The 72,089-nt window shown below is 36.3% G+C and overlaps 1 protein-coding gene across 1 annotated transcript; it reads right to left on the bottom strand.

Moving 5' to 3' along the window:
* Positions 1-13,185: 13,185 nt before the first annotated feature.
* On the bottom strand, positions 13,186-60,126 carry TMEM26 (transmembrane protein 26). Its single transcript, XM_002820913.5, has 6 exons — positions 59,573-60,126; positions 42,986-43,064; positions 38,044-38,157; positions 35,721-35,941; positions 20,020-20,096; positions 13,186-17,303 (listed from the first exon to the last, which is right to left on the bottom strand). Exons 1-6 carry the CDS (start codon positions 59,761-59,763, stop codon positions 16,879-16,881), a joined length of 1,107 nt encoding a protein of 368 aa, XP_002820959.1. The 5' UTR covers positions 59,764-60,126; the 3' UTR covers positions 13,186-16,878.
* Positions 60,127-72,089: the final 11,963 nt, after the last annotated feature.

Raw genomic sequence — 72,089 nt, 5'->3', positions numbered from 1 at the left:
ATTTAAAGTAGTTTTTTTCTAATTTGTGAATAAAGTCAATGGTAGCTTGATGGGGAGAGCAAGGAATCTATAAATTACTTTGGGCAGTATGGCCATTTTCACAATATTGATTCTTCCTATTCATGAGTATGGAATGTTCTTCCATTTGTTTGTGTCGTCTTTTATTTCCTTGAGCAGTGGTCTGTAGTTCTTGAAGAGGTCCTTCACTTCCCTTGTAAGTTGTATTCCTAGGTATTTTTTTTTTTCTCTTTGTAGCAGTTGTGAATGGGAGTTCACTCATGATTTGACTTTCTGGTTGTCTATTATTGGTGTATAGGAATGCTTGTGATTTTTACACATTGATTTTTTATCTTGAGATGTTGCTGAAGTTGCTTATCAGCTTAAGGAGATTTTGTGCTGAGACGATGGAGTTTTCTAAATATACAATCAAGTCATCTGCAAACAGAGACAATTTGACTTTCTCTCTTCCTATTTAAATACCTTTATTTCTTTCTGTTGCCTGATTGCCCTGGCCAGAACTTCCAATAAATACTATGTTGAATAGGAGTGGTGAGAGAGGGCATCCCTGTCTTGTGCCAATTTTCAAAGGGAATGTTTCTAGCTTTTGCCTATTCAGTATGATATTGGCTGTGGGTTTATATGTATATAAATAGCTCTTTTTATTTTGAGATATGTTCCATCAATACCTAGTTTTTTGAGAGTTTTTAGCATGAAGGGGGTTGAATTTTATCGAAGGACCTTTCTGCATCTATTGACATAATCAAGTGGTTTTTGTCATTGGTTCTGTTTATGTGCTTTGCATATGTTGAACCAGACTTGCATCCCAGGGATGAAGCCAACTTGATCATGGTGGATAAGCTTTTTGATGTGCTGCTGGATTCAGCTTGCCAGTATTTTTATAGATCCTTATAATCAGAGTTTTCCCTTATCATTTCTGAGTCCACTTTATGTTCCTACACCATGCTTTATTATATTTTGTTAGCTTTACACATCTGTTTAGCTGCCTTATTTAAATACTTACTTGAAAGATTGTGGGGGCTGGGGAGAAGAAAGAGTAAGAAAGTTGAAATTTGTAAACTTAGACATAAGCATAGTGTTCTATGACAAATTATAAGATCTTGTTCTTCTATACTTACAAAAAGGTAATTAAATTCCTCTTAAGGGATCCATATCTCCAAGGCAAAATAGCATTGATAAGTGGGTACCAGTTTTAATTTGTATCATGTTCATGAATGTATCCATATTAATGCACATTGAATACAGACTCACAGTTTAACACTATGGGATATTCCTCAGGTTTCTTAATCTCTCTTTTAATTTATTCATCTATGAAATGGTGGTAATAGCATACACCTTAAAGACTTGTCATGAAAATTAAAGAGAATTTCTAGGAAGAGCAAGCATTAACCTTCTTGTAGCTCGATTTTCTCATCTATAAAATGGATATAAAATAATACCTATGTCATAAGTAAGTTGTGAAGATTAAAGAGGTAGGCATATGTATCATATTAAGAAAAATTCCCACATAGACTAAATGCAATTATTATTATTATTATATTTTTATTTTACAAAGGTTTTATAACTATCCTAAATTAATTCCCTCACCTTAAAGGTTGGAAATATAGATTTCCTCAAACCAAGTACCATAGTAGCATTCTTTAATGGCCTTAAAATGACCATTTTTAAAAATTGCATGATCTCTCATTGCCTTCATGGGATTCTCTATTTATTTTGGCCCCAAATACCACAAGATTAGCTACTGTAGAGCAACGGTTCTTATCCATGGGTGATTTTGTGCCTCCCTCTCCTTCTGCCTCAAAGATATTTGGCAGTGCCTGGAGTCATTGCTAAATGTCACAACTGAGAAGAGATGTAAAACTAGTATTTAGTTGAGTGGAGGTCAGAGAGGCTGTAAAACATTTTAGAGTGCACAGAGCAGCCCCCATAACAAAGAATGATCTGACCCAAAATGTTAATAGTGTCAAGGTTGAGAAGCCCTGGAAGGTTGGGAAATCTTGGTTTAGAGTTTCACTTCCAGAAGGGGACTAACAGAAGAAACTGCCATAAAGCTGGTGGAAATAGATGTTTGTTACTCAGGTACTGCTGTTTCTGGATTTTGTTTTTTCTGATTTTTGTTTCTAGTTTTGCCAGAGGCTTAACAAATAGTGTAAGAAAATAAGAAAATATGAATAGAATAGTTTAGAGTCCTGGAGATTACTATTACCCATCTGCCTCTAAATTCATAAATAATCCTATTTCTAAAACTGCTTGGACCCAAATTAAGAATCTTAAAGAGATTCATCCAAATCCACATCCAGCATACACCCTAAAGAAACCCTTGTGCATGTGAGTGTGCAGGGCTACACAGAGCAATAGCATTGGTAATGGTAAAAACTTAGATGCAATCTAAATATCTCTTAAGAAGAAATGAATAGAATAAGTGAATTTTAAATGAACTAGATACATATCAAGGTAGGTAAAGGTCAAACATAACATTGAGTGGAAAAAGTAAGTTGCAGAACAACTTGTTCAGGCAACCTCATTTTTGTACAAATCATTACAGCGAAATAATACAATACCAGTTAGGATTGTATTTGGCTACATTTAAAGAAATTTAACAACAGAGGCTTAACCAAACAGGCTGTTGTAATTTTCTCCTGTAAGATTTCAGCTAAAGGTGATCCAACTGAAGTTGGCTCCCAGCTGCCATCAATCGTGTCCCCACAAAGCAAGGGAGGGAATAAAATTTACCCAGTCTGGTGGTCCAAAAGATGAACAAAGGATGATAATGTGTAAGTGTGTTTAATTAGTCCACTTTTGCTAAAGGACTCAAAAATTCAATTTTGTATAGGCTCAAACCTGCCACCAGGGTCCCTTTTGTAAGGATCATGGCTTATTTTACCTTCTTCTATGCTTTCATCCTCAGGATCACAAGGTGATAATTCTTGTGACAGATATTGCATCCATGCTCAGATCCAAAGAGGGAGAGGAGACACAAGATGTAACTGAATCTAAATCTGCCCCATCTTACCAAGAAAATTATGGTTTTACTAGAAGTCCTACCTTTTAAATTACTTATAGCTCCTTGACCAAAACTTGGCCATGTCCTTCTCTACCCACCATTTGGCTTTTTAGCTAATGACAGAAGAGCCTGGGAGAGGGGATGACTAGAACTCACTAGGCCACAGACCAAAGTTCTGATAGGACAGAAGAGAAGAGGGGATTAGTGACAACTAGTGGTTCACTAGAATTTATTGTCTTAAATATTACATATTGTTTAAATATAATTAATAAAGATATCAAAATGTAGACTGGGAGAATACATACCAAATTTGTGAAATGTGTGTCTCCAGGCAGGGAGAAAGAGGAATATAACTGAATAGAAGTACAAAGAGGAATTTCAGTTGATCTCCATTATGTTTAAGTATTCATATTTTAAAACATCTGAAGCAAATGTGACAAAATATTAGAGTTTTTAAACCTGGATGTTAGATACATGAATCTTATACTCTGTAATTTACTGTAATTGTTCAAAATTAAGAAAAAAATCTTCGAAGGTATTTTGTTAACCTTCAAAATGCTGGGGCTGGTGGTAAGTGTTCTTTTACCTTGAGAGAGAAAGAGACATGAAAGTATCTGCCCAAATAATGAAAGAAAAGAGGACTAAGATAAAAAGTCCAGGGAGCTACATTCCCACTGGCCCCTAACCTAGACAATTCTTGGAAGATCTAACACCCAAATCCATATTACATACAGAGTCTCCCAGGTGCATACTCTGAAACAATTGAACTAGGATTTAAGCAGAACCATGGGGGAAAAAAATTAAGTATTCATGATTCATCTTGTTCTCGCTGAAAGTCAGCATAAAAGCTTACACGTACAATGTTTCCAAATAGCTGACTGTCCTAACATTTTCTTTCATAAGAGATAGGTCACGCAGGATACTCATACAAGAGGTGCTTTTATGTAAGACATTTCTATCCCCCGTCTTCACCACAAAAAATGTGTAATGAATTATTTTCTAAAGTTGATGGTTTTGGAGCATTCATTTTCATGAAAGTCAAAGTCACCCCCACGCAGTCATGATTTCTTTTTGGATGCAATTCAGACTTTCCAAGGTTACCATTTCAGGTTTTACAGAAAGAATTATACCACTCTGACAAGAGGTATCTAGGAGAAGTTGAGGAACAAAAGTTAAGGAAGCAAAAGACAGGATGAGGTGACATCACCAGCACTGGGCATTTAATGAGTACTTAAGAACTTATTTTCATGAAATATAGACAAAGCCAGTTTAGAATAGTTTCAATTTATTCAGATGAAGAAGTCAGAGAAAGAAAAGAAAGGAAGATGCCATTTTAGTTTCACTTTTACTTGCTACAGATTAATATCCCATGACCTAAAGTGCTTGCATGCAAAGAGGAAGAGCCACGGAGAGAAAGAAAGGGAGAAACCTGTATCATGGAAACCTGAAGGGTCTTCTGTCATAGAAAGCTAGAGATTGCCTGCCATGGTGGCTTTCTTGTATTCTTTTAATTGTTTTTGAAAAGTAGTAAGGGTTTCAGTGTAGGAAGGAGGATAAATTAGTTTTCTTTTTTCCAGCTCTACTAAATATGAAAGAGAAGACAATCAAAAGAAAACACTCTGACATAAATAATTCTAGTACCACAGAAACAAGGGCAATTGTTTTTCTTCGAACGAATATGCACAGTGTAAACTTCTGTTTGGGAAGAAGTAGTCAAATGACTTTTCTCATTTTTGATGAGTGTTAGAATATTTCTGGAAATGGACACTGTTGGCAACAAACTAGCTCAGGGCCCAAAGAAAGAGTGGTAATTCAATCCCATTCTGATTATGCTGAGAAATGGAGTTGTCATTTTATGGAAGTGGGTTTGTACCCACTTCCAGGGACAATGAGACTATTTTACTGGTCAAAGCTAAGTGTAGAAAATTTCAGACCAATGGGAAAAGAAAATCTACTTAGATTTTTAAGTTGATTTGTTGTCACTACTGCCCTGTGTTGGAATAAAGCCATTTCATAATGCATTCCTACCTTAGGAGCTGAATCTTTGGACTTGAGTCCCTTGGACCCAAAGACTTGACATTTTATAAGTCTGTTGACCCCTCTGAGTGCTCATTTGCTCATTCGTTTTTTTAAAACTTGCCTCTAGATTGGCTGTCAAGACTGAGATAAAGATGTGCAAATGTATAAACTTTAAAATGGTGGGCAAGTAAAATTGTTTCAAGGATATTATAGGTATTATGTGCTATTAGCAGAAAACTAAAGATGCTTAATTTTTTGTTTTGTTGTAGATTTTGTTTGTATTTTGCTTTTATGTACAGGTAATTCTGATCTTGAGCATGCCATCGCTAGAATACAACTAGGCTGACCCTTTCCTCAGCTTTCATTTCTTTGCTTTCAAGGAGATAAGGAGACCCCAAAGGCTCCAGGAGTATGTGACTCTAAGTACAAATAAAGAGCAGAGTCTATGAGTAAAATCCTTGTACAGGCAACCTCTGAAAGGAAGTCCACAGCATGACACTAAGTGAAACAGCATTTTTGAGGAACTTGAAGCTGAAAAAATAGAAGTTATGATAGTCAATGTTTGCTTTAGCTTATCCAAGAAGTTGGAGAAACAAGGTCTATTTTTTTTTTTGGAAGATTCTAATTGAAAATAGGATTTTTATTAAGTTTTAGAAAAGCCGTAAGATGAGGGTGAATTATCTAATAGCTGCTCAAGTATTTTCTGAGCGTTATCCCTTTCGAGGGACTGGAGCTTTGATGTGTCTGTCACCCCAGAGATGCCATGGTATAATAAATGGATCAGTGCCTGGATGTTTAGTCTTCTATGGAAGAACATAGAATGCAGAAATTCAAGGGTGAGCTTATTTTGGTCGGTGCTGATTTTACATCTGTGCAGGTAGGTGTGCAATTTTAAAACACAAATTTTCAAGATGCTATATAGATTACCAGCACTCAGGCTATGAAGCAGCATGTGTGTGCAGCAGAACCAGAGATGTCTGCAAGTTCAATGAAGTCTGATTCAACAGTCTCTAAAGTAGAAGCAACAGCAGATCCAGAAATATCAGCCATTGCCTCTCATGATGTTGACTCCCAAGCCAAAATAAACCAGACTGAATGAACTTTTTTGTCATATCTGATTCAGCAGCACACAGCTTAATGGGCTGCTTCCCAGAAGAGAGAAGTGGTGGTGGACATCTGTTCTTAAAAATGACTGACATGTTCCCCAAACTAGCATTTTCTCTATGGCTTTTATGCCATTTATCACTATCACTAAATACAATTTTAAATCTTTCAAAAAGGATTTGAAAGAGTTAAGAAAAGAGATTATAATCCTCAAGTATGGGCCAAGTATATCTTCTTTCTAACATTGTGTTGCTATAATTAAAATTGCTAGAGAGTAATGGCCCCAAGTATTCTTCCTGTTAGCCAGTGATTCTGTAAAAATAAACCTCAGTGCTTTTTGACATATGACAAATGAGCATCTTCTGCCCTGGATATCTACCAGGGATATACTTTAAATTATTCTGAAGGCCTGTAAAGTGCTTTTAAGTCTTCCGTGGGGCTTTCACATGAATGGTGCTTTACCACTTTGAGCATAGAAATGTGGCTGAGTTCAGACAGAAACCTCTCCAGAAGAGCTGCATCCTTTGAAAAGAAGACAGCAAATCATAGCCAAAACTGCTGTTAAGTCTAAGATGAGCTCTTGCCATGTTTGGGGGATCCTATGGTGCCCACCCCACAGTGATCAAGGGCCATCAAGCTGCAAAGGTGTGTTTTCAGAAAACAAACAATTCTGATTTCTTTTAAATCAGCCCTCCAAGATCTACTTTCTTTTTTGCATTTCCTCTTATATTTCAAAGTGCTTGTTGGAGCAAGGCTAGGGACTGCAGCTTCCACACAAAACTCATAGAGAACCCAAATGAGCCCTTCACAGGCATGAAGATAGGTGGCAGGGAGTGAAGATTATGGAGGCTATAGCAACATTTTTTAAAGGCCACTGTTATAAAAATTTTCTCTAAAGCAAGTAAAATGTCTTATTCATTTCTGTATCCCTCACATAGCTAGCAATAGTTTGCATATGATAGATATTAAAAGATATTTGTTGACATCATTGATCATTCATAGAGCAAAAATATTATTCCTCATGTACCCTGAGAGTCTCCATGGATTACAGAAAAAATAATAAAATGAGGTTTCAATTCCAGAGTTTACCACAGGGGCACCATTTGGTCTAGGCTTCAAATTCACAAAAGGCCTGAAAAATCTCTCATTTCTCCAAGTGAGGTTATATATGCCTTCATAGAGGTGATACTGACAAGATTGAGAGCTGAAGTTGTTCAAAATACATATTTATATTAAGCCAAAGTTTTGGGAACTTTTTCAAAACTTTTTTTCATTTTTAAAGAATGAACAAGTGTATTATTCCATTTATATCTATCTATCTATCTATCTATCTATCTGTCTATCTATCTATGTTAAAGGGTTCACAAAAGAATAACCTTTAAAGTGTTAATAATGAATTGTAATAAGGTGGGAGTTCATGTGATTTTTACCCTCTGTATGTTTTACCCTCTGTATGTATTTTATCCTTTTGTATGTTTGAAATTACTACATTGATCACATATGATTTGTATAATCAGAGAAAGCAATAAAACTGTATTCATTACATGAAACAGAGTATAGGATGCAGCAAATGACTTTGAGAGTCAGTCAAAGATAACTCTTTAGTCTGAGCCCAAGTGACTGGATGGGTGATGTTTCAATTAAGAGAAATTGAGCTATCAAGAAGAGAAATAGATGTGGGGGAAGAGAAGTTTTGAATCCAAATGTGAGCATATTAAGTTGGAAGTGCCAGAAGTGCTTCTGCATGGAAATGTTGAAGAGAAGCTTAGAACAAGGCTGGAAATGCAGATTTAATAGGGCATTCATGAGAGTGGAGTCAGAGAGACAGATGAGTCCAAATGAACAAGATAGGGCTTGTAAATTTAGAGAGTAAAGGAGTAAACAGACCTCTGCACATAGAAGGAGCCAATAATGAGGAACCAGGAGATGATGGTTCTCATATAACCATAGGAGTGGAGGCAACTACTATGTGTGTCAGCCCCTAGGAGGACCTTGCATTCCATCTGGAATCAAAATGAGAAGGAGCTTCTCTAGGGTGGGGTTGGGGTGGGATACGGGCATCTCAGGAAGCAGCACCCGCAAATACAAAGTCCCACAGAAGAAAGAAGGTTGGTGAATTCTGGGAATAGACAAAATTTCAATGCATCTGGAGTTCTGTGGTTATTATAGCAGAGTATAAAACATGACCTGCGCCCTCAGACAGCTCACAGTCTGATGGGAGAGACGGACATAGCAGCGAATATTTCCAATACATTATGGTAAGCACAGGGATAGAGATGAGACAAGTATGAGTGCTATAAATGCACAGTAATAGAGGGGAGACATTCAGTTCTGGAAGCAGAAGGGTGTAATATTTTTCATAAGCCTTCTGAACCTTTTATGAGGGATTTTGCCAAAAAGATGGTAAGTAGTGAGTGGGAGATATTGCTAGAAAGGAGAATCTCTGGAAGGGGAAGGGATAAGACAATATATTTATAATGTACTTATAAGCTGTTGGATTAGTAAACACAGATTAAATTGCATAGTTCAGCCAGATTCAATAATAGGATAAAACTTCTGGAGACCATTGGCCAGTTGCTTCTCTTGCTGACTTTAGTCAAGGTTCATGGTAAGTGATGAATCCCACAGCTCTATATCCACATTGCCTTACCTGGCATCCTTAGGATTGCTGCTTCAAAGGAAACCCACAAATTAGAGACCCAGGACTGAAGGATGTCTCTGCTCTCAGGACAAGGGATATCTACACTTACTCACCTGGAGTTCCCAGAGGGCGCAGAACAATTTTTCTTTCTGGGATTGTTCTTTCTTCCCTAGCTATCAACTCTGGATGGAGAAATTATGCCATCAGTAATGGAGAGGTAGCATCACTGAAAAAAGAATTATGCTTGTAAACACAGCAATGTAAAGGATAATGGCATGTTTAGGGGAACACAAGTAGTTTATTATGGTCTTATGGTGGCAGTTATGTGTGTTGGGGAGCAGACCGCAGTAATGGGAAACAAAGTTGAAGAATTGGGTTGGGGCAAATTGTGAAAGTTCTTGAATGATTTTTGAGGGACTTTAGGTTTAATCTTGTGGGCAGTGAGGCATCATGAAAGTGTTTTGAATAGAAGAGATGTGATCAAATGTGCGTTTTAGAACAGCCAGCACTGAATGCAGTTTGGAATGCACTATGGAGGATTAAACCAGGAGGTTGGAAGACCAGTTAGGAAATAATTGCAATCACTGAGGAAAAAAATGACGTGACACCAAATTAAGATAGCAGCAGTTGGAATAGAGAATGTAGGATAAAGACTGAGAGGAAGTATAAGCAGCATAACTGACAGAATTTAGGGATTACTTAGGAAGAAGGTATAAGAAAAAAGAAACAAGGACCTAGGAAACATCTGGTTTTGGCATGGGTGCCTAAGTGGCTGGAGATGCTACTAGTTATTGTTTGGAACACAGAAAAGGAGTAGATTGGGGGTTGAGGGTGGTAAGACATATATAATTTTATATATATATATATATATATACACACACACATATAATTATATATAATTATACATTATATAATTATATATATAATATATAAAAATATATATAATTATATGTGAATATAATTATATATTTCTTACCACACTCAACCCCCAATCTACTCCAATCTAATTACACATATAATTATATATGTGTGTGTGTATATGTGTGTGTATATATATACACATATATATGTATATATATATAAAATTGAGTCTGTAATACTTGCAGAATATCCAGAGGAGATGCAAATCCGGGCATAGAGTACAGGAAGTAAAAGAGTTTGGGGTTACAGATACCAATAAAAATCACTAGTTATAGGAATTAGTTGAAACCAAAAGATCCAATGAAATAATTATAGCATTTGACCCAGCTGTTCACTGCCACGTAGGTCATATGGGGACTCTTGCATAATAGAGAGAAATATTCTTTGCCAGAAGGTAGAAGCAACCCCCAAGATCCCAGAGCCACAACCATCTGAATTCTTCAGCTATGCATTTGGCAGAAGCTGAACACCAGCATCCATACAGAAAACATATTTTGTCTTGTAGATCCAATTTTCCTTGCCCAAAATTCTTAGTTTGGATACAAAGACTATATGATATTTGACATATGGCTGGTTTAGAAATGTTTGCTTTCCTCAATAAGTCGATCAGATTTGCATATGATCCATTTGATCACTTACCACAATCAGTTATAAATTTAGTAAATACTTGGCAAAATCATAAAAGCTTACATACACAAATTAGATGGGCTGTGAATACAGACAGGGAAACAGATGCATAGATTCTTTCTGAAGTTTTCTCTGTCGGGGTTCCTTCAGTTCTCAATCTCTTCTGGGGAAATCAGCATGACTGTGTCATTCAAAGTGAAATTTCTTGATGGTTTGTTTTGGTGACTCCATAAATGTCAGGAGTGTGGAAGTGTTAGACTGGCAGCTTCAAAGTAGTCTCCATGGTACTCATCAAGAAAGACCCAGTGAATCTTTTTGGTCAGTTGGATTTTTCAGTGCTCTTCTGTATCTATGCATTATTTCATTTCCCTAGTATTAGACACTTCATAAGGCAAGCAGAATTTGACATGGTTTAAGGCCTTGATTTATTTAAAACTTCTCAAGATCATCCTTAGTTATAATGAGAAGGTCTTTATTTTCTTGGGTGGAAATAAATGATGTGCTTTTATTTTATTTGCAAAGTGATATCAAAGCATCTGTACATAGCAGTAGGCCGAAGTAAAACTCACAAATTGGTGAGGTTTCCTTTGTCATAATTACTTTTAACATTACAAAAATGATACGTAATTTTAAAAATTCAAGCTATCAAATAGATAAAAGTAGTTTTACACAGGAGGGAATATCCATGATCATTAGAAACTTGAGCACCATTTCATGTTTATTAGCCACTTGTGAAGGTACGGATAACATTTACAAAAAGAGTAACATACTAACTTGTTTTGTATTCCTATTTTTACTTAACAGAATATTTAAGCTATTGTTTCCTATCAACAGTATGGCTCTATTTCATTCTTTTAAAAAATGACATGGTATTATGTAGTATAGAGGTTACATTATTTAACCATGACTCTATTGATGGACGTTATGCTGCAACTATGGAAAATACTGAACAGTCTTATATGCACATTTTTGCACACACATATCTGCAGGATACATTCTTAGAAGTGGAGTTGCTAGATCAGACGATAAATGTGTTTTGTTCTGACTGATGTTGCCAAATTGTCTTACAAAGGAGTTGTACCAATTTACACCCTCACTAACTATGAATAAGAATGCCTACTTCCCTTGTTTCCCTCTAATACAGCATTCTAAAGAACTTTCGGGTCTTTGCCAACCAAGTAAGTGAAAAATGGTTACCCTGTAGTTGAGTCTGCATTTGAAAAATGGTATTTCATTGTGGTTTGATTTGCATTTCTTCAACTATTCCTTTTGCAGTGAATCATATACTTACGTCTTTTGCTCATTTTTTCAGTGATTTTTTTTCTTGTTTGTAAGAACTGTTTGTTCATTAAGAAAACTAATGTTTTGTTATATTTGTTGCAAACAAATTAACTCGGTTCATTGTTCAACTTTTGAATTTGCTTATGGTATTTTTACAATGCTAAACTTTTTAATTTTATGAGCTGAAATTTATGAATCTTCTATGGTGTCTCATATCTTGCTCAAAAAGCATTCTCACCATCACAATTATAAAAACAAAGTTTTCTGTGTTTATTTTATTTTAAATGTTTAATTATTTGCTCTACTGGAAATGTTTTGGACATAAGGATTTAGGTAAGGATCCAATTTAATATTTTCCAAAACCTAAACCATTTATAATATTTTACCCCACCCGATGATTTATCACATATCAGAATCCCTTGTGTAACTCCGTCTATTTATTAAATTTATTCTTTTCAGCTTTTTGGCCTGCTTATTCATATTCCAGAACCAAATTCTCTTGGTTATTATAGTTGTATAATATATTTAAATATATTTAAATATCTCTCTCATTTTTCAACTTCTTTTGGTATTTTCTAACTATTCTTTCATGCTTATTTTATCATGAAATCTTTAGAATCAACTTGTAAAGTCACAAAAAAATTAATATATTTTTGATAGCATGATGAAGATTGTGCTACTTGATCTATTTATAGATCAGTTTAGGGAAAATTGCAACTTTAAAAAAAAATCAAGTCTTCTTACCAATCCCCATAAAATAATGTTTTTCTGTTTGTTAAATTATTCATGTATGGCCCTCACAATCATTTTTAAGTTCTCTTCACATAGATCTTATATATTTCCCAAGTTTATTCCTATGTATTTTATAGATTTAGTTTATATTGTAAAGGAAATCTCTTCTTCAAGTATATATTCTATGTGATTTTGTATGTAGAAAAGCTATTGATTTTTGTGTGTGATTTCAGATTCTTTTTAAAAGTTTCTCAGGTTTAATATGTTTTCCTTGGATGTTCAAGACTCAATCTTCTATGAATAAATGATAAATTTGGCTCCTTCTTTCCAATTTCTATACCTATCATTTCTCTTGTCTGATTTCTCTGACTCCTTTCTCCAGAAAAGACAATAAGAGTGATGTATTTATGATAGCTTTTGCCATTGAGAAACGTTAAGCTTTTATGTAGGAAAAATCTGTCAATTCTTCTGTAGCTTCTGGGTTCCATGTCTTGTTTCAGAAGATCTTTCCCATCCCCCACAGGCTAAAGACAGACTGCATATTTTCTTCTAATATTTATAGTTTTCATTTTACATTTACATCTTTAATCCATCTGGAATTTATTTCTATATATTGCAGGAGATAAAAATCTAACTTTATTTTTTCCAGATGGATTGCAAAATTTCCCAACATCATCTGTAAAATTGGTCAGCTTTTCCTCACTGGTTTGAAATGCCAGTTTAATCATATTCTAAATAGATGAGTTTTATTTTTTAAACCAGAGCTTAAAAACCATAAAGGAAATGAATTGCAGTAGAGAACAAAGACATGAAAAGCCAGCAAAAATCCACATTAAGATAAAGTTGTGCACACACTATTTAATGCATGTAATAAAATACAAAGGCCACTCATAGCAAAATAGTATAAATATAAATACTGCAGAGAAAATATTCTTATATGGTATTCCAGTAACAAAGAGTCAGAGGATGAAATAGGTACACATAAAATACAAGACTGTAGCAGTTAATTATTCAAACATTGTTTAAAGTTACTCCCTGCATATGGAAACTTATTTGAAGCCTCAGAGCTGTAAACATCCTCCAGCTGCCTAGTTTAGCCCCAAATCAGATGTTTCTGAGAGCAAGTCAGAATGTCCACTAAGTAAAAAGCCAAGTCTGAAATTAGAAAAAAAAAAAATCCCCTTTTTTTTCTTGTAATGCAAGACTGTTTGGTATTTCATTTGCGTCTCTGTAGTATACGTCACCATCCCTCTTTCTTAGCATTGGAGGAGGGCTAAAGTGGACAGACGCCTGGCATTTGCAATTCTTTCTCTCTTTTAACAGGAAAAGTTGGTTAAGAATTATCAAGAATTAAATGCCAAACATAATTACATTCAACTCTGAAAGATGTATAGAAATCTTAAAGCATGTGCACCTACAAATGCATGCCTTTCCAGAGCTTTGAAAATGTTCAATTAAATAATGAGTTAACAATTAATATTATAATAGTGAGTCCTGCTATTCCTTGGCCATATCTATATGGTTCTATAAGGACTGAAGTGCTATTTGTTAGTGGAACTACAACAGAGCCAAGAGTAAATTTGTATCAGACTCTTCACTGGAAGTTTATAAAGCATGTTATTGGCCAATTCAAAATTTTATTTCATTATGCTATTGAAACAGCTCAAATAAAAATTAAAGGAATAATCAAAGACAAAGACAGTTTACTAATGTTACTATGTCGAGTCATGTCCTCTGAGAGTCATCCAGTAAGGGCAAAGGAAACCCACAAGATGATCATGAGGTGTATTTCCGCACAGTATCATTGAAACATGCACATTGTGTTTTCTTTCACAAGTGGAATGACATGTTTTTAGGAAGGACATTTGACTGAGCTTTAATCAAGCAATTAAATAACAACTACGGCAATAATACCAACAGCACCAACAACCTCAAATAAGCCACTTTCTTCAGGGGTTGGGGATTGACCTGCTGTGTGTTGCAGGGAGGGGTTATGATAGAGAGGATGGCTTGCATCACATTATACAGGTGTTGTGAGTCAGTTATCTTATTACAAATAAAATGTAAACAAGTCCCAGGATATCCACACATGGGAGGTAATTGATGTTCTAGCCACTTTATAACAAACACTTGGATGTTTTGAAACATTACAGTATTTAGCAGTCTACACTAAAAACAACTATGAACTGAACAAATTTGTAATATTTAATCAGGAGTCTTAGGAATGGCTAATATATAACCTAGGTTTAGAGCTTTTTTTCAAATAAACTAAGCAAATGCAGATTTTTTTTTTCCTATTATAAAAGCAGCCAGTCTAAGAGAGTGGGAGTACTGGCAGCTAGGTTAACAAATGCTGCCCCAAGAAGATTTTCCTGGAAAATCTTGCAGAAGCTGGGTCTATTTTTGCCGCTATTAATTGCCAAGATGGTCCTGGGTGCTCTTTGACTTCCTGACCCTCTAAATAAAGCTAGACTTTGGACAGGCTTTTTATTTCTCAAGCCCACGAGGAGTGCTAATTACAAAATACTTTAATTTAAACACTAGAAACTCATTCACGAAGCCAAGCCAAGTCTCAGATTTGAAAGCATTTAAAAATATCCTTGCAACAGCCGTACTACTTTATACTTTATCTATTTTTAGGACCTCAGTGTTTGTTTTGCTGGAAGAAAAAAATTAAAACATGAAAAGTATGCCATGAGCAAATCTGCAATAATAAGCAGCACATACATGTTGTGGAAGAAAATATTCAACATAAAGCAGTCAACATAAAAACAGATTCTGCTGAGGCATTTTTATAAATAGCAGTTATTATTTTGCTTTCAACTGCTGAGCACTTTAAATAACATGCCCTTAAAAGTTGTCAAGTGATTTACTTCATATAAATATAATTTCTTGATCTTAACTTTCATAAAATTATTATGGAAAATCATAAATGTATTCCATTAGTTCCATGTGTCATTTTATAGTCATTATATTGTTAAAATTAGAAGCACAAGGAAGAAAGAAATAAAAACATATAACAATGGTGCTGAAGAAGCCATTTATGAGAAAATATGCATGACTCTGTATAAAAACAGAATTTGTCTATAAAAGTTTGTATAAAATGTTTTGAATAGGTATCATGTCACCCGGAGAGTTACAGATAAATTTGTCCCAACTGGTTGTCAATAAGTCATACCAAATTAAGGGCATACCCCACTTTAAATGTCCCTTTGAATTCTCAAGTATACTAATCCGAGGGAATTAGGTTTTGAACCTAAAAGAACAGTTTTGGAACTGTTTGCCTTCTGTAATTACTGCTATACACCCTAGCAAATTTTCACACTGTATCTTTAAAGGCAAAAATCACTTTAAAAGGTTCTGAATCACCTCCATCTGGAAAGTATAGAGGTATGTAAAGGAAAAGTATGGCTATTTCAATACTGGGAAAATGAAGTCTTAATGCAAGAAAATAAAGCGAATTGCCTGATTCCCACAACGGGGTAGCACATTCCGACTCCTGTCACTCAACAAGGGCTGTTGGCCGTGGGTGGAGCTGATGCAACCCTCCATCACCATGTTCCCTGAGACCAAAAGCCACCTCCAGTAGTGGCGGTTCAGAGAAGCTGCAGCTTTGTTCACTACTGCTGGCAGACACCAGAAACCATGGAAACACTTACAGGGCCCGAAACACCTTTATTCACTGCTTCAGAGCTTCCCTGCATCAGCCCACATGATTCAACTTGGCAATATAGAAAATGGTAAAGTAGGGTTCATAAAAATACTGATGAACACTGCAAATCATGTTCAGAGTAGAAATTGTGACTTTGCCAGCACTTCACCAATATTTCCTGCCTTGCAACCAGTAGATATGTAACCAAAATGGCTTGCTGTGAATTTTGTAGCACCCAAGCCAAAAGCAATAAAATTTCTGTAAGAATATATGCGCCATGGAAGAATACAACATCAGCCCAGAAAAATGATTTTCCTGGGAAGGCCTGTGCAGCGTTGAATAGGGCTCTCTATGATACGGAAGCTGGGCAGAGATTTTCGCTGCTTCCAGCCCACAATGAGGTAATTTTAAAGGCACTTTTCCCTTCATTTGTTCTGCATTCACTGAATGTACATTTTTTGATGTCAGAGGGACATTGCAGAAAAGATCAGACGAAATAGTCTGACAATGGAGCCAAAGTTCAAAGCTTCTCTATTTCCAGGTAACAGCCGCGACAGTTGGTCTGCACCAAATCTTTCGAGGGCATGTCACTGTAACCCCTTCCACAGCTTTTCAAACAGTTCAAGACAAACAAATCACTTAGTCGTTGAACAACTATAACATCTGATACCATCACACAGAAGTTGTAGCAATAGTCGCTAATCAAAGTTCCTTCTATTCAGTTGAAAAAAGAAAATTCCTCAGCTTTGGCTTAAGATCACCTTTTTATGTTGTTCTTTTGAAAATTATTATATGCCAAGGTTGGGGGAGAAAAAGGATCCTCCCTATAAGAAGAACCAGGGAGTCAGGTTCTAGTCGCAGACCACTGTCAATCAATAACTAAGGGGTGTGGTGGGAGTCGACGGAGGTGACTGGGGAGCCCCGCAAAGGAATAGCCAGGCCCTCCTTAGACTCGTTCTGCCAGTCCCGCAGAGAGGGCCCACTCTCAGAGGTCTGTCCCCGGCAACCATGTTCTCCTTTCGGGCCTTCTGACTGACTTCTCAACGAAGCACGGACTGCCAATGCCAGCACCACCAAGCGGTAGAGTTGCAACACCACCACGAGGAAGTTCTTCGCGGCAAAGAACACCAGCATCTGATTGATCACTTTGAAATAGGTCATCAGTATGAGACGCACGACAAGGAAGGGGCCATCTTGTATGAAGACGCTGATTCCGATGTTCCACAGATCGGCACTGTACTGGCAAACGAACAGGCTGGGGAATCCCCTCTCTGCCACAGACACAGGGCACACAACGTTCTGTACTGAAAACACAAGACAGACTAGTTACTATCTCTCTTGGAAGTGTAGACATATAAGACAATGACATGGGGACAAGTCATTAACAATGGGGACTGTGTTAGTAATAATTCTGTGATTTAATTATAGAATGGAAATCAAATGGAATGATCCAGTAATTTAATTCTGGGTGGAACAAATGAAAGCACCCTGCCCTGTGACTCACATCCACATAGAAAATGTAAGATCATCTAGTTCTCACCCTGGGCAAAGCACAATTAAATAGATTCTAGGAGCCAGTCATGGTCACAAGTGCTTATAGCCCAAGCTCCTTGTGAGGCTGAGGCTGCACCATGGGGGGAATAAAAAATAAAGGAAGCCACCATTGTGATCCTGGGGTCCACAAGGAAGCCTCACAGTTGCGTGCTCAAGGCCTCAAGTCAGGAAGCATGACTGCCACATTTTCCAGCAGTGAGTTGCTGGCGGGGTCACTAAGACTTCCTGGGCCACAGTTTCTTCCTTTGAAAACTGGGATAACAATCATATCAGTGAGGAGAGGGGTCCCTATTCATTGGCTCATTTTGTTTCCATTAGAATAACAGCCTTGCCTTCTGTCCACTTTTTCCCTCAGTCTTCCCCTTAGGATCACGAATGATTTGCTTGATTGATAAGCTTGAGAAACGGAGCAAAGTGTACGTGGCTCTGATCATTCTATATACTCTTTTTAGGACCTGCCTGTTTGTTGGTTTACACACTCAAGCATGTGTGCAAATTGTGCTGTGAAAATTCAAGTGCTTATATTCAAATTCAAACTTAATTCATATTGAACACATTTTTCAAATGATGGAGGGAAAAAGCCTGAATAAATGCCATTGTTATTTTATTTTGTCCTAATTTCTTGTGTTTGTTTCACAGTTTACAATAATGAATGGATATAATTACTGATTTTCTAGTTAAACAAAAGGAGGTCCAATCAACAGAAGAACTTTTGTCTTAATTTCTCAAATGTAAATTTAATTCAGGGTCAAGGGCGGAAAATAATCCTTTTATAATAATGAAGCTTTCCATTTGGAGTTTTCAAACAAAGAATGCCTTCGTCTACTGGAGCCTGCAAATATTATGAAGCTGCTTTGATATGGATAAACATAATGTACTATTTGTTGGAAAATACAATAATGATTTAGTCAGAAGTAACATTTGGTCTTTGTTTTTCAAACAGCTGCATAACATTATCGCCCCTGAAAGTTTACAAAATGTCTTTCTTAAATACAAATTTTCTTAGCAAGGCAATAAACCATAAGATATGGGAGGGTGAGGATCGGCAGAGTGAAAGACAAAAGAGAAACCAAGGTATATCAATGGTAGCCTTTCCTAAGAAATGAGGGCCAGGAAATGGCTCCCAAAGGACCTTCTAAAGGTATTAACTCAATACCTAATGTGATGGCACCTAATATTCTGTAAGTGGACACCAGCTTGACCAATGAGTATAGCATACCTTCCAGGGCACATTATGACAAAATCTGTGTGTGTGTGTGTGTGTGTGTGTGCATGTTAGCATACATTTGTTTGTAATTATTAATCAGTGATTCCATTTTTGGTATTTCTTAAAAGCCACAGCAAGTTTTTCCATCTATTCCAAATTGTTAATAATTCCAAAAAGTGGATGCTATGTTTAAAATGGCCTCAGACCTCTGAGCCTACAAAAGTGAACCAAAAAAGATGGAGAAAAAGTTAAATATCTCTGTCCTAAGGATTAATTATAATCCTGAGGCCAGCAATTAAGGTGTAATAAATAAACACGTCAGGCTAAGGAAAACATAATTATTAATTTCTAGAATTTCTTTGGAGTAAAGTGACATCCAGGAGAATTCTCAAATCAAAATTCTAGGGTTCCAAGAAGTTTTCAGATGACTCCAGATGAACACTGCTCAATTGAACTTTCTGTGATGGTAAAAGTGTTCCATATTACTGCTGTCCAATATGGTAGCCATTTGTGGCAACTGAGCACTTGAAAGGTGGCTAGTATGACTGAGGAATTGGACTTTCAATGTTTTAAATTTTTAATTAATTTCAATTTAAAGAGCCATGTGTGGTTGGTGGGTCCCCTGTTGGACAATGCAGCCCTAGATTATTGCTAGTATAAAATGCCTGGGAAACAGATTACTTCTTGCAAAATCTTAGTGGTTGATGTTTTATTAAAGTAAGACCAATAGGATTCCAAGGACCTCCAATGAGGACAATTTTAACTGCTCCTATGCCTTCTGAAGTTCTAATACATGGGTCTGAAAAAAGAATGAAAATTACTTCTTACAAATAATAAGAGATAAAACTTTTATGGCAGCAACTTGCTAAGCAAACTGTGTATTACTGAGTCATGACAAGAATCTTCAACCCTAGTGACTATGATTATCATCCCTATTTCATGGATGAAAGAAAGCTGAGACACAGATGTATTATCTGGTTTACAGGAGGTCTTATAAATCATAACTGATGGAACTGCTGTTTGAAGTAAATATAACCCCATGCAATTACCTGCTCTACTATCTTAAGCTCACCATGTACCACAGTGGATCCACTCTTCTTGGCTTATTAAGTTTCAAGCTACTTTCCTTCTAAGCTGAACTAGAACTAACATTGGGATACAGACATGATAATCCTTTCACTTGCCTTCTTAGTTTTAGCATAGTTTATAATCAAGAGGTGTAATTTTCTGTTTCTTTGCACAAACATCAGGATACTTACCTGCCAGGTCAAGTGGAAACTGCAGCATGCTCCAAGTCCATATAACAAGGATGGCATAGACTAGTGCAGGGCTATTCCTAGAATACAGACAAAATGTTAAATTTGTAATAAAAAGTATGATCACATGCAGAAGAGAAAAGTCTTCTCAGCCCATTTTTTTAGTATATTCCTAATAAACCTCTTGTGGCCAAAATATCTTGGTGATTTAATAAATCAATGAAAAAAATCCTTACATGATAATAATGGAATAATGAAGAAGTGAAAAATAAATAATCTGAGACTTAAAGCCCAACATATGCATGAATTATGACAAAGCCTCTTGGTCCCATATTGTTGTCTTTAGTTTTACAAAATTATGGGAACATTATGGGAGAAAAATGATAGGGGAGAAAATATAGATATTGACATGGATATTCAAATGGCTGATTTCAAGGAATGTCAGTGGGGGGATTAATAATTATTCTAAGAAACCAGGGATCTAATTGAAAAGACATTTCAAAAGAGCTAAATGATGCTCAAAGATTAAAAACTCAACAATGAAATAAAATTGTCATTAGATAGGAAAAAGGTAAGGAGATAAATCCAATAAACAAAGATTTATACCAGATAGTAGGACGTAAGGCAAGGAATAAGCCTATTTCATTCACCACTGTATCCTTAGTGCCTAGAACAGTGCTTGATGGATACAACATATATTTATGGAAGGAATGGTTAAATGCACAAAAGAAGGGTCCATACTCAGACAAATATACAAATGTCCTAGATCTAGGAAAATGGTCATGAAGGCTAAAATCAGAAAGAACAGAGGTTACAGAAATGCAAAGGATATTAAACAGGGTCACATTTATTTTTAGCAAAGATAGAAAGGAAGTTATCAATTTAAGCCTGGTGGCATAATAATAGATTTTGTTTCCATCTTCTGTCAAAAGAGATTTTCAGATTGAAGAGGTCTGAAAAGCATCAAGGAGGAGTAATTGAAACCAAAAGAAATGAGGTGATTGTAAGGGATATCTTTAAACGCTTCAGGTGTAGAGGCATTAAATACAAAATTAAATCTCAAAACTCTGAGAGAATTTGTAAATGAGATTTCTAAACCATCATTATCTGTCTTGGCAGTTAATGGTGGAGACAAGGTTGGTGATTAAAAAATGAAGTCTCAGCTTTCAAAATGAAGCAGAAATATGTCGTAAAGTACAAAAGTCACATTTACTATTAATCTCTAGTTAGATTATATAAATGATCCTTTAAAAGATTTCTGAGAGCCCTTTTAGAAGAACACAGTTATTACGAAGCATCAGCACAGGTCCTCTGAGAAAAATTGCACTCAACTAAACTTAGTTCCTCCTCTTAAAAAATATAGTTAGGATTATCAAGCAGGTAATGTTATGTAAATTGATGACAGACATTCAGATTTAAACAAGGCTTCTGAAAAAGTCTCCCATAGTATCCTCATTAACAAAATTAAGAAATATTCCAGGTGTGAATACTGTTAGGTGGATTCCTGTGTAAATGGCTCCCCACAGGGGGGACTCTCCAATGGGTTGTTGAAGGCTGCGCTTTTGATTCTTTTCTACTTCACATTTTACATGACTTGGTTGACATTGATGGAAGGCTTCTCATAGGCACATATGGCATGGAGCGTGGATAGAAAACCAGTACCCTGGAAGACACAATCAGGATTCCAAAAGAAGTAACTGGATGACCTAGATTAGAATAGAATTGGATAGAAGAGAGAGCATTTCACAGCAGTAGCCACAAAAAAGGGCTCAAAGGTTTTCCCTAATTATTATCTAATTATGAGTCCACAGTATGACATGATTTATGATTTACCAAAATCAAATAAAATCATAGGTTGCTTCACAAGAAATATAAAGTCTAAAATTTTAAGTGGAAATGCCTTGGGAATGCAGACTGTAACTTTTCCCTCTTTACACAGTCAATGTCTATATACAACAGATCTTCAATAAGTGCCTGAATTTTTAAATAATGTTATGGACAGTTTCTGATTTCAGACATTCATGCCAGGCAGTTTTCTAAATGCTTAACTCTATGATCACACTTAATCCTCATACCAGCTCAACAAAGTAGACAAAATTCTTATCTCTATTTTATCAAGGAGGTAAAAGAGAGTTGAGGAAATTTGTTCAAAATGATGTAGTTATGAGTGTTGAGAGCAGAAATCAAAACTAGACAGCTGATTTCAGCATTTACTCCTTTGGCCATTACATTATATTATTTCCATGAATGAAACGGAAACTTTTAGGTCTGCTCTATTCTACAATGTTCAGAACATACCTGAAATATTTTGTGTGGTGCTTCATATATTAGGAGAAACATTTATAAAGTTTCTTGTACCAAAGGGGAAGAACTAGAATGATAAAGCATTCAGAATCATGATCTATGTGAGATAGTTCAAGAAACTGAAAACTAGAGATAATTCCTTAGAAGTTTTATTTCATATGTTTAAGGACTATAATGTGGAAAAAGAATGAAACATTTCTTTTGACTTGAGATGGCCAATTCAGGCTCAAAGGACTTCAGTTGCACCTGTGAGAATTCAAATTTCATCACAATAGAGGAAAGTAGTTTCTAATAATATTACCTCAAAATAGAACAAGTTGCCACTTGGGGTTAGTATGTCTTCTATTAGTGGAATTTTTCCAACAGAGCCTGTAGAAAAAGTTGTTGAGGATATTTTCGCAAGGTTTTTTCAATAGATGCAAAAGAAATTTTTCACAAGATCTTTTGAAGTTTCATCTAATCCCAAACTTCAATAATTCTACCAAAAACTATGTGCAATTTGCCTGCAAGGTAGTAGAAAGCAGTGGCAAAGCAGGGAGCTTTGGTGCCAAGTGACCAGAATTCTAACACCAGCTCCAGCTCTCACTAAGGAAATAGGATGTGAGACTCTGATTCCAGATTGATCAGTTATTAGTTATATGAATATGCATAAGTAGTTTAACATCTGTATGCTTTAGTTTACCCATTTACATTATGAGGAAGACAATAATAATAATTATTGGATTATATAATAATTTTATTAAGTATATTATTTAAACATGTTAAACACATAAAGCTCTTAGAACAGCATGTGACACAAGCTATTATGGTAGATCACTACGAATTAGTTATTTTTGGTTTCATGTCATCTTGAGACTTTATTTTCCTTGCCTGACATGTCTTTGCTTATAAAATTGGGATAATAAAAAAATTTACCTCATAGTGTGAATGTAAATGCAAAATAACTTACTAATTTAAAGCATTTAAGACTTCTTAGCACACAACAAGTCATAAATAAACATTACATAATTGTAGCAGTAGTAATTTTACTAGTATGTCAACATGCTTCTTAAAATCTTTGTATATCATCCTACAGAATAGGGATAAATGATATACTAACACTAGCCCTACATAAATCCAACTTTAACCATACAATAATAGATGCACATTTTTTGCATATGCATATATTATCTATGCACACACAAAATATGGAAGAATGTGGGTGTTGAAAAACATACTAGTGAAATTATCAAACAAAATTTTGGAAAACTAGGTCAGAAAATTTTTAAAGCAGGCAAATATGAATTATTAGATCAGACAGTAAAAATTCTCAGGAAGGTTAAATGTTAGAATGTAAATAAATCATGGAGATTAATGGCAAACACTCAAGATCTGCAAAGGAATTTTGTGTGGATTTATTCACCACTGTCCCGTGTGTGTAATCTGCCTTCAGAAATGTCAACTGAGAAGCATGTAAGTACACAATGAACTTGATTCAGAGAGAGACAAAAAAATCTTGGGAAGTTTAATTATTGACATTAGTATCACTTTTCTATTTGAAAAAAATGTAAGACAAAAGACTGGCATTTGGTATATCAGCACACTCAATCTGGTGGTTAAAAATAAAAATAAAAAGTCATATTTTACCAATTTGCTTAGTTATTTCTTTTTGGAAGTGTAAATATTCCTGTAGAAAAGACAGAATCAGTGGATAGAATTCATCTAGTTGTTTTTTTTAAAAAAATGACAAATACCATCAGAAAAGGAAAAATAATAGAAAGGAAGAAAAAAATGAAGTATTAACCTATTCTGGAAGAAATATTTCACCATTTCTTCCAGGTGAAAGAGAGATTAGCTTCAACTCTGCAAAATAAAGATAAGACACAATGTAAACATAAGAAGAGTCTCCTTTGTATGGTCAAGTATTCACAGGGAAATGTTACTAATGCTGTGAGAATAGAATTCTTTTTAATACATGATCTATTAATATGTTGGAGGGAAAAAAAGACTGCACAAAATGATCTCCAAAGGTGTAAATGGCCAGGGAACTCTCCGTGGCAATGATGTTGAAATTCTGTCTTGTGAAAATGTTGGAAGGTGGCTGTCGTGAAATGAAAAGGTCAGCAAATCCTTTCCCCAACAAACATGTATAACACTAAAAAAATTGTCAAAAATTGTCAAAAACAATGATCAGGGCTGTGAAAATCAACCAAAGTCAAACAACAAATTGAGTAACATTTATTCATGAAAAGCTGGCCAAGCTTCAGGTAAGAACAGTGGGAATCTGAAGCATTCTTACCCACAGATATTCATTCCCCTATCCCCAGCTTGGCTATTTTTTTTTTAATTGTACTAAATGAAGTTAAACAGATGAGGAAGAATTTATTCAAGACTATTGCAATACAGGAGAAAGATTAAACTCAACTCTGCTAAAACAAAAAGTAGCAGAGTTTTCAAGAACTAGCGTGACCTACTGGAAAAGTACTAGAGACTGTTAGGATGGAGGTTGGTCAATTTGATTAGGCCACTTGTGTTTGGTAATTGGCACTTTTCAAAGTTAGGATCCTACCCTCTCACAGAGGCTGGGAGATAGGAGCTCCATCTTTCTTTAAGACTGCATTTTAAATAGATGGCTCCCAGCTCCTTGAGAAAGATATTGTTGGTTTGCAAACTGGCAAGAGGCTGGGAAATTTACATTTCAAAGGGGCAGAAACAGAATTTATGATATCAAATTTCTCAAGTAAATGCTCTATGAAAAGATAAATTAGGGACCTATAGTCAGCAAAAAAAAAAAAAAAAAAAAAAAAAGAAAAAAGAAAAAAACCCTGTCTAAGTTGATTCAAGTTGTGGGAATGGTAAGACCATATTGATCAGTTAAAGTGGTAATTTTACCAGTGACAGCTTTGGAGTGGAGTATGAAATCTCACACTCAGCGCTGTGGTCAATAGAAGTAACAAACTTGATTAGAAATATTTAAAAAATCTGTAGCTTGCTACTTTGAGACTGCAATCCCAACTGGAGTGAGTAATGAACTAACTTTAAATTTAATAGAGAGATTCTTAAAATGAGAGCTATAGAAAGGCTAGATGAGTACTCCTGTAGGCTTGGCTGACTAAGAAACCGCAGGCATGTTCAGGGAAGGCCAAAGAGGGCCCGTGGGAATCAAAAGCTAAGGCAGACGTGAAAACATCTTGAACTCTAAATGTACTATCCACTCCATGCACAGATCATCAAAGAGCAGAAGTCATAAGGGCTCACAGTATTTGATTCCAATCTGCCCAAGTTATTGACTGACCAAAAACTACGTAGCTATAGGTGTGACAACTAAGACATCGAACTAAAAATAAAACTAGGAATTTTTTAAAAATCTGAGACATCAGTGACTACAACCCAAGGAGAGATACATTCCTCCAATTAAGAAAACAGATGCAACAAAATGAGAAGTCTCAAGTGGTGGCAGTGGTGGGGGAGCCTGAAGATAACATACGGTTATAATACATTATCCAAAATGCCCAGTTCTCAACAAAGGAAGTATGTGATATATAAAAGAAAAAATCCGTGGTACATGTGCGCAACGTGCAGTACCATAGAGCCTAAAGTATAATAATAATAATAATAATAATAATAATAATAATAAAAAGAAAAAAAAAAGAAAAATATAGGCCAAAGTCACAGACCATGCATAGAAGCTGGATAATGAAGACAGCTCTGGAGGAACATGTAGACACACACACACTGACACACATATATAAAAAAAAAAAAAAAAGAAAGAAAAAATCCAGAAATATCTAACTTACAATCAAGAGGGAAAACAGGTCAGTAGAAACTGTCTCTACTGAGGTCCAGATATTGGATTTAGCAGAAAAATATTTCAAAGCAACTATTATAAATATGTTCAAAGAATGAAAGAAAACTAAGTTTGATTGGTTAAAGAAAAGTCTCACGGCAATGACTCAATAAGTGAGTAAATAAAGATACAGAAACTCTGAAAATGATTAAATAGAAACTCTAGAATTGAAAATATGCAAACTGAAGTGAAAAATTCAATAGATGAACTCTACAATTGGACTCTACATCTGGATTTGAGATGGCAGAAAAAATAATCAGTGACCTAGAAGATAGATCAATAAAAATCTAATCTGAAAGACACAGAGTAAAAAAAGATTGAAGAAAAAACAGCAGAGCTTCAGAGACCTGTGGAACACAGTCATATATATTTTTAACAGGAGACCCAGAAGAAGAAAGATAGAAAAGAGAGGACAAAATATTTAGAGAAATAATGGATGAAAATTTTGAGGAAAAAAACAAAATTTACAGGTGTAAGAAGATCAACAAAGCCCAGAATAAGTAAAAGCAAAGATCCACACTTAGACACATCTCAAACTACTAAAAGCCAAAGAGGAAAAGAAAATCTTTAAAACATCAAGAGAAAATTGAGTCATCATGTACAGAGTAACAACAAATAAGTACAGTTGACCTTCGAGCAAAGTGGGGGTTAGTTAAGGGAACTGACCTCCCCACACACAGTTGAAAATCTGTGTATAATTTTGACTTTTCCAAAACTTAACTACTAATAGTGTACTGCTGACTGGAAGTTGTATCAATAACATAAAGTCAATTAACACATATTTTATATGTTATATGTATTACACAGTGTATTTTTATAATAAAGTAAGCTAGAGAAAAGAAAATGTTATTTAGAAAATCATAAGGAAGAAAAAATGTATTTACTATTCATTAGTGGAAGTGAATCATCATAAAGGTCTGCATCCTCATTATCCTCACATTGAGTTGGCTGAGAAGGAGAAAGAACAGGAGAGGCTGGTTGGTCTTGCTATCTCTGGGGTAGAAGAGGTGGAAGAGGTGGAGGAGGTGAAAGGAGAGGCCAGAGAGGCAGGCACACCCAATGTAAGTTTTATTTTTTAAAAATCTGCATATACATCGACCCACACAGTTCAAACTCATGTTGTTCAAAGGTCAACTATAATGGCTAATTCTGGTCAGAAACAATGAAGGTCAGTAGACAGTGAAATTATATATTTGTATAAATATGTAAAATGGTGGATCTTTGTTTTTACTTATTATACAGCTTTGTTGATCTTCTTACACCTGTAAACTATGTTTTTCCTCAAATTATATATATATGAAAAACCTGCCAACCAATAATTCTTTATACAGCAAAACTATCCTTTAAACATGAAGGCAAAATAAGAACATTTCCAGATTAAAAAAAAAAAAACTTGGAGTATTTTTTACTACAGATTTGCCTTAGGAGAAACACTAAATATAGTCTTTCAGGTTGAAAGGAAATTACACCACATAGTAACTGAAATCCACATGGAGAAATGAAGTGCATGAAAATGACAAATGTGTGGGAAATCAAAAGAATATATAAATATGCAGTCATATAGATATTTTCTAATATCTTTTTAAAACCTTAAAAGATTATATAGAATAATAATTATAACACTGGATTATTTGATTTATAACATACAAAGATATAATATATGTATAAAAATAACAGCAAAAAGGAAGAGGAGGAAACAGAGTTATCAGTAATGGAGCAAGTGGGGCAACAGTGCTATGACCAAATGGAGCCACATTGTTAGGCTTTATCAGAATTAAGTTAGTTTTACCCTATAATAGAGTGTGACATTTTAAAATGTATATTGTAGCCCCTAAAACATCCACTAATAAAATAATTCAAAAAATGTATGGAGAAATTAACATCATTGACTTAAAAATGCTCATATAACCACCACCACCAAAAAAACAAAAGAGTAAAGGGGTAACACAGAAATAAAAAGGATGTGAGACATAGAGAAAAACAAATAGCAAAATGGCAGCTATAATTCTAACCATATCAATAATTACATTAAATATTAATGGTCTAAACACAGTGTACCAGCTTGAATAGCGTCCCTTAAAATTCCATGTCTACCCAAGTCTCAGATTGTGACCTTATTTAGAAATAGGGTCTTCGTAGATGTAATCAAGTTAAGATGAGGTCATATGGATTAGGGTGGGCCCTAATCCAATGACTAGTGTCCTTATAAGAAAAGGAAAATTTGGAGACACAGACAGACACACTGCGGTGAATGCCATGTGAAGAAAGAGGGAGAAACTGGAGTGATATATCAACAAACAAAGGGACACCAGGAGTTGCTAGCCGCCACCAGAAACTAGGAGACAAGCATGAAGCAGATTTCTCTTCAGAACCTCCAATAGGAACCAGCATCTTCATTTTGGATTCCTAGCATCTGGAACTGTGAGAGAAGAAATTTCTGTTGTTTTAAGCCACCATGTTTGTGGTATTTTGCTATAATAGCCCTGGTAAACTAATATACACTTAAATCAAAAGACAAAAACTGTACTTAACTGGGAGGAAAATGCAAGATCCAACTATAAGCTGTTTATAAGGAACAGAATGTAGACATATATATACATACAATTTGAAAGTAAAAGAATAAAAAAAGATATCTCTATGCCAACATAAGAAAGCTGGAGTGCCTATATTTGTAGGAGACAAAATTGACTTTCAGAAAAGAAATATTACTAAAGAAAAAGTGATCAGTCATGATAAAATGTTACTACATGGAAAGATGTTAACAATTCAATTTTCCACATCTACATACAGAGCCCCAAAATATATGAAGCAAAAACTGACAGTATTTAAAAGAGGAACAGACATTCCAACAATTAGAATGAAAGATTTCAGTGTTCTACTTTCAGGAATCAATAGAACAACTAGACACAAAATCAGTAAGGATACAGAAGACTTAAACAACACTATCAACCAAGGTGATGTAACTAACATTTTATAGAACACCCCACCCAACATGAATTAAAGACACATTCATCTCAAGTACACATGGATCTCCAGATAGGCCATATAATAGACCACAAAGTAAGTCTCCATAAATTTTAAAAAACTTAAACAATTTAAAGTAGATCCTCAGATGAAAATAGAATTAAAGCAGAAAACAACACCAGAAAAAAGTCTAAGAGATCCCTATATATTCAGAAGTTAAACAGTCAATTTCTAAACAACCCATGTCAAAAAAAATGACAGAAGAAATTGGAAAATATTTTGAACTGCATTAAGTAACAAAAAAAGACATATCAAATTTCTGAGATGCAAGCAAAGCAGTGCTTACAGGAAAATTCATACTTTAGATGTCTATAATAGAGGAGATGAAAGGTCTCAAATATAATAGAAAATATGAAAGGTCTGTAATGAAAGTTTCCATCTGAAGAAATTAGAAAAAAAAGAAGAGCAAATTAAATCCAAAGCAAGCATAAAGAAGGAAAAATTAAACATCAGAACAGAAACCAATGAGGTGGAAAACAGAATAACAATAGAGAAAATCAATAAAACCAAAGGCTGGTTATGTTTAAATATCAACAAAATCAATAAACCTGATCAAACCAAAAAAGTAAACATCAGCCTATCTCCTCACCCGCTAAAAATACAAGAGAAAAGGCAGAAATTGCTAAACTCAAGAATGAAAAAGGAGGGTACCACAACTCACTCCACAGAAATTAACACATGTATAGTGAATATTATGGACAACTTTATGACAAAAATCCAACTTACATAAAATAGAAAAATTCCTAGAAAGGAAAATGTAATCAAAACTGATTTAAGAAGAAATAGAATATCTAAATAGACCTATAAAAAGTAATGATATTAAATTGATAATTTAAAAAATCTTCCCACAAAATAAACTTGGTCCAGATGGCTCCCTAGCTGAATTCTATAAAATATTTAAAGAAGAAATAAGACCAAACCTATGTAAAATCTTTCAGAAAATAAAGAAGGAATACTTCTTGAGGTATTTGATGAAGTCAGCATTACCAAAGACAGAAAAAGATATCATTAGAAAATAATACTACAGATCAATATGCCTCATAAGCAAATGTTAGCAAACTGAATCCAATAACATGTAAAAAATATTACAGACTGAGCACAGTGGCTCACACCTATAATCCTAGCATTTTGAGAGGTTTAGGCAGGGGGACTGAAACCAGGAGTTCAAGGGCAGACTGGGAAACATAGGGAGATCCTATCTCTACAAAAAATAAAATAAATTAGCCAGCAGGGGGCATGTGCCTGTGGTCCCAGCTGCTTGGGAGGCTGAGGTGGGAAGATCACTTGAGTCCAGGAGGTCAATGCAGTGGTGATCACACTGGGTGGCGCCTAGACCTGGGCTAAAGGGCAAGACCCTGTCTCAAAAGATAAAAAAAGATTATATGTTATAATAAAGTAGAATTTATCTCAGGAAGTCAAGGTTTGTTTAATATCTGAAAATTAATTAGTGTAATATATTGTTTTAATAGAATAAAAGACAATCAACACATAATTATGTCAATAAAAGCAGGAAAAGGATTTACAAAATTCAACACCCACAAAAAAATAATTCCCAATAATCTAGAAATAAAAGGGAATTTCTTCAAACTGGTAAAGGGCATCTATACAAAACCCACAAGTAACATCATCTTTAATACAGCAAGACAGAATGCTTATCTTTTGAGATTGAAATGTCTACTCTTACTACTTCTATTTGAATTGAAAGAAGTTCTTGCCAGTGCAATAAGGCAAGAAAAATAAAGGCATACAGATTAGAAATAATCAAAACAGTCTGTTCACAAGCAGCATGATACTGTAAGGAGAAAACTTAAGGGATCAAACTAATTAGCAAGTTGAGCATGGCTGTGGTAGTAGGTCATCATACAGAAGTAAACTGCGTTTATATTATAGCAATGAAAAATGTGAAAATAAAATTAAAAAAATAATTCCACTACTAAGCGCATCAAAAAGAATAAAATACTTACGAAATAATTAAGAAAAGTAGTACAAGCCTTGCACTCCGAAAATTACAAAACTTTGCTGAGAGAAATTAAGGAACACCTAAACAAAGGATGAGATATTTTGTGCTCACAGATTGGAAAATTTAATATTGTTAAGATGACAGTTCTTCCCAAATTGATCTTTAGATTCAATTTATTCTCTACCAAGAGCATAGTACTTTTTTTTAATTTTTTACCCTTTTTTATAACTTGAAAAGAGAATTATAACAATTATATAAAAATGCAAAGCACCTACAATAGCTAAAACAAATTTTAAAAGAACAATTTTGGAAGACTTACAATATCCAATTTCAAAACACACTATAGCTACATAATCATGATAGTGTGGTATTGGTATAATGACAAACAAATAAAACAATGGAACACAACAGAAAGTCCAGAGAAAAAGCTTTACATCTGTGATCCATTGATTTTTTGATAAAGATGCTAAGGCAATACAATAAATAAAGACTCCTTTCAACAAATGGTATTGGGAAAATTGGTCCCAGCTGAAATGGGGCAGTGCCAAAAATAAAAAATAAACTTGGAAACTTACCTCCCACTGTACACAAAAATTATGTAAAAACAGATAACAGAAATAAATGTAAGAACTAAAACATTCCATAAGTGTACTAGTTCATTTTCATGCTGCTGATAAAGACACACCCGACACTGGGTAATTTATACAGGAAAAAGAGTCTAATGGACTTACAGTTCCACATGGCTGGGGAGCCCTCACAATCATGGGGGAAGGCAAGGAGGAGCAAGTCACATCTTACGTAGCTGACAGCAGGCAAAGAGAGCTTGTGCAGGGAAACCTCCATTTTTAAAACCATCAGATCTTGTGAGACTCATTCACTATCACAAGAGCAGTGCAGGAAAGACCTGCTCCCATAATTCAATCACCTCCCACCAGCTTCCTCCCATGACACCTGGGAATTGTGGGAGTTACAATTCAAGATGAGATTTGGGCAGGGACACAGCAAAACCATATCAATAAGAAAACAAAAGAAATTATATTTCTCATTTAGGGTTAGGAAAGTAGTTCCTAGATATGACACCAAAAATGTGAAAGAACATATTGATAGATTTGAACTTCTTCAAAATTTTGAAAACATGTTTTTCAAAAGATAAACATTAAAAAATTAAAAAACAAGCTGAACACAGGGAGGAAATATTTATATTTAGATATTTGATAAAGGACTTGTATCAAGGAAATATAAAGAATTCTTACAACTCAATAGTAAAAAGACAATCCAATAAAACATGAAGAAAAATTTAAACAGACACATCACCAAAGAAGATATATGAATAGCTAATATTTCCATGAAAAGATGCTCAGCAACATTAGTCATTAAAGAACTGCAAATTAATGTCCTGGTGAGATACCTCTCTACAACCATCAGAAGGGTATAACAAAAAAGACTACAGGGAAAAGGATTGTTGATAAGGATGCAGAGAAAATGGAATCCTCATACATTGCTGGTGGGAATATAAATTAATACAGCTACTTTAGAAACATCTCAGCAGATTTTTTAAAAATTAATGCTATACTTAACATATAACCAGCCATTCCACTCTTAGGTGTCTACCAAAGAGAAATGAAAACAGCCAGGCAAAAGACTGTCAGTGAATCCTCTTAGCAACATCATTCTTAATATGAAAAAGCTGGAAGTTATCCACATGTACATCTACTACTGAATGGATAAACAAAATGTGGTATATGTGTTTAATGGAACATTAGCAACTAAAGAGGAGCTAAACATGAAACAACACGGATGAATCCCAGAAACATTATGTTACATAAAAAAGCCACACGTAAAAGAGTACACATTTTATAATTCAAGTTCCATGAAATTTCTAGGAAAGAACAATCCACAGAGACATAAAAGACATCAGTGGTTGCCTGTTAAGAGTGAAGACTGACTGCAAACTGCCACAGTAATCTTTTTGGAGTGATAGGAATGTTTTAAACCTGGATTGTGGTTATGGATAAACAAATCTATAATTACTAAATATCATTAAACTATAGAATTACAGTTGAACTTTATGTTATTTAAACCATAACTTCGTAAAGCTATTAAGAAAAAGTTGCAGAATCAGAAGCTTTACAAACCTATGTAAATCCATAAAACTTAGGTAGATGAACTTTAATGTGAGCCAAAGGAAGGAAATTTATTTAATAAAAAATAGAATTTGACATATTAGCTAGAAAATAGGGAAGAGATTTAGACATTTTTGTGATGTAGATATCATTGCAGGCTTTCTCCTAAATCTATCAGCCTAAACTATGGAATAAAACATTAGAAAAAGTAAAATGTCATAATAATAGGCAATGCTGAGTAGACTACAATGAAGTGATCCCTTCTTCTGTTAGATATAAATATCTCTTACTTATGTATTAAGATTATTCTCCATGATTATCCTCTTGAGCCTAAAAGGGAAGGCTTATGTCCCAGTGGGAAAGGATTAAGGGTCTCCTTCTTTGAAAAGATAGATATTTGCAGTGTCTATTCTTGCAGTATAGGCGAGAACCAAAACAGGAAATCAGAACATGGAAGCTAATTTTTAGGAGAGAGAAAAATTTTATATTCTTCCTGGGCTTTGACTTTGGGAGGGTTTTTGGGAGAGTGGATATTTGAGTAATAGAGGCACATAGGACTTGAATGGGAATTACAGAAGGCTACTGTCACAATGTGGTAATATTAAAAATGGAAATGACTTCAACCTGAGACAATGAAAATTGAAAACAAATTTTAAAAACATTAACCAATAAAAACTATAACATAATCTATTGGGCTCCATTAAACATCAGCTTTCCTGGGATATGATACAAGTTTAAAATTATAAAAATACATATTTATAAAGCATTCAGATTAATTTGTAGGTGATAGAAGAAATTTGGAGTATTTATGGTGTCTTGAAACATTAAGTGCTCTCTAAATTCTTGCTGAATTGAAACAGTCTTGATTGAGATAGGATTGTGTGTCCTTCTACTAATACTTGCTCACAATTTGTGCCCCAATCTCTGCCTAGCTCAGTGCTTGACACATATTAGATAACCAATCAGTAGTGGGTGAGTGAAAAAATTCCTTATGGTTTTCAAGATTTGGGTTTTTTTGTTCATTTGGGTTTTTTGTTTGTTTTGCTGGGCAATTCTACTTTTATTCATGAAATTATTTAATATTCAACCTTTATTGGAAAACACAGATCTATAAATTGCTCCTTGGTGTCACTTCTGGATGGGACTAACAGTCCATTAAGATAACTGAGTTAGGCATTTCTTACAATTTTATGACTCGCCCCACAAAACATATCCCTTCTTACTACCTCTTCTACTATCCTATGTTCCCTCCCAACTCCCTAAATGTTTTGCATGTCATGTTTATTTCTATATAGGTGGAGTTGATTATCTTTCTATTGTGATGTCCCTGTCACTTTTATGTGCTCTGTCATGATTTCTTGATGTTTTTCTTGTAACAACATTGTATTCTATTTGAAAATACATTTTACAATGTAAAGCACTGATCATACTTAAGACATTAAAACTACAGAACTAAAATCAACACTTTGAATATAATGAATCAATTTATATTGGATTTTTAAAAGAATATGTCAACTTAATAAGCTATAAGAAAAATTAGTATAGATGAAACAGGAAATTATCATATAAAGGTAGCTCATGGTTATAAATATAATTTGTGCTATAATTGGGATATTAAATTTACTTGGTAAGTTAGTGTATTTTGTTGAGCTTTATGTTTTGTTGTTTGAGAAGCACAGCATAAAGTAAACTGTAGCATTAAAAGCCAGCTTCATTCCAATTTATTTTTATGGCATAGTGCAAAAAAACCCAAGATTAAAGTATATTCAGGCACTGAGACTTAAATCCCTAACGGTAAGAAAGTCGTTCCATAAACAGATGTGATTATGGATTCTGAGTTTATTTGCTTGTGGCAAAAAAAAAAGTACCAACTCAATAAGTTTTAATTTATAGGCCTCTACACCAGAAAGCCTTTGGGCACTTCGAACAAAACTGACTAAAAATAAAATTTAGTAAAATAAAACCTCATCTGCCCCATTCTCCATTTACACCAGGGAATGCAAATCCCCAAATGGATAGGGAGAGACTTCTCCATGTCTTCTCTCAGCACTCTCTTAAACTGTAGCTATGCTGTGTTCTAGGAGAGGATTTTATGATTGGTTATGCTTCCGACAATTGGGAATGGAAAAGAGGAGCTGGGGATGGTCATTCCACTTCAGAAGGTTTTCAGAGAACCATGACTCTATCTAACCTGTGGTCATGAAAACATGCAGAGCTTTTCTGTTCTCTCCCACAGAGAATATTGTGTCTCTTTCTCTAGCAGAAATCTCCTTTGTGTATTTCTTAAAAAACATAAAGACTGTGCTGGTTTCTAATATGTAAATAGCAGCAAATTCTCTGATCCTAACGTTGCACATAAAATATACTAAAAATTCTTATTCATGTGAAATACAAGTCACAGAACAAAGAGACAGATGCATGGTCTTAACCCTGAAAACAAGGTGTTTTTGTTGCAAGGAACGCTCACCTCACATTTTGTTCTTCTAGGGTCTCACTTGTGAATTCCAGTATGTCAGCTGCCGTCCCCACAAACATAAGAAGAAGTTGAGAGAGTTGATCTCGAGTGATCCCGCCTCCAATGGGTAGAAGCCATCTTCCAATTATTAGCATTAACAGGAATGTCTGATGGAGTCCCAATGTCCAAACTTTCTCACATACTGTAGATAAGTTATTCACAAAAACTTTGGCCTGTTTAACAGAAATGTCATACAGACAGAAGGATTATGAGACACCACCTGAGAGAGAAATATTTTCTTCACTGTGCTTTCAACCAAGAGTTTGCTTTTGTAGACAGTAATTTTCAGGAGTTATTCTTTACTTACTAAAGAAAGTAAAATGCCTTTCAGCTGAACACTCTGAAAAAAATAAAAAGCTAATATGGTCCTTAAGATGGGGGTGCCTATAACTAGCAAGTAATTTAAGCCTTAAACTTACAAGTGGGATTGTACCATATGGTATTTAAAGAACCAATTTTACAATGTTTTAAAGATCATGTCTCATTTTATTATACTGTGTAATGAAAAATAACACACAGCAAAGTTTTATAAAACCCACATTAATATCACAAAAACTTCCTACATTTTTCTTTAATAAATTTTTAAACCTGAATGTACTAATCTTGAAATATTTTTAGCATTGTACAAATCTTCCCTTTGTTTTTTTGCTTTAAAACTCTATTATAGCTAAACATAAAAATGTAATAATGCTTATTGATTACCTAAATGTAAAGAAAGAGAATAACTGTAAAATTATTATTTTTATTCTGAGTACTTAACATATTATTCAATAATCCATAAGCCAGCAAGCAAATTTTACACTGCCATTATTCTTAGACTAAGAAAAACTTACATCCCACCAATGTATTCTGGATGACAACTTGCCCAATTACCTTCTAAATAAGTCTCAAAGTATACTATTGCCCCTACAAGGACTTAGGTCTCAAGTGGATAATGATTCCAACTTATTTATGCAAGTGACTTAACTGTGTTTGTGCAAAATTCATTTACCCCTCTCCATCACTTGCTGATATCAAATGCACAAGGACGGATAAAAGACAAGGCATGATGCTATCCTGATTGAATCCATACATGAAAATCAAGAATATTCCATCTGTACGCTTTCTTATATTAGTACTATGAAATTTTATGTACATCATATTTAATTTATACAGGAAGCACATTAGTAGAATAAAGATTAATATTTTTGATTGTCAGATGAAAAACTGAGAGAGAAACTAAGTGATTTGTCCAGACTGATATAAATTGTGATTGGAGCTTGAATTAGAACCCAAGGTTCATTCCATTAAACCTCACAGAACTAATAGTACATCTTATTATTGAAAATACATTTTGGTGATAGGGGCCTTTTCCTTTTTAAATAGGTCATGGTCAGTTTGCCAAATAACAGCCTTATGAAGAAAAAGGAAGGGATTCTGTTTTGGTCAGAAATCTTCTCTATGTTATTAATAAACATCTACAAAATACATATGGTGGAGTTCCTAGATAATTCAATAAGACGAGAAAATAAAATAAAAGGTGTAGGGATTGGGACAGAAGAAATAAAACTGCCTCTGTTCACAGTTGACATAATCGTCTAGGTAGAAAATCCCAAAGAACTGAAAAAAAAACAAACAAACAAAAAAAAAAAACAAAAAAAAACCTCCTGAAACTAGTAAACATTTATAGCAAGGTTGTGGGATAAAAGGTTGATATACAAAAGTTAATCTCTTTCCTATATACTAGCAAAGAATAAGTGAAATTTGAAATTAAAAACAAAATGCCACTTTTATTGCTATCCCCAAAAATGTCATGTAGGTTTATCAGTGTTAACAAACGCACCACTCTGGTGCAGGGTATTGATGGATGGGGAGGCTGTACATGAGTACAGAGTATATGGGAAATTTCTGTACCTTCCTCTCAATTATTGCTGTAAATCTAAAATTCCTCTAAAAAATAAATCTTAAAATTATCATATCCCAATTTTTTAATTATATCATTGCTTCATAAATGTATACGTCTCTCATTGTGCACATATTAACCTCTTTAAGTGTTCCTTAATGATGCAGGTTAAATATATGTATTAATATATATAAAATGTATCAATGTATATACTTATGCATATTAAATGTTTAATAATTTAAAAATATAATTATTTTGTGAATTCCTAAGCCAAACAATGGATAACTTTCTTCAGGAAAGAATTAGCTGGGAAGCATGTATAGCAGGTAATTGAGGATTATACCAAGTCCACCATTTGCTAGATCCTTTCATATACAGTGGAAAAGCTCTCACCGTCTCAATGAGATCATCAGCTCTACTGGTTTGTTCATTGGATGCCAATGTTTGATTGAAGGCTTCTTTTCTGCTGGTATTCTGTGATGTTCCTTCAGCCTGGATACTGCAATACTAACAATAGGGTCAAGGAAGGCAATTATGGCAAAAAATTAGCACAATATGGTAGAGATCAAAATGACTTAAATCTGTTCAAGAGATTATGAGCAGATATGCAGAGTTTATACAGCATATATATAAACATTTCCAAAAATCGGAATATAGGCCTGAGATTGAAAACCACTTTTTAATCAATATGAAAAGAGTGTCAACTATACAAATCTTATTTTTCCGTAAGTCGATGAGGATGCAAACGCTCTGAGTCATTGCAGAGAGCTGTAGAATTTATAGATTGGTAACTGAGATTCCTTTCTTAAACCCTGCAAGAATTTAAAACCAAACAAATAACCAGTGACAACAATAAAACATATATGATCCTGGTCAAGGAAATTACTGTGGTTTTTTTTTTTCTTTTTATACTTTTATTTTAGGTTTTGGGGGTTCACGTGCAGGTTTGTTACATGGGTAAATGGCATGTTGCTGAGGCTTGGTGTGTGAAGAATTCCATCACCCAGGTAGTGAGCATAGTACCTGAAAAGCAGCCTTCCAATTCACACTTCCCTCCGTCCCACCCCTCTCAAGTAGTCACTGGTGTTTGTTGTTCCTATCTTTGTGTCCATGTGTATTCAGTTTTTAGCTCCCACTTATAAGTGAGAACATGTGGTATCTGATTTTCTGTTCCTGTGTTAGTTTGCTTAGAATACTGGCCTCCAGCTTCATTCATGTTATTGCAAAGGACATGATTTTGCTATTTTTATGGCTGTGTGGTATTCCACAGTGTGTGTCTGTGTGTGTGTATGTGTGTGTATATAGTATTTTAAGAGTCTGTTTCTTATCCAGAAGCCTCTTTATCTAAAATATCATATTGCTTAAGTAAATAATCCAATCATTTTTAATCCTGACTGTCAAGTACTGTAACAACCTAAAAAATTAGCATGTTCACCCACAAAAACATACATTTTAGTGAGTGTAAAAGCCAATTTAGGTTTATGGAAAATTCAACAATAGACATGAAAAATGGCATTTTTCCTTTTTTGTTTCTTCATTTTGTATGAGAATTTCTGCAAGTGAATTGTGCATGATATTTATCCACCAGATGCTGGGAATCCGAGGTAAAGTAAGAAAAGGAAAAATTATATAAGAGAAGAAAGGGGTGGCACTTGAAAATGTAGCTGTACCCAGTGAAAATTTTACAAACTGGTTTAAAAAAAAGTTGAAGGTTTTTCAAACATCTGCAGTGCTAACATATTTTGAAACACATACATGTGCACCACCACCGCCACTACCACCACCACACATCCACGATCACACATTTGTATTTAGAGAGGACTTATTTTTTTAAAAAAATTAAAGCTGTAAGAAGTGTATTTTTCTTAATTATTCTGGATACATCATCGACTATTCTATAAGCTACTTGAAAAAGCAGAAAAGAAAGTCTGCAAGAAGCTGTTTTTTTCTACTCTCTTCCCAAATGACTAGTATTATGGTTGAAATGACAAGAATAATTAAGAAGAATGGCCATATTCCATATCTGTAGGAGCAAAAATACAGTTGTTTGCACACTTTGTGTGTGTATATGTGTGCAGCTAAGGCTCCAAGAAAAGATAATGAAGTTTTTATCTTGGTTAAATCTTTAACCAAGCAACAAATTTTCATTGCAAAGCATGTTGGTGACTTTATTTAAGATTTATTTCAATAGGAAATACATTTTGACCATTTTGTAGGTATGAAAACAGACTATGTATTAAAAATGGTGACCTTAATGTTTTTGACATTCTTACCACTAAAATACATAAACATCTTGTTATTTAAGAAAAAAGGCCATGCTTTAGTGCAGTACAAGATAACTTGGAAGCAAATAGCTTCATAGTCCATATTATGGTATTAAGACTTATCTGAGTTGCTCTCCACTCTTGTTATTCTATTTGTTATAGATTTATGAGATTTTCCTCCAAGTGACCTCTACATTTGGACTGCAGTAAACAAGTGACTTCACTCTTAAAACCTAGCCTGACTTGTATTATTTGGGGGATTATATTGTTTACATTCTGCCTTGTATAGGTGAGTTCACATAGATTATCTGGGTACCAACATGCCTTTTTTAAAAATAGACTGTGTCTATTAAACCCTTATTAGCTTCAAAAATATTCCTTTGGGTCCAACAAGACTGTGACAACAAGATGACCAGAATATTTCCACTACTTTAATCTTGCCACTTCATAAATGGACCTAAGAACTAAGGTCACAATCATTGTCATAAATGTTTTGTTCCCACACATGTAGACCCAACCAGATTCAGGAATGAAGGTAAGAAATTAGTCATCTAAGAGAAACATCTCATGAAATAGGTCAGGATGTTTTCCTAATGCCAAGTCATAGGTTAGGACATATAGGATACAGAGTAAATGGAAAATGTGAAAGAAAATTAAATTACTCTTTTCTACAATGAACAACTCAGATAATTCTGATGCAAACTCCTCTAAAACACAGAACACATAGCTGAGAAGGGCAATATGGTTTAATGAACTAGGTATCCATTAGGTTCTAAGCCCCAGCATTACTGTGTATTCACTGTATCAACTTAGGAAAATTACTGAACCTTTCTGAGTCTCAGGATCCTCATCTTTAAAATAGAAATGTATGTATCATGCCTAACTTATGGAGTTGCTGGGTCCATATATGTGAAAACATTTGTGAAAGTACAGGAGACTACCTGAAGAAAAGTGATTATTATCACTCCCAAAATGTTCTAAATGAGTAGACTAGAAGAATTGCTGTAACTCCCTTTATTCTGCCATTTCTTCCTTCTTTAACTGCAATTCCAATACTTTTTTTCTCTCTTACTATTTTTCTACTTTCATTTCTGCTCAGTCTGCCCAATTCAATCTCTGGCATTCATTTTAATTCTCAGTGTCAAAATGAGTCAAATCCATTACTACTAAAGGTTCAATTTCTTTTGTAGTATGAAAATTAGAGAGCTACTGCTCGGGGCTCAAAAATCTTTTTTTATTAAAAAGGGAACTTTTGGTTGCACGTTATTTGTTGTAACGGGATTTGACCCGTATATCAATTAATTGTGCAACAAATTTACATTATAAAAGCATTTAGGGAAATGAATGGTTATTGTGTATGATAGCCATGTCATAGAATTGGATATGAAAGAAACAATTGATTCAAATCACCAGAGCTTATTTTCATACCCTTGAAAGCAGTAAGTAGTAAAGAGATTGAAACAGTCCCCTAACTCCTTACAGTATAGTTTTTAAAAGCCATGATAACTTGAACCAAAGATATATAGTTACAAAAACACTTTTGCTACAGACATAGGGATAGCCTATATGACTTTAGTGATTTTTAGCAGGAGATTGAAGGGAGAAAAATGTTTTATTCATCCCTACATTCTTGGTACTTGCTTGTGGAATTCTTCAAAAGTAGTCCACAGAACTAAATTCCCCTTTGTTTGCCTATAATTTGGAGCAAGCCTTTTACAGATAAGGTTATACATTGGAGGCAGATAGGGTTACATATTGGAGGCTTAACCTTGCTATAAAGTGACCAACTATAACAAAGAAATCTATGTAAGTCCAAATTCTCACAGATCTTTTCTAAAGTAGTTTATCAGTGAAGGTACCAAAATATTATTAGGTCATAACTACATTTCTCTGTAACGTAGTCCTGTAACCTGAACTATGAAGTCAAAGCTGGAATCTGATGGACTTTAGTAACTTGGCCTCTCCAGAGTTGTACAGGAACATCAACAGCAGTATATGACTGCACCCAACCTAGAGACTGCTTATTAGAGTTGTCTGTGTAGAAAATAGTTGTATTAAAAATTTCTGTAATAAATTAGGGACTCTTATTGGAAGCTACTTTTTTTGGGGAGGGAGTTTCGCTCTGTTGCCAGGCTGCAATGCAGTGGTGCAATCTCGACTCACTGCAACCTCCACCTCCCAGGTTCAAGTGATTCTCCTGCCTTGGCCTCCACAGTAGCTGAAGCTACACAAGCGTGCCACCACGCCCAGATAATTCTTGTATTTTTGGTAGATACAGGGTTTCACCATGTTGGCCAGGATGGTCTCCATCTCTTGACCTTGTGATCCACCCGCCTCGGCCTCCCAAAGTGCCGGGATTACAGGCATGAGCCACCACACCCGGCCGGAAGTTACTATTTTATTTCTAGGACAATGTGGTCTTCTAATACATATAAGCTCACCTTCCACATGGTGGGCCCCACAACTCCTCCCCTTTAATCTTAATTTCAGGGCTCTAGAAAAGAATTTCTATTTCACTAAGGCAGCCCGTGGGACTCCCAAAAATTAATCTCCTGTAATCTGCATAACCTGCATTTTAAAAGAGACTATTTGAAATGGCTCCTATAAGTTTAATTGTATTTATATAGCTGAGTACAGATAAGGGTTTTGTTTTTGTTTTTGAAATTCCTATAAGTGTCACTTTACAGGATGCCAGATCATTGAGGCGTGCCCATTCTTAGCACAACATAGAAACTCACTGAAGCTGGAAGGGTTAAAATCAAATTTCCACACCCCCTTGTAAACTCTACCATCCTGTAGGGTGGAGGACAGGGGAAGTCTTAGTAATAAGATTTCTAACACAAAATGTTAATTCACTATATAATCCTAAATCTTACATAAATGAATTTTTTTTACTGGAGTTTTTTTTTTTTGGCAAATCATGGCACTTCCTTTTGCTGATAGCCTCTTATTTATTCAATTCTTGATAACTCCAGTTTCTTAGAAAAGTGCATTCCGAAAATAAACTGGATCATACTGTGAAAGTAGCTTATTGCTGAATAGGTCAATTCCTACTTTCCAAAAAGAAGTACCTGGGTCTCATGGTGCAATTCAAGAAGCCATAATGATGGAACGATGCTAATCAGATATAAAAATATGGCTGGTGAAAACCTGTGAAAAGAGAGAAGAAAAAACAGTTTAGCTAATTTAAGCTAATTTTTCAAAAAAAAATTTAAGAGGAAGAATGAAAAAAAAATGCACATACTCTGACCACATTGAGTCAAACCTTTTTGTGTACCCTCAAAGTGTTTATTTCAATGAAGAAAAAAAGCATTATGTGATTCCTGCCATATGGATTATAAAGAAACAAAGTAACTGTAAAAGGCACTAGCAGCTGTCATTCTCGCTGAATTTCTAATCCAATTAATAGAAATTAATTTTGATATGGTTTAATGGGACACTGCCAATTAGTTTCAGGCACAACACCGGATATTTTGTATTTAATATGTTTTACAAAAAGCAAATACAGCAGGAGTAAATCTTGGATTTATTAGACATTACAATTTCAAGATATGGCTACATTTTTCAACGTTAACCGGGAACTCTGAGAGCTCAAACAATAATATGGTGCTAGAACACAAAAATCAGATGATAAGGACTAGGAATGAGAGTAACCCATTGGCTTTGTGTGTGGTTTGCTAAACCTATAAAATAAAAACACCAACAACCAACAGTATAAGCCTTTGGCATTTTTTTTAAGTTATCTATATTCACTGTTTTCTCATTCAAAATTCAGAGACGAATCCGAAGAGTGGACTTCTGTGATCCAACACTCAGGTTCAAATGCCAGTTTTGCCACTGACCTCTCAGTTTGTTTCCTATCCACAAAAATGTCACTGTATCAGTCAACTCAGGCTGCTGTACAAAATACCATAGACTATGTGACTTAAACTACAGACATTAATTTTCTCGTAGCTCTGGAGGCTGGGGGTCTGAGATTAAGGAGCCAGAAGAGTGAGATTCTGGTGAGGGCTTCCTTCCTGACACGTAGACAGTGCCTTCTCCATGTGTTCTCAGATATCCGTCTCTTCTTCTTCTTATAAAGCCTCCAGTTTTATTGGATTAGGACTCTACCTTTAAGACCTTATTTAACCTTAATGACCAAATTAATCTCCAAATATTGTCACATTTGGGGTTAGGACTTCAGTCTAGAATCTGGAAGAGGAGACAATTCAGCAGTTACATTTATCTCACAGGGTTTTTAATTTACTTCCCGTAAAGCAGTGCCTGGCAGTGGTGAGCATTCAATAATAGGTAGATATTACTAGTATTATTATCAGACATGGTACAACACAAATATGTCCTTAAAATGCTGAAATAAGAAAAATAACATACTTTCTACATTTATTTCTTCAAATTGGTCTGGGCACAGTGGCTCAGGCCTGTAATCCCAGCACTTTGGGAGGCCGAGGCAGGTGGATCACTTGAGGTTAGGAGTTCGAGACCAGCCTGACCAACATGGTGAAAACCCATCGCTACTAAAAATACAAAAAATTAACCAGGCAGGGTGGTCTGGGCCTGTAATCCCACCTATTCAGGTGGCTGAGGCAGGAGAATTGCTTGAACCCAGGAGGCAGAGGCTGCAGTGAGCTGAGATCAGCTACTGCACTCCAGCCTGGGCAACAGAGCAAGACTCCGTCTCAAGAAAAAACAAACAAACAAAAAAACAAATTGAACTTTATTTTAGAGGACTCTTGCATTGCAGAACATCTCAAAGTCAAAATTATGTCACTATAATTTTATTAAAATGCTTTTAACACACCGCAATAGTTTGAAATGACCTAGAAAATAGACATGTTAATTGCTCAACAAATAGAATTATTCGAGATGAAATGTTACCCAAAGTATGTTATTATAATTCAGGAGAGAAAAGTGAAATGAAAAGAGAAAATTTAGAATGATTTTTTTAAAGGCTATTAACCCTTTCACTAATATATTTTTTCAATTCCTAGAGAGAGGAAGGGAGAAAGGGCAAGAGAAAGAGAGGTCTCTTAAAAAATCAATATTTAATATAGATACTCCCCCACCTTTGATTTCCTGCAAAAGCCAATTTTGAAACAAAAGGTTATGGGTCATGATATTATTAAAATCTGACTTGGAGGATGGTGAAGCTGTAGAGAGATATCAAAAGCCCATGTTTAGCATGCTCTTAAAAAAAAAAAGAACAATCAACTTTTTGACCTCACATATCAAAGGAAACATCAGGAGATAATATTTCCCTTGTGAAATTGGGAAAGAAAGTGAATTCTAGGTCAGAGGGACAGTAGGAATATGCATATTTTTGTTTGGAGACATGAAATGTTGTCTGGATTGCAATTTCATTGAGTCTCTTTGGATTAATTTTGAGACTAACCCCTCCCTAACAATAATGTAACAATAATAATCTAGGGAAACCATACCCTGAACATACAATAGCTCTTGAAAGAGGTTAAAAATAAAACAAACAATACCCTTAACATCTTCTATGCGTAAGATTTATTTCTATAATTGGAAAAAAGTACTATCCTGTTTCAACGTATTTCCTCTAATTGGGAAACTGGTTATATAAACAAACAAACTTCAAGATTCAAGATGTTTTGTGTTGCCTAACAGAAAATCTAAACTCCATAATCTGATATTCGAAGACTTCATTATCTGATCTTATCTCCACTTTTCCTTCCTCTTCCCTTACCACATCCTATCAAGCTGAGCAACTCAGTAGTTAACAACCGACTGCGTATTTTAAATAAAACAAGCAAAAAGCTTTGGAAAGTTCCTCTCACTTCAGTCCTCTTCATTAGATTTTTGACCTAATGAAGAAAGGGGTAAGGAAAAAGGAATCATATTGAGGGCCCAAGAATTAATTATATTCAACTCAATCCTCAGCCTTGTTTAACTAACCACATGTCTCTGGTAAGAACAAAAGTGCTCTCTGCTCTTTTAGTTTGGTTAATCTAAGGAGAGAGGTTCTGCAATGGTTTTACAGCAAATATCTCCCAAAATTATGAAAGCTTATTTTGGAATGTCCTTCTCTTGCACGTCTATCCACCAACATTCTACTTGTATTTTAAAGGCACAGCAGGAATTAATCTTAACCTGTATTTCTCTTGTGGCCCAACACATGCTGTACCGTTTTATAGTTATGTGTATAGAAGACTTCGCTTTCCTAATGTAAGTTCCATGAAGAAAGGTCCTGGGTCTTATATATTCCTTATATCTCTTTCCTCTTCCCACTCCTTCATTTTCTTTTCTCCCCAGTGGAATCACAGTGTCTTACTAAGTCTCCAATTAATGCTTATTAAGCAAATGCTTAAATATTTGAATGCCTGAATTCATGAAGGAAGGAAGGACTGAGCAAATAAAGTGAATAGAGACTGTTGATATCTACAAGGAGCTTTCATTTCAAGAGGTCCGGTATCAAGTAACCTCTTCCAGCTATGACCCTTGAATTATTATATGTTAGTAAGACCCTGTATAAATTTCAGAAACTTAGAAGACCCAAATTTGAATCCTGCCTTTTTCATGCACTGATCTTTGGAAATTCACGATCTTCCCTGAAACTGAATGTCCTCATCTGTAAAATGGGGAAAATAATACCCATCTCATAGTGTAGCTATGAGGATTAAATAAGACAATGTATGCCATGAGATTGACACCTTAGGTGCTCAATAAATGTACTTGCTGCTTTTCCTAGACTCAGCTCTGAAAATGTACTCACAGCTACATACTTGTTATTTATGCTTATGAAGGACTCTTAGAGGACACCCAATTAGGAGACTGTTTCTTTATATAATTGATAATGACTTATATTTTTAAACCATGATTCTCAAAACTAAACCTGTATAAGGCCGTGCACAGTGGCTCATGCCTGTAATCCCAGCACTTTGGGAGGCCAAGGCGGGCAGATCACTTGAGGTCAGGAGTTCGGGACCAGCCTGGCCAACATGGTGAACCCCCATCTCTACTAAAAATACAAAAATTAATAGGGCATGGTGGCTTACACCTGTAATCCCAGGTACTCCATAGGCTGAGGCAGGAGAATTGCTTGAACCCAGGAGGTGGAGGTTGCAGTGAGCTAAGATCACACCACCGCACTCCAACCTGGGCAATTTAGTGAGACTGTCTCAAAAAAAGCAAAAAAAAGACAACAAAAACTAAACCTATATAAAACTCCTAGAATCAAGGGCCCTTCTTCTACTGTTGAACACAAACATCGTTATGCTTAACTTCACCATCAATGTTGAGGCAATTACTGTCACACTGCCATGGTTTGCATGGAGCATTTGCCCATCGCTACCTACAAGATGCTGCCCACTCAGGGCCCTGCTCACCTCTTGGGCTGTCTTGCTTGCCATTCTTCCAACCGTGTTCATATAACAGTGTTCTTCTTCCAGTTCTCAAAAAAAAAAAAAAAAAAAAAAGCAAAGTGCTATCCCAACTGAAGCCCTCACATATGTATTCCTCTCTTTAGAAATACCCCCTCTCTCCTACTTTTAACCTGATTATTTCATATCAGTTATATGGGACATTAGAAAACTTTCCTTGTTCTTCAAGTCTAAATTAGCCCTCTCTGGTCACTTTTATGCCATAGATTTTCAATATTTATAATTACATATGTGCATATGTATATGTGTGTATTTGATATCATTTAAGTGTTGACTCCAAGCAATTCTAAATGATGCAAGCACCAGAACTGTGCCTGTCTGCTCAAAATTGCAGTCATCCCTTAGTATCTGGGGGGGGACTGGTTCTAGAAACCCTGCAGGTAGCAAACACTACAAATGCCTAACTTCTTTATATAAGATAGTGTAGTATTTGCGTATAACCTATGCACATCCTCCCTATGCTTTAAATCATCTCTACATTACTTATAATACCTGATACAGCTGTAAATGTTATGTAGATAATTGCTGTATGGTATTGTTTTTTATTTGTATTATGTTTTAGTGTCACATTGTTGTATTTTATTGTGTTTTGTTTCCCAAATATTTTTGATCTGCTGTTGGTTGAATCCACAGATGTGGAGCCTGCATATATGAAGGGCTGACCATATACTCTCTGCTCCTTCCAGAGTATCTGGCATATGATGAGCTCACCACAAACATTTAGTGATTCGATAAGGCTCTGGTTGATTTACAGTTTCTACTTTCTTGACACTCTGTTGATGGTTTGACTAAAAATTTCTTCTTGAAATATCATCATAAATTGATTTTTATTGGAAGTTTTACAGAAGAAAACTAATTTTATATGTTCTGCTCCTATGAAAGATTTAATATTTTAGCGTGATATCATTGCCATTAATTACTATTTTGAGGGTTTGCAGTATTCTTGATCATGTGTTGTCAGTGCAATTCATTTTTAGAACAAAGAAGAGTGTGAAGTTTAAAAATTAATAAACCAGGTTTTATTTTAGTCTTTGTCGTGATGGCATTAGGAGTAAGGAGATGTGGAGTACCTTGTATGATGACTAATACCATGGAAAGATCTGGGCAACTCACAAATCATTTATATCAGGTTTCTGGATAACTGTTTATAAACATACAATATATTGGACTAATAAAAAGCTGATAAGTATATGATTCAATGACTAAGACATGTCCAAGTGAAAAATTTTTACAATGGACAATACCCTATTACCAGTTAGCTATCTGCCCTTAGAAACTCAGATTTATTAGAATCCCAATTACCTGTCAGAATACCAAAGTTGTCCAACATGAATTCTTCAATGCCAAATTACTTTGCTCAACTATATTTTCATATAAAGCCCTCTTAAAATCTTTTTCCATGAAGTTGTGTTTTTTTGTTTTAATTCCATAGCTCTTAGCCTACCTACCAATTCTCTCCCAAGTACACAAGCAGGAGCACCATCTCAAAGGATTTTTTTCTTTATATATTTACTTGTTTATTTAAAAATTCATTTGTTTTGTTTTATTTGTTTATGAAATATGTATATATATAGGTCTTGCTACATATTAGACACTGCTCCAAGCTTTTTAAAAGTGTTGCTCATTGCTTTTGTCAGTTCATTTCATCCAAAAGTAAAATATTATTTACCACACAAAGTTGTCATTTCAACAAATTATAATGTTTTCTACAAAATGATATGTCATGACATTTAGCAATTTAGCCCTGCAGTAGATTTTATTTACTTTGATTCACCATTAGTCTAGAATTAGGATTCCATTTTTCTCTTTCTAAAAATGACAATTATTAATGTTTTCTTACTGAAAAAAATAACATCCATTCGTTTTTATAAACAAACAACAGTATAAGTAAGCCTATAGAAGAAAAATTAGCCATATCACTACCCTGTTTAGTTTTTCTCTGTCTTCTGATCATATGTATATATCTGAAAATGGATAATATTTAAGTGAAGCAAAAATAATATTCAAAATGTACTTCAATTGAATCCAGATTTTATTTGTATTTCATTTCTCAACATTTTCTCCTCTACAAAAGCAGAGTGAAGTTGTAAGAATACTAGACCCAACTTTCAAAATCTCATGTTAAGTGAGATTTTGCATGTCCTCAGTAAAATTTCTGGAGCACTTTATAAAAGTTTATTTTCATGGAAATCAAAAAACTAGGTCATGATATTCTTTTGTAAGTCCCTAAACCTGTCTAACAATGCAAAGGTTGTCTGTCCTTCTTACATGTAGACTCATTTGTCTAAGTGGGCCTTAACATGTACGATTTCCATCAAGGCTGCTTGGCAAAGGCTTTCTGTTAGTGTGTAAGGGGAATATGATGACCAATATAACAACCTCAGTATTTCCTCTACCTCTCTTCAACACCTCAAAGTGAACCCATTGTTTTTGTGGAACACAAAGCCTCTGAATGCCTGGGAAGTCACCAGTGTGATCCCAGCCACCACCCATTAATCTTTTTAACTAGCATGTCCCTCATCACTACGTCCCTTCCCAAAGCCCTTTGCATGTGCCTGTCCCCTGGCAAGAAAGCCACAACTAAATGGCCAAGAGCTAATGAGAATTCCCCTCAAAATGGAAAATTGAATATAAATGAGAATGTTTTAAAAGGTGCCAAGATCAGGCCCGGTGCAGTGTGTCACGCCTGTAATCTCAGCCTTTTGAGAGGCCGAGGCGGGCGGATCACAAGGTCAGGAGATCGAGACCATCCTGGCTAACACGGTGAAACCCCATCTCTACTAAAAATACCAAAAAAAAAAAAAAAAAAATTAGCCGGGCATGGCGGCGTGCGCCTGTAGTCCCTACTCGGGAGGCTGAGGCAGGAGAATGGTGTGAACCTGGGAGGCAGAGCTAGCAGTGAGCGGAGATCGGGCCACTGCACTCCAGCCTGGGCAACTGAGGGAGACTCCGTCTCAAAAAAAAAAAAAGTGCCAAGATCAGTGGATAGGTTTGTTTATTCAGTGATCTTAAGGATAGACCAGACAAATAATGACAGAAGAGACAAGGAGGAACTTCAAATGGGTTGAGAAAATCCATTGCAATGAAATCTTTCTTTGTATTTCCAAAGCCCTTGAAGATTGTCTATATTCAGATTTTGTAAAGAGAAGATACTACTGAATGTGACTCTTAATTATAATTTTCATTGTTTGTTGTTGCAATTTTTAAAAAGTTATATTCCCAAATAATGATATAAACTGATAGCAAAATTAGTACCCCATATACCTCACTCAATCTAAAATTTTCCAAGAGTAGGCCTAAAGCAAGCACAAGCTTTATTACAATTGAAGTTGTTCACAAACTCCAGCAATATGTTTCACTATTACTAAACTAGTTATAGCAACAAAATATGAATCCATTTGAGGATCTACACGCTATCTTTCTCATAAAATATTTCAGAAGAAAAGAAAAACATGGCATCCTCCTAAATGAATTGTTCCAATTGAAATCCTAACTGTCACCATCATGATATTCTTTCAACCTGAAAAGCACATCTTTCTTTTCTGCACTCATAACCACTAGTACCTCAGAAATCATTTACCTCTGAAATGTTCCTTGTCAACAAGCCCACCTTAATGATTGTATCTTGATTCTGCAGGCTTTCCACACTCTCGGACTTAATTTGTGAAAAATTATTTGGTTCTCTAAATGTCATTTTATACTGTTTTCATATAACTATATATATTTTCTATTTTTTTATAAAACCACCATGACAGCATCTGGTACAATAAATGCTTATTTAATGAACAAATGAACTTACATTGCTGCCGACTACAGGAACTTTAATGCTCTCTGAGAAAATAAAATGCATTATAATTGTTATTTGTGTAAGGCTTTAGTTTATTTCATTCCAAATAAAGACGATAGTACTTATTTCTGTTCTGTAGAGGAGATTGGTTCTTTAGGACAAAAGTTAAAATAGTCTGGAATTTTCCCCCTTTTCTCCCTTTTACGTCCTGTTTTGGTTTTACAAGAATGTTTGCTTGTGCAAGAGTATGTCTGAGCCAGACACTCTTGTATGTAGTGTGGACTTCCCTACATTGTGTTCTAAGCAAAATCATCACAGTCTTCCTTTAGCTGGTCACTTGAGTTTTACCTACATAATTAAAAAAAAAAGAAAAAACAAAAAACAAAAAACACCAACAGAACTTTGACCCTTTCTCTACTACAGAAAATCCTTGACCCTAAAAATTATGTGGTAATGTAGTTACTGAATACAAAAAATAACAAATAGGTTGATGGAGTAAGGGGAGGACTCAACACAGGATTACCAAGCTTTCCATCTTAGGAAGAAGCATCCTTCTCCAGACCTCTAAGCTGTAGCTTCCCCATCTGCAAGCAGAGGCATAAAGGCAATACCAGGGCTATTGTGAGGATTGAATGAGCTGATGTGTGCAATGCCAATGCCTGGCTCAATAAACGTGAGTGCTCACCAGATGCTAGGCATTGTTTTCATTATCTATTATTATCAGTTGTGACCTTGGATAAATGATTTAGTGTTGGTGTGCATCAGCGTATTCACCCTAAAATGGTAATTAAGATGGCAACTAATTTATAGGGTCATTGTAAGGATTACATGAGATAAGGGAAAGAAAGCAGGCTGAAGCATTGTCAGTACTCAATAATTGATAAGTGGTGCCACCTCCACTATCATCATCACCATCATCACCTTCATCATCATCGTCATCACTAGTATTAAGAGACTGTCTGAGAATGGCACAAGCCAATTTATTTTGAGGCTATTTCAGGTACATTAAAATGTGTATGGGACAGGAAGCTCAATCTGGGAAATAAGAAAGCAAAGGAACACTACAGGAAAAACCCCACCTCCTCATCCAGGGCTACAGCAGCACTGATGTTAGAGAACCTCTTTACGTGCTTAAGGATGACTGATTTTTATTCTAATAAGTGGATAACATTAAGTCAGTTGTACATTATCTACCTCTTTGAGGTCAGTCAGACAAAATAAAGATAAAATATAACCCATCTCCTTAAATAACTATAGGTAATAGGTTTATGTTCAGAGAAAAGTAACAAAATTGGCATTCACCCTGGCATGCTACATTAACAAACCTTACATTCTTAATATATTTTCAATATGACTTTCCAAAAAAGTACATTTCATAAAGTGCCTACATTAAATTTTTTTTTAAAAAAGGAAAGAAACTGTTATTTTTAACAAAACATTTTATATACCAAAGGCCTTTTTGTCCTAGTACCAACACTTTACAGGAACTTCCAGAGTAGTGGGGAACATACACATGGGGAGAATAAACCTTGATGTAAACGTGAATTTTTCTACTGTTGGAAAAAAAGTTAAGCTATTCAGATTTGTCCTGATGCTGTATGCATAATGTCACTTCCATGAGAAGAAATGCATGAAATTTAAAAGTAGGAATATATTTATACTGACTTATAGGAGCTGCCCATGTTGATTTGTACTTTGTTTTTCTTCCAGTCAAGTACAAGAAGTGAAAAAATTATATCAGTAAACTTAATTTTCAGTTCTAAATGTCTCAGTTGAACATGATCATAAAGAAAGCATGGCCATCATTCAGAGGTTCCATTTCTTGGAGCTCCCATTCTACTTGCAGACATAATTATTACATTGGTCTGAAGTCTTCTGTGAGGCGAAAGAAGGAAATATGACTTCTTCTTGGAAGTAAAGCATGGTACTAATTTTTGAAGAAGACTCTTCTTCCTAAACCATGACTTGGATTACTAAAAACAAAGTCATTTGCTAATAACATTCAGTGTGTGCTTCCCAAAATGATGCACATTTAAGTCACCCTTCTGCAGTGAGTTCAAGACTCAGGATATAAAACACACATTCCCACAAACATACAGGAAGATAACAAATACAAGCATACCTTGGTTTCAGATATCTCAATAAAGCAGATCACACAAAACTTTTGGTTTCCCAGTCCATATAAAAGTTATATTTACACTATACTGTAGTCTATTAAGTGTGCAACAGTATTATGTCTTAAAAAATGTACACACTGGGCCAGGCACGGTGGCTCAAGCCTGTAATCCCAGGACTTTGGGAGGCTGAGGTGGGCTGATCACGAGGTCAGGAGATTGAGACCATCCTGGCCAACATGGTGAAACCCCGTCTCTACTAAAATACAAAAAGTTAACCAGGCGTGGTGGCATGCACCTGTAGTCCCAGCTACTCAGGAGGCTAAGGCAGGGGAATTGCTTGAACCCGGGAGGCAGAGGTTGCAGTGAGCACCACTGCACTCCAGCCTGGTGACAGAGTGAGACTCCATCTCAAAAAATAATAATAATAATTACAAATGCTTTATTGCTAAAAAGAAAATGCTGACACAGAGACACAGAGTGAACACACATGTTGGAAAAACAGCATGAAGACTTGCTCCCATCAGGGCTACAACAAACCTTAAAAAATGCACTATGTGCAAACACAATAAAATGAGGTACACCTGTAGTATAAAACCTCAGATAAAAAGCTAAAGAGAGATTTCAGGAAACTTGGACACAAAGTGTGAAGAGGGAGAGAAATTGTTTATCTTCTGGGAGAATTTCCAGTGCCCAAGTTGGCCATAGGGAAGTCACAGGGTCTCCTTTCAAATTCCTCTATCTCATCCTCTGTGGGGTCCAAAAACATTGGGGTGGGGAGTGGGGAGGAAGAGTTTTATTTCCAAACCTTCTCTCTGGCATTTTCATAAACATTTTTGATGGAGGAAAGCACATACTATCACATACTACAGAATTACATCATACAAAGTTCTCCCTCATTGCTTAAAACTTATACATCAAGATCAAATTTCACACAGTATGCATCTGTCAAGTCTAGGTTTTCAATTTCACTGCTGAACTTTTCAAATGCAATTGAATGATCTAAACAGATTTCAGTGAATTTTTTACAAAATTGGTTTGAATTTGAGATCGATTTAGGATAGAATCCTTTCTGTTTCCTAACTTGTCTTTTCTGTTTTCAGCTGTGAGCCATCCAGATAATTTCAAATACACAGTGCTTAAAATGAGGTATCATAAAGTTAAAGAAATTTGGAAGAGTTTTTAACATGGAGTCTAGGGATACTGGAATAATAAGAAAAAGGGAATAGTAGAAAAACAGTATTAATCGGTCATTTGAGGGTATGTCAGAAATATTTCAAGGCTCATGACGATTGTCCCTTTTTCTTATCCTCCCCATGCCTGGCTGGCTCCCTCTCTTCTCTAAGGCCTCAGCTCAAAGGTCACATCCCCAACTAGGCCTCTCTGACCATCCAGTGGCACCTTCCCCTGCACACTCCCCTCACTCTGTCACCCAAACCACTGGGGCCTTCAGAGTTCTGATCACTCGTTTGTTCAATTGTTTTCTGTTACCTATTCATTCATCTGTTTATTAATTACTTACATCTTTATTTTCTGAGCCCCTTAACTAAAATGTGAGGTTTGCGAGGGCAGAATTTTGCCTGTTTATTCACTTCCATATTCTCAGTACTTGAATAATGCCTGACACAATACAGTAGATGTTCCATACACTGTCGTTGAAAGAAGAGTGAAAAGACTCTGTGCCTTCTTCAGAGGAAACTACTCAAGGTTGCCTAATTCACCTGCCCACCGAGGAGGTTCCCTCCCTACATGGCCTTCGCACACCTCTCTCCGGATGCAGCTCTCACCCATTCTTCCTGCGACAGCTCAAATGCTGTCAAGTTCCCTGTTCCCAACCCAGTATTCTGCAGCATATCCTTTCTCCCCTGAACTGCTGGAGTGAGTAAGATTGGGAGCCTGGAATCTTCACTCTTCTCTCTCAACTGACAACTAACTGGTCCCAAAAGAGATGACTTAATAACTCTGTGCCTCAGTTTTCTCATCTAAAAATGGGAGAAAACAGAGAAACAAAATAAACTACAGTTTTTGAAAGGATCAAATGGGACCGTCTGTGTGGAACACTTGGAAGATTCTGGAAGATAGGAAATGCTAAATATTCATAATTATTCTGATTCCAGCACATTTGAGTACTGTATCAAAATGCTACCTTTTAAAGTGTCAACCGTGTTTGTTTTCTGTTTTTTGGGTTTTTTTTTTTTTTTTTTTGGTCTGGTTACACAATGTTTAGCATAGTATCATATCATGCTTGCTTATTAAGCAATTCAAAAATACTTGTCTCATTGAACTTAATAAAGTAAAAGGAAATGAGAGATAACAAAGCAAGGTGACCAAATAGGTGAGTTATTATTTATTAACTCACAAATGATATTTTCCTTGGATTTATCTGGGGAAGAAAACTCAGGGCTTAAAATTGCACACTTTTGCCAGTAAGTTCAACTTAGCTTTCTACTTATTCTCAGATAATGCCTGCTTTTGAGTGAACAGGCTTCAAACTTGTCACAATCTTAGTAACTTTTTTCTGTCCCTGAGGAATATTTTATTGGCTTGAAAGCAGCTGAAATGTTGCCTTTTATTTGACTTTACCTAAATGGTAATTCACAGATCCATTGGATTGTTGCCCAGACAATAGAAAATAAAATCAAGAAAAGCTTAAGCCAAGTGATATTCATTTTCATCTTACAGAAGTGTAATTAAATATGCAGGTGAAACAGATAAATATTAGGTGAAAAAAAGCAAACTCCAGGAGTACACATTTTTTTTTAGCTTAACGGGGGACGTGTTGTTGGCTCACCCTCTCTATTCTATAGGATTCCAACAAATTAAACCTCTCCAACTGGCGAGTTAGTAGTGTTGACGTAATGTTGCTTGTCCCTGGACAGCTGAGCTCAGCAATTCCAGTTCCATGTTTCTTCCAAAGGATAGCTAAAGAAACATTCACTGGATAAGTGTCATATGTTTGCTATGTTTCAAAATATTTAGTTCACATTTTCCCCTATAGCTCTATTTATTGTTCCACAATTTCTATAGATTGGACTCGTTTGGGTCCAAGTGTAAATTTAAATTAAAAGAACAATACTCGAAGTAGCCCAGAGTAGTCCAAAGGAGTTTCGTGGATCTGATTTTCAAAGAAAAGAACTTTTCCACCTTATATATGTATATATTTTAGTCCATCATTCATGTTTAGTCAATCATTCAGTCTGTTCTAATCTATTCCTCTTTATTTATTTTCAATATGGAAGTTTTTTTTTTCCTTTTCCCCTTCCCTTTCTCCTCCTCCTTTGCTCCTCATTTCAACTTGTAGAAACAATGCTTTCAATTGATACAAAGGGCAATTCTTTTACATTTTTAAAAAATGTAACCATAATATACACAACTCTATAACTTTAGTGTCCTGATAATATATCATGGACATTCCTCGAGTTTAGTGGTTAAGATCTAGCTCATTATTTTTAATGTCAGCAAAATAGCCTATAGTATGAATATTTCACAATTCTTAACTATTCCTCTGATGGATAATCAGTATGCTTTCAGCTTTACTTTCCACAAACAAGATGGATATTAATATTTTTGCTCATGTCTTCACATATGGGTACCTTTAGTTCTATAGGGTAGATTCCAAAATATAAGACTATAAAGCAATGGAACAAAGGTTTATCTATATATAGATTAATGCATATTAATATTTTTCTATACAGAGGTATAGATGTTGCCATAATGTTTACTTCATCTCTATTTAATTCCATCAGCCTAGATTTTCGAATGGAAATTTTTTCTTAACACTCAAAAACAAAAATTATACCTTGCTTTACGCAGAATACTTCACCTAGAAAGGGAATGTTCCCCAAATTGAACGTTTTTTCATTGTTACCATATTATTTCAAGGATAATTTCCTACATGTTTTAGCAGCCCATGTTCTGACTTTTTTTCTCACATTTATGACAGAGTAGTGTGTGGGCTTTTTCCACCACAAGAATGAACATATTTCTATACTCAGTTGTATTTGGTAACATCAATAGAATAAAGCATTATTAATCATATTCCTATTTAGACCATTTACTAAGACTCATTTGTTGCTGAAATTTTATACTAAGTCAAATCAATCAACTTTTTTCTTTGCTTATTTTCAAATACGAGTGTAGATACTATGCCAGCAAGATTTTCCTTGAATTCGTGTTATAATGCACAATATACATAATGGGTCTGTTCTTCCAAAATAAAGGTGAGAATTTTTTTTTTGAAATTTTTGCCTGGAACCAATGGTTTATTGGCTAGTCATTCAAGTAAATTTGTCTGACTTGTGCAGATGTAAAATATGCCTAGTTGATACAAGAATATTTTTAATAAGAAGAAAATAAAGAAAAATCTTTGGATCTAGAAAAGATCATTGCTTTTTTATTCATCACCAATCAACATATATTATTTTACGTAATTCTCTAATCACCTATGAGGTAAGTATTCACAGGTAAGAAATTGAGGCTGAGACATTAAGTAGCCTGCTCAAGGTCTGAAAGCAAGCAGGAAAACCCAGATTTTACCCCATTATCTGTCTGATTTTGAGGTGCATACTCTAAACACTAGTATATCCCCAGTTCTCTGTATAACTTGACTTATTGACCATCACTCATTTTTATCCCAACCATTTTTCCACTCCCAGTTGTAAGTTACATGTCAGTCCCAATCAGCAGTAAACAAAGATGTAGACGTGAAGGTGAAGTTCCATTGGCTATAGTATTTACACACAACAGGAGTGTTTAACTTAATGCTAGTTAAGGCCCCTGGTCTACTCTTGGAGGGGGAGAGCAGGCCCCTCTTCTGAGGCTGAAGGTCTCCTAGAATCTCTGGCGGTTGGTGGCAGGACTATTTTCCATGGAACAGTTTTCAGCCTCAGACTTCATCTTTCTGTGACCAAAGATATTTCCACTCTGGCTTATTAAACCTACTCAGTCAAAGTTAAATCAATGTTATATGACCTGCTGAGTGAACAAACACTTTTCTCCCCTTTTGTTTCTTTAACCCTGAGGCTTATTTGGGAAACTAACACCATTTTTCTTTGAGATTTCCAAAAGGCACACTGGAAAGTACCTCAAATGTCTCACGCTTAATAAATTCTTCATGGGGGTGGGGAGGTGGAGCCAGGGGTAGTCACATTCCCATTCTGGTCGTATTAAATTAGGATTGTTCTTGAATAATTTGAGCATTGATAATTCTAGAAATTTTTCAACAGTAGAAAATGTAAGCAAGATTCACATCATCTTCAGAGGCAACATGTTTTCTTCCGTGAACTGTCAGGCAATACAAAGCCTTTTGTAGTTTAGTGTGTAAAACTGTAGAGGGGTTGTTTCATTTTTTTAACACAATGACTATAATGCCATTGTGTATGTGATTGTAAATTGCCTAATACCATTTTCTCTTTTCTCATAGCATGAGATATTTTTAATGTATTGATATATATATATGAAAACACATCCTATTTTAAGAATTAATACAGAAAGAGGCCTAACTTGGAGAAGTTTCTGGATGAACTTCCAGATGGATTCCTCTGGGGGTTGGGGGAGGCTCTTGGTCAATGGCAAGAGAATCTTTTTCTCAATTATTTGATTGCCATTCAAGCCTTTCGGGGAGGAAATAAGCACCACACGTGGCGTGTAGTTATTGCACACAGAGGTTAGGACTGAACCACTACCTGCTGGTCCCTTCACCAGCGTTACAACCCGTTCCTTGCAAGATAGGCAGGCCGTTAGCCAAGCCCCAAAGCCAGCAAACCCAGACACCTGAAGCTGGCGCTGTGCCAGAGAGCTCGCGACGCCAGCGGCTGGAGGGAAGGGAAGCGGACGAAACCACAGACGTGCAGCGAGGGTCTTCTCGTCTTAGGAGGGTGGCCAGTGTGCTCAGCTCTTGCGAAGGTCACTGATGCCCAGCGAAGGACATTCCCACACGTGCACGCACGCAGAGTAACCCGCGCACACTCACACACCCCAGTTTCAGAAGGCACACTATATGGCAACCTCCTTGTCCCAAGACTCCCCTATTTGGGGGCACATTCAGCAAAACAGACCAGCGCTTCCTCTCTTTACTCATCTTCCAAGTTTCCAAACCTGAGACTGGGTGACTCTTGCCTAGGCTCACGGATCGAACCTTCCCAGGGTTGCACTGGGACCCTAGGGTAGCCCTGGCGTGCCCAAGAGATGCGCAAGCATCTCGCGCCTTCCAAGCAATCAGCGAGGACAAACGGGGTCCAAATTCGAGTAGAATCTGCGGGTTGCGGGAAGATGGGTTCTAGGGCTGCCCGCGAGTGCGGTGGGGGACAATACCCTAGGGCCCCGTGCGCCCTCGCTTTCCCGGGGCACTCTCACCATTTGTAGCCTCTGCCGCGCTTGAACTTGAGGGTGAGCGCAGTCTCCAGGAAGAGCAAGAGGTTGAGCAGCGCGAGCAGCCAATACCGCGGCTCCTTCTTCACCTCGGTCACTCGCCAGACCCCGACCAGCGAGTGCAGCACGAACAGCAGCCGAGTGGCCAGGGCGTTAAGGAAGACCAGTCCCTCCATGCTGGCCCAAGCACTCTGCCTACGGCCCCTTGCCTGCACCCCCAGGACCCTGCCGGGCGTGCCCGGAGCCCACCCGTGAGCAGGAATATGACAAGCACTGAGACCTGCTGCTGCTTATGGTCCCTTCTCACCCTCAGCGCCCGATGCCGGTAGAACTGGTGCGCGGCTCGCCCCTCCCCCAAACTTCCTGAGAACTCTTCAAAGAGGGGCGAGTCCAAACCCAGCTTTTCCAGACTGCTGGGTTTTCCAGGGAGTCTGGGGCTGCGCTGCCCTGGCTCCAGGACGTTATCCTCCAGCGCTGCCCATCCCCCTCCCAATCTCAGGGCCAGTCTCCATCCCTGTCCGGTATCCCCGCCCCCGGGCCTCCGTGAGGTCCCCAAGAACTTCCCCATCACGAGGGGGCGGAAAGAGGAGGGAGGAGGACTGAAGGTCAAGGTGCAGCACAGCCAGAAAGGCGGAGGAGGAGCGCATCTCTGGCAGCTCCTCCTTACTTTTCCACCGAAGTACTTTAATTCACTCACACGTTTCACGCTGTCATGGTGACCCGAAGTCGCGACGAAGGAGGGCCAAAGAATCCAAGCAATTTTAGAAACCCCGTTACTGCCCAGCTTGAAGAATTAAAACTTCCTATGATCAGAGGCAGTCAGACCCTCTGGGCTTTCTGCGAGTTTAGCGCACCTCCCTGGGCCAGTGGGTAGCCCTGGTCACTTTTACTACTCGAAGATTCCTTATTGTGCCATCCCCCACCGCACCCCACCCCTGTTGGTTATTTTTTTTTCCTGAAAAAATACAGGGTAGCAAGATAAGACGGCAGAGGGGAAAGTGGAGGAGGAGAGGGATGATAAAACCAGGAATGCGATTAGAAGGTAAAATGCATGCACTCTCAAATTCAAGGACCTGTGCTCTTGAGATCAATGACCATGAATTAAACTCTCCTCTTTCCAGCATCCAACACAAGAAATGAAGTCGGGGTTTCCCAAAACACCTTCATGATTTTTGTTTCCTTGTTTGGTGTCCTACCACCTGTACTACTATTGACTTAACATTTTTCTTTAAATGTCCTCAAATTTTTACTCAAATAAATTTATTTTAAAAAGAAACTTTGTATCATTTGTAAATGGAAAGCCTGTAAAATTGGCTATAGTTGGAAGGTAATTACAAAAATAGCTAAAATATGATGAACTAAGTTATTGAAATCTCTCTAGATATTAATTAGTGCCTTCCAAAGCTCTGTGCCGCAAACTCCCTCTTTCTTTGTTACAGAGGGAGATATAGAATTAATTAGTCATATTACTATAATACCAAGCAGGAATGCTCCCTTGACCACATTAGTAACATTGAAAGAAAAGTGCAAAGGGAATATATTTCCTGGTTAGGTTTAGTCAAGTTAAAATCATGTCATACTTTTCTTAAAATCAAGTTGAAAAATTGCGAATTATATGATTAATGTCTCCATTAGGTGAGAAATATCTAACTGCTCACAAGAAGCTTAGAAGTTATTTCCGATACTGAGAGCTGAGAGAATTTTTGTTTTCTCCTGTGGGTCAGCATTTTCCCACATCTTACAGGAAACCCAGCAATGATTTCCTGGTGCAGTTTATTCTAGTTTATAGTGTCCTTCAATGTTGGCTGATGACACAGTGACCACACGCCATTCAGTGAAGCGGAAGATCATAGTGTGGCAGACGAATGCCGTGGAAGGAAGCAGTGTGCCGTGGGGGTTAAAGCCCTGCACCCACCAACCAGCCAACTTAGACGGCTCACTAAGTCACTTAGTAGTATTGTGCCTTTTGTCCTTCTGTAAATTTGGTACTAAACCTATCTACTCAGAGGGTCATTGTGGGGATCAAATGAGTTAATCCATATGAAGGGCCTGGCAAGTGGTAAATGCTTGGTAGACATCAGTGATTATTGGGAGGACCAAGAAAGTTACGCCAGGGGAGCTGCTCTTTGGTGATCTGAGACAAATAATAACAAGATTGGAGTGGAGCAACATGACATTCCTGTCAAAAAACCCCAGATGAACACATCTGGAACTGAGCAAGTTGAGTTTATTACTTTTTTAGGGAGGGGGCACACTCCATGGGCCACTGTGGTGTGTCTCAGTATGAAAGTATGAAAGGTTAAAAAGCATTGGAGATAACTTATTAGACATGATTTGGGCTTGACTTAGGTGATTTTGGGGCTTACAGAAGTGGGGCTTTACTCTAGATGGAATGCTATTAGGAAGCGGGGTTAATTTTATGTTGGGTATGTTGATAAATCTAATATAGAAAGGGATGTTTGTGGTTTGTACAATATTCACGTTCAGACATAATTTTGGAGCAGTCCTATTTGATCCACCATGATCTCAGAGTGGCCTTACCTGATGTTTTGTAAAACTTGTATGTTCAAGAGGAGGATACCAATGCTTAGATGATGGTGCCAGACCACTTGCTTGCGGTCAGGGGTTGTTTTTCTCTTTCTCTCTCTTTTCTTTTTTTTTGAGACGGAGTCCAGCTCTGTTACCCAGAATGGAGTGCAGTGGCGTGATCTCTGCTCACTGCAGCCTCCGCCTCCCAAGTTCAAGCGATTTTGTGCCTCTGGCTCCCAAGATTACAGGAGGACGCCATTATGCCCGACTAATTTTTGTATTTTTAGTAGAGAAGGGGTTTTACCATATTGGCCAGGCTGGTCTCGAACCCCTGACCGCAAGTGATCTGTCCACCTCTGCCTCCCAAAGTGCGGTGAGCCGCCGCATCCAGCAACTTCTCTCTTTCTCAAGCCTACTAGGAAAGGATCTCTAGGAGAGCTTTAAAAAAGGGAAGGCAGTCAGTCTGACATCTTCCAATCATTTCTTGTTCCCTATTTTGAAGGTTCAGAAACAAATTAGATTCTGTCGTCTCTGGATCTGAAAAACAAAATTGTCATTAAAGAGAATTAAGGTTGATTTTTCTTCTTAATTTTCTCCTAAGTCCATTTTAAAGACTGGAAGCTTTCAGAAATGTCTTAAAACTGTCAGGCAAATAGCCCAATATTTAAACAGGAAGAAAAAATAAGCAATTTTAAAAATTTACTCTTCTTGAAAAAAAAGCAATCTCAGTTGATGCACCCAGGTCTTGTACAGGCTGGGGTTGCACTAAAATGCAGCCAGCTTGTTCCACTATCCCAGGAGGCAGCTATCAACAGGTCTCCCTTCCCTTCTGAATGCAAACTGAACATAGTTGTCAGGATTTTCTTTCAATTTGGGTGATTTTGGCTACAAGGAAGAGACTTTCTCAATTCGCTCACGTAAAAGGGGTTGTTATTGGAAAGGAATGTGTGGTCTAAAAATGAAGATGGAATCTGTGGGACTGAAGAATAGGAGGTAGATGAAGACAGGGCCTTGGGAACTGGGAGCTGGGGACAGCTGTGGACTTGGGTGGCAGCAAGGATCTCAAGGTTGCAGTTTCCAGACCTTTGCACAGCAACTCTCTGACACTCTTGTCTTCCAGCCAGATTTCTCCACTCTGAATTCTAATTGCTGAGATAAGGAATTCAACTGACTTCCTTTAACTCTAAGCATCAGGGTCACACTACAGACCACGGAGCAGGCCACTGACTGAAATCCAGTCATCGGCTATCCTATGCAAATACCAGTTTAGTGTTGTTTTGTTCATCCTTCAACATAAGATTCTGGGCAGCAGAGTTTAAGCAGGGGAGGAATGGGCATGGCAGGTACATTGATAGGTGGAGTACCATGCAGCTGTGGGATGACATGCACACATCCTACACCTATGATGCCAAAGATGCCCCTCCCTAATATTATTGAAACATTGTGCGTGCATGCAATTGTGCACCCAGTTATGGTCTCCCAACAGGGATGCGATACAAAGTCACATCTGCATCCAGAGGCCACCAAAGCTGCAGACTGGTCACAGAAGCTGCAGTCTCCTGGCAATCTTCATTCCTCCCTTGGCTCCATTTAATCCTATTCAGGCATTACTTGTATACATAAATGTGTGTGTGTGTGTGTGTGTGTGTGTGTGTGTGTGTAATACAATGCATGAAGAAACATAATATACTACAAGATTATATATCTATTCCCCAGAGGAATCATTCACAATTAACATCTTCATTTTTTTTCTGATGATTAAAATTATACCTTTAAAATTACACTTTATATTCCTCTATTTCCTGATTTACCAATTTACAGAACTTGATTTTTCAGTTTGAAATCTGGGGAATCCATTATCCTGCAATACCTTCTTCCTTCCTCATTCCACCTGTACCACCCAAATTTGTTAAAATTGTTGTCTGTAACATTCTATTCTCCAGCTATAATTAAGCCTGCATACTGTGTCTTCTCAAATGGTTTGTTCTAAAAATTGAAAATCAACAAACAATATTTAAAATATATAATTATTACTCAATGTATTTTCAGATATTTTCAGATTCCATTATTTTCTAGAATGCAATGTTACTGATACAGGAAGGGGAACATCACACTTCGGGGACTGTTGTGGGGTGGGGGGACGGGGGAGGGATAGCATTGGGAGATATACCTAATGCTAGATGACGAGTTAGTGGGTGCAGCGCACCAGCATGGCACATGTATACATATGTAACTTACCTGCACATTGCGCACATGTACCATAAAACCTAAAGTATGATAATAATAATAATAATAATAATAAAATAATTTAAAAATGAGTCAGATTGTAGGGGAAAATAGATCAAACAATAAATATGTGTTGTTATATTACAGTAAAAAAAAAAGAAGTATGTTTTATGTCTCATTGTCTTCTTTGTGTAGGTAAGTATTTTTTTAAATCTCCAGAAATTTTTAGAATTTTTTTTACCTTGGAATGTTTATCATTTGACTGCATCTAGATAGTGCACATTTCTTTCATATATCCTACTCAACACAGTAGTCTTGCGTCTTTCGGTAGAGAGTTAAATCTCCTTTTATCATGTCTTTGATCTTTTTTTCTCCTTCATTGTTTCTGTTTTCTCCTTCTGGAATACCTTATATTTTTCATCTTTGTCTTTTTCATCTATGTTCTTGTATGTTTCTTGCCTTTATCTTCCATATGTCTAAGTTAGTCTTCAGATTATTTCATTTCATTGTTGAGCTCTATAAGTGATTTTTCTTCTTCTTGGTCAACTTATTTTGTAATAAACCTTACTTATTAATGGAGATGTTTTTTAGAGCAGTTTATTCTTGTCTGGTGGATGCAATACCTTTTTGTCTTCCTGAATTATTTCTGTTTTTACTTGGTTGGTTGCTCAGTTCCATCCTTTACATCTAGGGTTTTATAACATGATGGTTCTCAAATACTCTGATGATCTTTTGTTGTTCATTTATATTTACAAACCAAGGACTGGGCTGGTTACAGAACATATTTGAAATAGGTGTATGAGTTGCTGTTTATCTATTAAATGGAAGAGCTGGCTGTGGTCCTGGATACTTGGGCAAGAAACACTTGTCAGGTCAGTTTCCCTAATGGGTACAATGAAGAGGAGCAGGCAGGGGTGTCAAGGCAAGGAAGGCTCCTCTGGGAGCTGGTTCTTAGTGCATCTCATTCAGTCCTTGGTAGAGCTGCCTTGACTTCTCTCTTCTACTCCATGCCCTAGTTCTGGCTACTGTGAAGACCCATATCTACCCATAAAAATGCTCTGATTCTACCCACACCCTTACTAGAAGCCTCACAGCCCACCCAACAACTTTTCTTTAAAGAACACCTCTCAGGTTTTAGCTTGGGGGTAAATATCACTAGTGACAGCCTCTAAGTAAAGAAGCAGAAATGATCTCCAGACATTTCAATTGTTCTCAATATATGTGTTGAACAAACACCTCAAGCATTACTCCTCTTTGTACTTGCAGGTTGTGACTTCAGCTTCTTAAGGAGTGCTCACAGAAGGAACTGTGCCCACCTTGGCTATCTCAGTCTGTTTTCCTCTGCACTGGTTTTTCCATTGACCCAATCCTGTCTGTATTCTGTCTTCCTGGATTTCTTCCAAAAGGAGGTTCACCCCCTCATGCTTTCTAATACTGCTTTTATTGTATCTTTTTGGATTTTCAAAATCTTTTCTTCCATTTCAAAGGTGAAATCTTAACTCCCAGTTCCCAATTTGAAAGAGAAAACTCACAGGTTGCTTTACTGTTCAAAATGTGTGTATTAAACAGAAAAGGAATTGTAATTATTTCACATTATAATATAACAGGAAGGAAAATAGATCTTTATTAAGCTAGTAATAACCATCATAATTACTCATCTTTAGAAACTAATATAAGTCAATGGTAGTGATCAGTTTTCAGACACTTCAACAGCTAGCAAGGAATAGGAATCCAAAGTGCAGGTGGAGGATCTTGATGAGGCCACCTTCTTCAAGAGTTGGCTCCACTTCTTATGTGACAGTTGGAAAGTTACTTAATTTCTTTGAATTTTGGTTTTCATTTATAAAAACAAATAATGACAGACCTTCATGTCTATTATTAGGATTAAATTAACTGATACTTCAAAAGTGCTCAGAAAAATGTCTGGAATAAAGCAGGTACTCAGTAAATATTTGTTGAATAAATAAATAAAGATATAAGTGAGGATTGGGTAAACAACACCAAAAACAGAAAGGTATAATTCCCCAGCTGGGACCATAGCTGAGTATTCTAAGGCCAGCTGCTTGTAAATGATGGGGCTAGTAAATGTCATTTGTGTGAGCTCAATGCCTCACTCCATCACAAAGAAGGGAGAACACTGATCAGTAGAAACATTTGATCATCTTCTGTGATGATCTAAATTTGTTCAAATAAGCCTAAGGTTACAGTTACAGGATGAAGATAACATGAATTGCTAAATCACGAACATTCCTAGCCACAGCAGCTCTAGAGTGAGTTGACATGGAAAGCACTGTAAAATATTCCTTTGTTTATGTATAATTTAGAAGAGGTGGTCAGGTGCTATAAAGGAACCAGTGGGGTGGCAGTCCCAACACCTTAATTCCATCCCAGCCTCAAGATCCCCCTGTGTATAATGGAGCTAAGGATGCCAATCTTGTCCATTTCATGATCATTTAAAGAATCACATGAGTTAATGATTATGAAAATGCTTTGTACATTGAGGTCAAGGTTAACATCACCAGTGATAAGTCACGTTGATAGCAGGCTCCTTTGGTGTGACGTTATGAAAATGGCACTTTACCTCTGTGATCTTCCTCCCAAAATCTCATAGCCCTTGTTTAACATGAGAAAAACATTACACAAAGACAAATTGAGAGACATTTTGCAGAATAACCTACCAATACTCCTCAAAACCGTCAAAGCGATGAAAAACAAGCAAAGACTGAGAAACTCTCAAAGACCAGAGGAAACTGAGGAGACATGATGACTCAACGTAATGTGGTCTCTTGAATGGGATTCTGGGACATGAGAAGGACATTAGTAACAAAAAATAATGAAATCCAAATAAGGCCAAGAGTTTAGTTGGTAATAATATACCAATGTTGGTTCCATATTTGTGACAAAATTATGTGATAATGTAAGATGTTAATAAGAAAAATAAATGAAGAGTACATAGGAACTCTGTACTATTTTTGCAAATATTTCATGCAAATCTAACTATTGTAAAATTTAAAGGTTTATTTTTTAAAAGTTGATAGGTAAATATAACATTTTATTTGGTTCTTTAATTTTATTTCAAAGCAGATTATACATTTAAAAATAGACTTCAGAAATGTCAGATAAAGGAATTATGTGACATTTTAACAATACTTTTCAAGTACCATAATCAATTATCTTTCTGCTGCCTTCCATGAAAATAGTCTGTTCTATGATTGTTGTCATCAATAAAAATCATTATCTCAGTGCTAAGAGGTCCACAGAGCTTATCTAGTCCAATCTTCTCACTTTACAAACTGAGGCCCAGAAGGGGCAGGTGACTTTTCCAAAGTCACAGTCTATTTCATTTTTAGCAGCTTTAAGAATGTGAAATAAGAGATATTTTTATTATACCCAAAATACTAGAAAAAAAATGAGTGTGTGTGTGTGTCTGCCAGAAAACCTTCAATTATGAGTGTGTGCATGTGTGTGTGTGTGTGTGTGTGTGTGTAAAGCTCCAAGGAGTCACCTAACCCAATTATGGGACTGGCTTTAAATAACCCTTCTAGGAAGAATGACAACTTGCCATGCCTTAAAAGATGAGGAGAGAGTTCACCAAATGGAAGGAAAGGGGGAAGGGATTCCAGGCAAGAGAAGGGATGTCTTGTCCTCCAAGATTGCAGGGAGGAAGGAAGGGTGAGGGTTTAGATAAGGGAATGACTAAAGTGAGAGAGGAAAATGATATAGGTCGGGCCTGATGATCTCAGTCATCATAGTAATAGGATATGAGACCATGTGCTGATAGTGAAGGGTGGGCATTGGGTGGGGAACTGGAGGAGAGTGGTGAGGATTTAAGCTTGTCTTTGAAGATAAAGAGTAGAATCTAAGCAAAGGTAAACAAAAGGCTAATGAATAATTCTAAGCTTGTATTAATACCATCGTGTAGGGGTATGCAATTTCCTCTAGCAACCTTCAGTTGTCCAAGTATGGAGAAAGTGGACTGTGGCATTCTTATAGGATTCAGTTTTCTTGGGCAAGGTCAACAGAGTATGAAGATCTAAAGGAACCAAGGATGTTGGTATCAACTTTTCTGAGATCAGCTGTAAAGTCTAGGAGGAGTAGAACAAAAAAGAAAATGGAGGAAGTCAACTGACTAGAAGAAAATAGAGGCAGCAAGAAATTGGATGTCTCTAGAACGACTAGGGAAGGTAAAATATCTTAAAAGTAAATTTGGTAGAAAAGGATCCTAATTCATGTGCCAAGCATCTGAGTGAAAAAAAGGAGATAACTGGAAGGTTAAGAGAGTCATAGGCTATTAAAGAAGATGGCATCAACTTCAAAAGAGGATGACACTTACAAAATGGTAGGAGCTCAACTGGGTGCCAAGTGAATACATCCTGGGACGGTGGAGGTACAGATGTTGAAGTGCAGAATTGCAAAGCAGTAAGAGATAAAAGCATGACAAGGAACAATTCATAATTGCAAAGATATGGAAACAATCTAAGTGTCCACTGACCAATGAGTGGATAAAGTAAATGTGGTATGTATACACCATGGAATACTACTTAGCCATACAAATCTTTTGCAGCAACTTGGATGGAGCTGGAGGCCATTATTCTAAGTGAAATAACTCAGAAATGGAAAATGAAATACTGTATGTTCTCACTTACAAGTGGGAGCTAAGCTGTGGGTATGCAAAGGCATACAGGGTGATATAATGGTCTATGGAGACTCAAAGAGGGGAGTGGAGGGGAGTCAAGGGATAAAGAAACTACATATTGGGTATAATGTACTCTACTCAGGTGACAGGTGCACTAAAATCTCAGATTTCAACAGGATACAATCTATCCAAGTAACCAAAAACTACTTGTACCCCCAAAGCTATTGAAATAAAAATATTAAAAAAAAAACATGCCAAGGAAAGGAGATACCATGGCAATGCATTTTGTTTGGTGACCAAAAATTGCAAAATGGGAGGAATGGTTGAAAAAGCTCCTCTCTAATATGGCAGGGAGAGTAGCAGCACAAGGTGAGGGCACAGGCCTTAGCATCAGGCTGTCAGCACTATGTCCCTACAGGAAAGAACCTAAACCTTTTATGCCTTCCTTTTCTCCTTTGTAAGAGCACTACCTAACATGCTACTGTGGCACCAAAGAAGGTAATGTGCCTGTACCATAGCGAGTGAGTACCTAATAAATGAGAGCCAATGGTTTTCTTTCCCCAGCTTTCACTGTGGCTAAAGGCTCTATAGTCTTGCAAGTCTGTGCAAGGCCTGCACACAGTGGACAGATGGCTAACGACATCCTGGTGCCAGGTAGACACAGCATCAGTGAGGGTCGAGTGTGACTACAGTCTTTCATAATGTATCAAGTTTGAAATATTCAGATGTCTAATATTTATGCCTACGTTGAAAGACAAAAATGATGGAGGTTAACATCCCCAATCACGACTGCAGACACAAAAGACAATTCCCTTTTTGGTCCTGATTGCTCCCCAAATAGCTAATCTAATTCCTGCAAGTAAGGAGGAGGCACATACCTGGCAGAAAATAAGGAGGGGGAAAGAAGTTGAAGTGAGTAAGGGACAGGAGCAAAGAGATTAGAAGAGACTGTATAGAGGCAAAGTTATCAAGCAAATACACTTGAATTCCATGCCCCCAGGCTTGGATTATGTTTATAAGGAAAGGGTCATTCATGAGATCTATGGAGTCTTTAGTTCTCATTATAGTGAATATGTTGGTTATATTTATAAAATAGAATCATAACTACATCTGGAACTTTTACACAGAAATTAAGGTTGACTTACATGCCAGATTGATTTACATTCCCAGATAAGATGGTAAAGTAAAGATTTATTTTACTTTGCACTCTTACAGCGTGGATTATTATTCATACTTTATTTTGCAAATTGGTGGTAACCTAACTGCAGCCAAATCAAGAGTTCACATGCCAAGTTTTGGTCTGAACCAGTTTTGCATCCAATATACACTTGGCCAGAAAAATAAGGAGATAGAATAATGGAAGAGAAAATAAAGTATTTTATGCACCCTGGAGGTCAAAAACAGATGTGAGTAGGGCCCTTGTGGAGTGTGACTAGTTAACATCTGGTAATCCCTAGTGGATTTCACTGTCCATTTGTAAGTTTCCCCCAATGTTTAATATCAACAGCTATTCAGGAACGTAGTGACTTGCACAAAGAATAAAATTTACAGATATCAAAGACAAAGCCAAAAAATTACTCTGTTCTTGGCATCCATCCTTTCTGGGCAAAGACTACATATTTTCTTTCTGTTGATGCTATGTTTAATAAAGCTATGCGATTGGTTAGATTTCGATTGAGCTGAATGTGTTTTGTTTTGTTTCTTTTTATGACTCAGTGACAAAGGGAAATATAAAACCTTCTGCTTACTTAATCAGAGAACTCTGGTTTCTTCTATGTAATTTGAGCAGGAATTGAAAAAAAACATCCCCAGAAGGATTAATTATGCCCATACTGGTGGGAGGAAGACAAGCAAGGGATGGTGAGGAAGGTAGATAATCTGGCCCATTTTCTTCTCTTGGCGCATAGTCTGTCTGATTTCTTGTTCCCTTTCAAGTCACTCTTTTTTGCAGTGGCAATTCCCACAAACTGCAGAATTTGTAAGAAAAATTACAAAAAGGAGCAGAAATGTCTGTATTTCTGACCATAAAGGCTTCAAATGCTGAGGGACACACTGGAAATGTTTTGCAAAGTTGATGCAGAAGAGTTATAATTCTTATTGCTAACTGCAACAATTGAGATTAAACATAGTTCTCCACACCATCCACACACCAATTAAATTAAACATAATCCAGACATTCCTTTGACAGAACAGACTACCCACAGAATTGCTAATTTAGTAACAAATTGGTTAGTTGATTAGTAACAAATCAAGGAGGCACCAATTTGTGGACCTACTCAAGTCCATTGGTAGTGGTTGCCAGGAATATTAAAATGCTAATATAATACTAGGCATTAGAAGATTTTTAAAAAGAAACAGGGTCTCTGTCGCCCAGGCTGGAGTGCAGTGGCACAATCTTGACTCACTGCGGTCTCAAACTTCTGGCCTCAAGCGATCCTCCCAGCTCAGCCTCCCAAACTGCTCGGATCATAGGCATGAGCCTCCAATCCCAGTCTAAACCCTTAACATGCTCAGTGGGAAAGAAGCATCTCCTTGGTGGATTTCAGATGCCTGTCAGGGAAGTGGGAAGGAAGACTAGCAGCATGTGTGCTACTGAGTTGCCATCTCTGATTTAACCAAGGGAGTGTGTCATCAAAAGACGTTTCCTAAGGTTTAGGAATTTTCCATTCAAGATAAACCTACATAGCAGCAAATACATGTGTATATTATACAGTATTAGTAAGAAACTCAATCACATGATGGTGCTTTGTATCTTTACAGGAACTTTTACACGTGCCATGTCATGAGATGCTAAAATGACTCCATGAAATAGAAACAGAATATATTTTTATCCCCATTTTACAAACGAGGAACTGAATTTTGGAGCAAATAAGTGATTCACCCGAGGTCATGCAGCCAGTATGTTAGAGAATTTGGGAAATATTTCATAGTCACTTGGATATTTTGTAATCACTCAAATTTCTGACTCAAATTAAGAGTCAGAAAACTGTGGGAACTATGGCTGAGATTTTCTGATTCCCACATTTTGCAACAATAAAATATAAACACGACTAACCAGGATACATTTACAATACACATGACTAAGTGACAACACGTGGGAGATAACTGGCT

The sequence above is a fragment of the Pongo abelii genome, chromosome 8 (genome assembly GCF_028885655.2).
Source record: "Pongo abelii isolate AG06213 chromosome 8, NHGRI_mPonAbe1-v2.0_pri, whole genome shotgun sequence".
Taxonomy (NCBI): Eukaryota; Metazoa; Chordata; class Mammalia; order Primates; family Hominidae; genus Pongo; species Pongo abelii.
Note: the sequence above shows the minus strand (reverse complement) of the source record. Positions and strands in the feature narration are given on the sequence as shown.

Bases quoted from the DNA above. Each gene is read 5' to 3' on its own strand.
- TMEM26 (XM_002820913.5), bottom strand. From the start codon at position 59,763: ATGGAGGGACTGGTCTTCCTTAACGCCCTGGCCACTCGGCTGCTGTTC. The intron at 38,158-42,985 runs GTACTTCTTTTT...CCCTATTGTTAG, and splicing joins AATTGCACCATGAGACCCAG to TATTGCAGTATCCAGGCTGA. The intron at 20,097-35,720 runs GTGAGCGTTCCT...TCTGTATTCTAG, and splicing joins CTAGAAGAACAAAATGTGAG to GAATAGCCCTGCACTAGTCT.